This window comes from Homo sapiens, chromosome 10, assembly GCF_000001405.40.
Source record: "Homo sapiens chromosome 10, GRCh38.p14 Primary Assembly".
NCBI classification, from domain to species: Eukaryota; Metazoa; Chordata; class Mammalia; order Primates; family Hominidae; genus Homo; species Homo sapiens.
Genome location: NC_000010.11, coordinates 49224653 through 49276335, shown reverse-complemented (window position 1 = coordinate 49276335; position 51683 = coordinate 49224653). Strand labels below are relative to the sequence as shown.

Sequence of the window (51683 nt, the reverse complement as noted above, 5' to 3'; positions counted from 1 at the left end):
ACTGCTTTGCACGGGCCCCTCTGCTGAGGAGAGGGTCTCGCCCTGGAGATTCTAGTGGTATCTTTGAGCCCATTTGGAAGTTTCTGCAGGACAGGAGGGCTGCCACTCACAGTGTTCCCATCCAGATGTCTCCATGCAGTGGCTCTTTCAACTGCTAAGGAGCAGGGAGGGCTTGTGGGATCAGCTGACCATTGGCTGTGGTGGCTACTCTGATCAGCATCACCTGAGGGCAGAAGAGGAGAGAGTACGCAGGGAGATGAACATGAGTCGAGAATCTACCAAGCCCTTGTCCTTTACCGTACACTGAAACTTTGTCCCTGTATGTTTTTGCATGGACCATCGGGCCAGCTCTCTGTTCACAAAGGCCTATTCTTCAAAAAACAGTGGGAGTGTCAGCTCAGAGCCTTGGGATGGGCAGTTCCACACATATGTGTGTATTTGCAGTCATCCCGTGGGCTGTCAAACAGTCTGAAGAAGGAGGGTAGCATTTGAGGCAGTGTTGGAAGAGAATGAGAATGAGCTGGCTAGTGCAACCTGGTATGCAGGTAAGGGAGGAAAAGGGTGAGAGCCAGGCACTGCACGCTTGTGAGTTAGGAACCATAGTCTTTGCCTTACAGAAGAAGAAATGGAGGCTCCAGCTCACCCCAGCACTCAGTGGCAGGGTGAGCCATGCACCCAGAGCTCCCAGGACGGTGCCTCCTGCCATGTGCCCCTCTTGGCTCCCACACAGCCTTCCATTGCGTTAATTGAGTGCTTCAACAGCCTTTGAAGGCCGGGTTTTGTGCTTGAATATATTGCCAAATTAATAACTTCAGAACATTTCAGGCCATGTCGAAATAGTAAATTAGGACAGGACGGGCTATATATTCAGCGCAGAGAGCTGAAGTACCATTTTATTACATGTGCCATGGAATTAAAGGCTTAATTTTCTTTTAAAAGACGGTGATGCATCATTTCCCACAGCCAGGTAAAAACAGTTAGCAGAAATGATTTATCCTTCATTCCATTTAAACATCAGAAACCAGAATCCCTGGATCTTGCTCTCCATTATTTATCTCTGCCTGGAGGGCACTTGAGACTTTTACCTGCTGTCTAACTTGATGGACACAGCCAAGCCGTGGGCATGGTCGGGAAAGAGGGAGGCCGATAGCGGCAGCCAGTGCCTGGCTCGGGCAGCAGCCCTTGTCTTTGGGATGAGGGATGTGGCTTCCCTCACATGGGCTCTAGGAGCTGACAGGCTGCATTTGACCCTCAGGCTGGGCCACAGGCTATCTCTGTGTTCGGACAAGTTCCTCACAGAACCTGGCCTTCTCACCTACAGAATGGAATAATGGCAGCATAGAATAATGGAATAATGGCCTCCTTTTGGGGCTGTTATAAGGCTGTCATGAGATTGCAGGTGGAAAGAAAGTGGGCTTGCAGTGACTCTTGCACAATTATGTGTTATTTGCGGGAAGAAATCATTTTAGAACAGCTCCTTTTTACTTTTTCAAAATAAAAGTAACATATATTCATTGAGAAGCATTTGGGAAAAAAATAACAGCAAAGAAAGTAAAGAACATGGTATCATATTGCCCAGCAGTGGTCAGTGTTATTTTTTTCTTTTTTCAGAATACTTTTTTTTTTTTGAAACAGAGTCTCACTCTGCTGCCGAGGCTGGAGTGCAATGGCATGATCTCAGCTCACTGTAACCTCCACCTTCCAGGTTCAAGCAATTCTCCTGCCTCAGCCTCCCAAGCAGCTGGGTTACAGGTTGCTGCCACCACGCCCAGCTAATTTTTTGTATTTTTAGTAGAGATGGGGTTTCGCCATGTTGGGCAGGCTGGTCTCGAACTCCTGACCTCAGGTGATACACCCACCTCAGCCTGCCAAAGTGTCAGCATATTTTTAAAAAACAAAATTAGGTTCAGAGACATTTGCAATTTTACATTTTGACAGAACTTCATTCTATCATGATTCTGGAGGCCAGAAGTCCGAAGTCGAGGTGGAAGCAGGCGCCCTCTGAAGGCACTAGGGGCACATCCTTCCTGGCCTCTTCCAGCTTCTGGTGGCCCCATTTGTTCCTCAGTTTGTGGCTCACGTTTCCCCACATGATACCAGAACGTGAACATTTGCCTGGTCACTACTGTCTACAAACTTCTTTCTTGTATGGCTGCATGCTATTTCTTCATGTCAATGTGCAGATAATCTATACCTATCTCTGATGATTGGATCTTTAGATTTTTTCTTTTATGAACACTTAAAAAATCCTCCCACAAAAGTAAGAGGTACGTATTACTAGCCCATTTTGCAGGTTGTTGTATTAGTTTCCTGTGGCTTCTTTAACAAATTAACACAAATTAGGTGGCTCAGAACAACAGAAGTTTATTCCTCATGGTTCTGGAGGCCAGAAGTCTGAACTCAAGGTTTTGGCAGGACCGTGCTCCCTCTGAAGGCTCCAGGGGAGGATCCTTTCCTGCCTCTTCCAGCTTCTGGTGGCTTCCGCGGCTGTTGCCGCATTGCCCCAATCTCCGTCCCCATCTTCACCTGGCTTCGGCTGTCCAGGCATCTCTCTCCTTTTTGCGTGTCTCTTCTTATAAGGGCACGTTGCCACTAAATTTAGGGCCCTCCTGGATAATTATGATATCCTCATTTTAAGATTCTTAGTGTAATTACATCTGCATTACATTAGAGCTTTGGTCACATTTATTGTCTCATTTAACCTCCCTAGCAGCTCAACGAAGTAGGCCTGTTATCCCCATTTCACAGGTGAGAAACAAGACTGAGTGAGGTTGAGTGACTTGCTCAATGTCACACAGCTAAGGAGGGCATGGAGCTGGGATTCGAGGCTTACTAAAGCTGTCCCTTCTAGGCCTGAGCAGGCAAAAGGCTGCAACCATGCTTCTTCCTGCTAAAGCTCCTCAGTCAGAGATGGACTTCTTCAGGTAGAGGTGCTTGAAGGCCATAAGACTCAGAGGCGTGCACATGGTATGGTCACTGATGTGAAGGAATCCAGGGTTCCTCACCAGTAGCTGGGCCAGAGGCTGCTCCTGCCCTGGAGAAAGGCTTCTGCCAGCTCCCAGGCCCCTGGTGCAGAGGGCAGGCACCTCCCAGCACAGAGCTGTGGGAGGGGCTGAGTAAACCAGACAGTGTGCTGGGATTTCCTCTTGCCCAGCTGTGCCCAGCACTGGATGGGCTGAGGGTGGACCCTGGTCCAACTCAGCCACTCATCAGTAGGGTCTCTGTCCCCCTGCATCCCTGGCACTGTGCACAGCTTCCTGCCTGCCCTCTGTGTGATGGCCCGAGGCTGAGACGCCGCCCACTAAGTCCCTCCAACCTGGCCTTGCCAAGAGAGCAGGAAACTCAGACGTGCACAGAGGCCCACTCACCGTGACAGCATCCCCCCGAGATGGCAGGCTCAACTGCCCACGGATGGGCTGCGGTTGTGTGCAGGGTGCCCACCCTGGGCACTCACACTTCCTTTCTCGGAGCCGCAATGAGGCAGCAGGAAAGAATCTGCTCCCACCCACTGGGGCCTGCCCTTCGCCTGAGACACCAGATATGACTTGGAAGCCAGCTGGGCATTCCTATGTTAGGCCTTTCAGAAAGAGACCACAGCCTCGCTGCTCAGAGAGGCCACAAGTGCCCTGGCGTGGCCCCCGCCTTCCTCTCAGGGCTTTGCTCTTCTCTGTAATGCTCCTGTCCCCCTGGGACTGGGCCTCTGACCTTGGTGAAGCCCTCGGCCGACCCCACACCCGCCCTCTGGCTCTGTTCATTTATAAATAGGCCCATTTCTCATCTTGCTCCAGCCCAGAGCTCCACACCCAAGCAGCAGATGCAACCTCGGGATTCCCTTTCCAGCCAAGGGCAGAACAGGACCCGACCAGCTCTTGGGCCTGAGGGATGAGATCACAAATTCTCCTGCAAATAGCAACTCACACTCCAGTCAGAAACCCAAGTCAGCTTGTGTGTGAGTTACTTCCTTGTGGCTGCTGTCACCAGTTACCCACACGCTGCACAGCTGAAAACAACAGAACTTCATTCTATCATGGTTCTGGAGGCCAGAAGTCCAAAGTCGAGGTGGAAGCAGGCACCCTCTGAAGGCACTAGAGGCCCATCCTTCCTGGCCTCTTCCAGCTTCTGGTGGCCCCATTTGTTCCTCAGTTTGTGGCTGTATCACTCCAATCTTTGCCTCTGTAGTCGCATTGACTCCGCCTCTTCTATCTGTCTCAAATACCCTCTTTCTCTTAGACAAGGACACCCATCATTGCATGTAGAGCTCACTGGGATGACCTCCTCATCTCAAGATCCTTAATCACACCTGCAAGGACTCTTTTTCCCAGTAAAGTCACCTTCACAGATTTTTTGGGATCTGGACCTGAACATATCTTTTTGGGGGCCACCATTCAGGTCACTGAAGCTTGTTGTCAGGAATAAAGTTTACTGAGATGGCCATGGATAGATGGGTTAAACCAGGATGCTCGAGGAAAGAGATATGCCACAGAGGAAAGCAGACATTCGGGGTGCCTGCTGCTGCACCGTCCAGGGCACCCTGGGCAAGGTAAATCATGCTGAAGTCGACTCTTTAATGATGAACTAACACCCACTAATCTGAGGGCTTGGGAGCAGGCTTGGTGTCACCTTGGGCCCAGCAGCATGAGTTTGTGGGTCAGCTGCCCAGCTATCGGCTGGATTAGTGAATCGTCAATAGATCCGGTTGAGCTGAGACAGCTGGAGCAAGCAGACCACACATAGATTCGTGGCAACGTGGCATGATTTGTAGCTTGGCTCTTGGCCACCACGCCACTCACAAAGCCTGGTCAGCTGTCACCGTGTCAGGCTCTTTGCTGAGTGACGATGACCTGAGTGTAGCCTCCTGGGGCATGGTGCCCTGGAGTCACACGGACCTCCCCACCCCATCCTCCACATCGTGCACTGCCCATGGGAGCTTCCAGAAGCTCAGGCAGTTTTCTCCTCCGTAAAATGAGAAGGAAAAAACCCACTTGTAGCACTGTTGCCATTGCAAAGCTAGATGTTATGTCGGGGCCTGCCCCAGGGCCTGGCACACTGTAGGCCCTCAGGAAATGGTTGCTTTGATTTTGGGGGTTGAGGGGCACCATCACACACTCATTCACACAAGCTGGGACATTTCCACTGCCTCCCTTCCTCTCCCCTCTCCCCAGGTGCCACCTACCTCTGGCCTGCTCCCACAGCCTCACCCAGGTCCCTGCAACTGCAACCTGACCACTGTCCCTGCCCCAGTCTCCCTGCTGTTAGCCTGTGTCACGCAGCAGCCCTGCCATTGATGCTCTGGTTTTGTCACATTCCCTGCCCAAGTGTGTTAATGATTTCTCACCCCTGCTGGATAGGAGCCCCTCAGAATCAGCCCTGCTCACGTGGCATCTCATATCACTGTCACTGATCCTCTTTCAGGTCTTACATCCCAGCCCCAGGGGCCCTGCTCAAGGCTGCTGCCTTCCTTCCCACCTCCTCTTTCTCTCCCCCTCTCCTCTCTCCCTTCCCTCTTCTCCCTTCTGGTACCCAGCAGACAGCCATGCCCCTTCCCTGTGCTGCTGTGCACCTTGTGCTTACTGCTCTGCTGAGCCTTTCCAGGGGCCAGGCACTGCACAAGGTTCTGGGATTTTGCAGTGAACACAGCATTCCAGCCAGCTTTCCGACCAGACATTGAAGGTCACAGGCCAGGGCACAGGCTCTGGAGCCAGAGTGTCTGGACTGAACTACCTGTGTGACTTTGGGCCAATCATTCCACCCCTCTGGGCTTCATTTTCCTCAGCTGTGAAGTTCTTGCTTCTTTGAATTGCTAAGAATTATCTATGCAGAGCACTGAGGATGGTGCTATGGGTGTTCATCTGTGTGAGTGTGAGCTTTCTCCATCATGCAGCTCACAGCCCAGGGGGAAGTCATACAAACAATTCTGACACTCTTTAATGAGGGAAGTGTAGGGCACAATGAGAGGAAAAGGAGGGGTACCTCGTTAGCCAAGGGCAATGGATGTGGCATCCACCTCCCTGGAGAGGCCATGAGCTGCTCAGGGGCAAGGACCGTGTCATAGTCATTGATATCTTCCAGGGCCTGGCATCATGTGGGCTCCCAGAATGCAGCAAAGGTCTGCTGAATGAAGGAATGGATGGAAAGGTGGATGGATATGTGAATGGATGGATGGATGAATAGATGAATGAAATAAAGAATAGGTAGATGGACAGATGAGTGGATGGATGAACAGATGGATGAATGAGTGCATGAGGGGATGGAGGGACAGATGAATGAATGAATGGATAGACAGGCAGTGCATTTGGGAAGCGTTCCAGGGATGCCAAGTCTAGGACTGAGGGAGTGGGCAGAGAAAAACTCAGAGGCATTTCCAGGATTCATGACAGGCGTTGCTCGCAACTAAGGGAGAGGACTGGTACTCCACTGGCTGGAATCTTCTGAAGAGCCTTTTGAAATGTCTTTCAGAACTGTCTTCCTGGGGCTTAGGTGGGAGTCTTTCATCTTTTGGTTCCTCTCCTCCCACAGGCCAAGGGTGGCCCTGGGTATTAACATCTCTGCACTTTGGGACTGCACCTGTGTGAATGCTCAGTGGATCCCCACAGAAGTGCCCACATGCCCTGGAATCAGGAAGGGTCTGAGGCAGAAAGTGAGAGAGGCCTGAAGTGTGGGGTCCAGGAGATGAAGGTGCTGTTCCCAAAGCAGGTTGAAGCCTGCTAGTTTGTCACAGGCTGAGGCAGCAGTGACTAAACCAAGAGATCTGGACATACAGATAGGCAGTGGGGTACAGAAAGTGTCGAACAGCATGAAATGAGGGGTGTCCCTGAAAATAAATGCCATGAATGTCATGCTCACGCATTCCTTATAAACAGGGTTCTCCATTGGTCATCCATTGTCACTTTCCTTTGGAACTGGTCAGTTTCCAATTTAGCCAACCACTTCCCAAGCCTTGGACTTGGGCTGTCATAGGCACAGGATCTTGTGTGAAGGTAAATTTCCATTCCTTCGGGCTAAATGGCCAAGAGTGCAATGACAGATCATATGATAATTGCATATTTACTTGGTTAAGAAACTGCCAAACTGTTTTCCAGAATGGCTGTACTATTTTATATTTCTGTCAGCAATATATGAGTGATCCATTCCTCCGCATCACTTTTTAAAGACTGTAAAAGGCCAATCTGACAGGTATGTAGTGATAGCTCTTGGTAGTTTTAATTTGCACTTCCTAGTGATTGCTGATGTTGAACATCTTTTTTTTTGTGTTTATTTTTTTATCTGTGCATCCTCTTTGGTAAAATATCTGATCATGTCTTTTGTCCATTTTTAAATTTGATTATTTGCTTTTTTCCCCTTGAGTTTCGAAGCTCTTTGTATTTAGATGTAAGTCCTTTGTGAGATATGTGATTTGCAGATATCTTCTCCACATCTTTTCATCCTCCCAACAGGGTCTTTTGTAGAGTAAGTTTTAAATTTTGACATGGCTCGTTGTATCATTTTTCTTTTTATAGCTGGTGCTTTTGGCGTCAAATCTAAGAATTCTTTGTCCAGCTCTAGATCCCAATGATTTACTCCTATCTTTCTCTAAGAGGTGTATGGTTTTGTGTTTAACATTGAAGTCTGCAATCCATTGTTTTGTGTTAATCTTTGTACAAGATGTGAGACTTAGGTAGACGTTTATTTGGATGTCTCATTGCTCCAGCACTGTTTGTCGTAAAGGCTCTGTTTCTTCCATTGAGTGGCTTTTGTACCTTTGTTAAAAATCAGCTGGACTTGTTATGGGCTAAATTTTGTCCCCTCTGAAATTCATGTATTGAAATCCTAACCTCTAGTATCTCAGAATGTGACCGTATTTGGTGGCAGGGTCTTTAAAGTGGCAATTAAGGTTAAATGAGGTCATTAGAGTGGGCCCTAATCCCATAAGACTGGTGTCCTCATACGAAGAGTTGAGGACACAGACACAAGGAGAAGACAGCCACCTATAGGCCAAGAAGAGTTCACCAAAGAAACCAACTCTGTGGACACCTTGATCTTGGATATCCAGATTCCAGAACTGTGAGAAAACAAATTTCTGTTGTTTAAGCCATCTTGTTGTGGTGTTTTGTTATGGCACTTCTAGAAAATGGATACAAGCATTTTGTGTGGGTCCACTTCTGTGTTCTCTATTCTGTTCCATTGTTTTATGTATTTATCCCCCACCAAGACCACAATGGCTGAATTTTGTAGCTCTAGAGTAAGACTTAATATTGAGTAGAGTGATTATCCCTCCTTCATTCTGTTTTTTTCTTGATTGTCTAAGTTATTTGAGGTTTGTATACATAAATTTTAGAATACTTTGTCTATGTCTACAAAACACTTGCTGGAATTTTGATAGTAATTGCATTAACTCTATAGATTAATTTGGGAAGAATTGGCACCTTTACTATGGCGAGTCTTCCAGTCCATAAACATGATGTGACTCCCTTATTTAGATCTTTTTTTTTATTTCTTTCCTCAACATTTTATGATGATCAGCATACAGATCTTATACACATTGTCAGTTTTATGCCCAAGTGTTTCATTTTCTGTGGAGCAATTGTTAATGACATGTTTTTAATCTTAGTTTCAGAATATTTATTTATGTATGTAGCAATGCAATTTATTTTTGTGCGTTGGTCTTGTATTTTGCCACCTTCATGAACTCACTAGTTTTAGATTTTTTTTTTGTAGTTTCCTTGGGATTTTCTATGTAGTCAATTATGCATCTGCAAATAGGGACAGTTTTATTTCTTCATTTCCAATCTGTATGCCTTTTATTTATTTTTCTTACCTTATTGCAGTGGCTAGAACTTCTGATACTATGTTGAATAGGTGTGATGAGATCGGACACATTTACCTTGTTCTTGATTTAGTCGGGGAGGATTCAATTTTTTTCACTATTCAGTATAGTGTTAGCTGTACATTTTCTTTTTTTGTAAATGCTCTTTATCATCTTGAGGTGATTACCTTCTATTCCTGAATTGCTGGGAGTTTTTTTTTTTTTTTGAGATGGAGTCTCGCTCTGGCACCTAGGCTGGGGTGCAGTGGCATGGTCTCAGCTCACTGCAACCCACGCCTCCCGGGTTCACACCATTCTCCTGCCTCAGCCTCCCGACTAGCTGGGACTACAGGTGCCTGCCACCATGCCTGGCTAATTTTTTTTTTGTATTTTTAGTAGAGACGGGGTTTCACTGTGTTAGCCAGGATAGTCTCGATCTCCTGACCTCGAGATCCACCAGCCTCAGCCTCCCAAAGTGCTGGGATTACAGGTGTGAGCCACCGTGTGGGAAAAGGGTGTTGTATTTTGTCAAATATTTTTCCTGTGTCAATTGATATGATCATGTGATTTTTCTTCTTTAGCCTTTTGATATGGTGGATTACATTGATTCATTTTCAAATTCTGAATAAGTCTTACACAGCTAAAATAAACCCCATTTGGTCATGGTATATAATTATTCTTATACATCATTGAATTAAAATTGCTATTATTTTGTTGAAGGTTTTTGCATCTAATTTCATAAGGCTATTGGTCTATAGTTTTCTTGTGATATCTTTTTCTGGTTTTGGTATCAAGGTAATACTGGTTTCATAAAATGAATTAAGGAGTATTCCCTCTTCCATTGTCTTGTCAAAATTGTATAAAATTGATATAATTCCGTTTGGTATAATTATCAAGTGAAGACATTGGGCTTGGAGATTTATTTCTTGGGAACTTTAAAATTACAAACTCAATTTCTTTAATGGTTACAGGACTATTCAGGTTATTTATTTCATCTGGTTGAATTTTATAGTTGTGGTTTTTGAGAACTTGGTCAAATTTCTTCTAAGTTGTTGAATCCATGAGTGTTAAGTTGCTTGTAGCATTTAAAACATTTCTTTTCAATGGCTGCAGGATCTGTAGTGAAATCTCTCCTTTTCTACCTGATATTGGTAATTTGTGTCTTCTCTCTTCTTATCTTTATCAGTCCTGCTAGAGGTTTATCAATTTTAGTAATTTTTTTAGGCAGTAGGTTTTTGTTTTTATTGATTTTCTCTATTGTTTTCCTGTTCAATTTTATTGATTTCTGCTCTTGTTTGTATTATTTCATTCCTTTCACCTTTTTAGGCTTATTTTGTTTTTCTTTATTGGCTTCTGCAGGTAGGAACTCAGATTATTGATTTGAAACTTTTTCTTTTTTTCTACGTTAAGCATTTAGTGCTACAAATTCTCCTGAATGATAGTTTCACTGGATATAGAATTTGAGGTTGACAGTCCTTTTCAGTTAGCACATGGAAAATGTTCCATTTCCTCCTAGACTCCATAGTTTCAGATAAGACATCTACCATAATTAATTAAAGTTTCATTTTCACTTCTCTCTGGATACTTTTAAGGTTTTGTTCTTTGTCTTTAATTTTCAGAAGTTTAATTGTCATGTGTCTTGATGTGACTTTCTTTTGATTTGTCCTATTTGAAGTTTGCTTAGCTTCTTCAATCTGTAAGTTTATATTTCTCACCATATTTGGGAAGATTTCAGCCATTCTTTCTTCAAATACTTTTAAGCCACCTATTCTTTCTCCATTTTTGGGGGGACTGTAATGATGTGAAGTTTAGATCTTTTGTTAATGTCCAATGTGGCCTGAGGCTCTGTTAGCTTTTTGCTTTAGTCTGATTACTTTCTGTCCTTTATGTTGAATAAATTTTATTTATCTATCCTCAGGTTAATTTATCTTATGTTCTCTCATTTCTACCCTATTATTGAGCCTTTTCATTAAGTTTTAAATTTTTTGTGTTTTTCAGTTTTATGTTTTTTTTTGTAACTTGAATTTCCTTGCTGAACTTTTATATTTTTTCATTTGCTTCAAGAGAATTCATAATTATTAGTTGAATCAATTTTATGATGACTGCCTTATAATGTTTGTCAGATAGTTCCAGTATCTGACTCATCTCTCTATTGATATTGGTTTATTGTCTTCTTAAGTTATGATTTTCCTGGTTCTGGTATGATAAGTAGTTTTCAATTATACTCTGGATATTATGTTAGGACACTCTTGATTTTATTTGAATCTTCATTTTTAGCAGGCTGTTTTTCTGTTTAGGTTTAGCATGTAGGTTCTGGCAGTCCTCTCTGCTCTGCTGACATAGCTGATGTGGGGAGATATGCCTGCCACTGTAGGTGGTGTGGTAGGAAGAATAATGGCTCTTTAAAGATGTCTACATCCTAATTTTTGCAGTCTGTGAATATGTGATGTTGTATGGCAAAAGGGAATTAAAGTTGCAGACAGAATTGAGATTGCTACTCAGCTGACCTTAAAATAGGGAAATTACCCTGGTGGGCCCAATGTAATCACAGAGCCTTTAATAGAGGAGCAGAATTGGAAGAGATGGCAGTTTAGGAAAGATCTGACTGGCCATTGCTGGCTTTGAAGATGGAAGGGGCCATGATCCAAGGAATGCAAGTGTCCTCTGGAAGCTGAATAAGGCAAGAAACAGGCTGTTTCCAGAGCCTCCAAAAAGGAGCACAGCTCTGCCAACACCCTTATTTTAGCTCATTGAGACTCACAACCAGCTTCTGACCTACAGAACAGTTAAGATAATAAATTTGTGATATTTCAAGCCACTAATTTTATGGTAATCTGCTGCCACAGATACTGAATACACAGGTGTGATATGGGAAATGGGTTGACCCCAGCCCCATTGGCAACGCTGCTCCAGGCAGATTGGACCACTGCTGTTGGCTGCTGTGAAGCAGGGGATGGGTGTTCCCACTAGGCTCTGCTGGCTCTGCATCTGCAGGCACATCAGGCCCAATGCTGCTGGCCTGTGTGAGGCAGGAGATGGATGGGCCGGCCTGGCCCTGGTCCTGCTTGCCACACATGGGTGCACCGGGTTCACTGCTGCTCCTGAGTGTGAAGCAGGGGGCAGGCTACTTCTCTTCCCAGCTCTGCTGGTGCTGCAGCTGTGGGAAGATTTGCTGACACCTTGTATTTTGGCCAGAGACAGGTTTTTTGTTTATTTGTTTCTTTTTTGTTTTTCTTTTTGCCTCTTGGCACTTCTGGGCTCCAAGCTCACTGGTGCCTAGTCTGAAATATATGGTGACAAAAAGAAAACCCAAAAATCTCACCATGGTCATGTTCCTTTTTTTACATCCTGGAGCCCCCATCCTCCTTTCTGACCTGAACTTTGGCTCTCAGCGCTGTCTGCAGTTGTCACTGGGCACTGCCTTCCTTTCTTTCTTGGGCTTGCTCAAGCGCTTGCTGTGCATTGTGTCTTCCTTAGCCATGGTTGCCTCCCTTGTTTTGCTGGAGTCCATTCTCAACTAACCATAAGGAAGGCTTTGAGGCAAGTACACTTTCCAAATCTTGGCGTCTGTAAACATGTGTTTATTCCTTTCTCTCATTTCAGTTTGTATGGTGTGAAATTTCAGGTTGAAAATCAATTTTTCTCCCAGGATTTTAAAGGCATTGCTTCATAATCTTTTAGTGGTTAGTTTGGTTGATGCACAGCCAGAAGTGTGAATGGTTTTACCTCCTTTCTAGGAGACCCACTTTTTTTTTTTTCAAGACAGGGTATTACTCTGTTGCCCAGGGTGGAGTGTAGTGGCACCACTTTGGCTCACTGCAGCCTCAACCTCCTGGGATCAAGTGATCCTCCCACCGCAGCCCCCAGACAAGTAGCTGGGACTACAGGCACGCATCACCATGCCTGGCTAATTTTTTTTTTTGTATTTTTTGTAGACAGGGTTTCACCATGTTTCCCAGGCTGAGGCCCATTTTTATCTTCCCTTTCTGAAAACTTTAAGGTATCCTTGTTTATTCTTATGCCAAAACCTCAACTATTAATTACCATAGGTTTCTAGTAAGTCTTGAGATCTGGTCCTGCAAGTCCTTAAACTTTGTTCTTTTTTTTTCAAGGTTGACTTGCCTATTCTAGGTCTTCACATTCCCATGTACATTAAGAATCATTTTTCTTTCCACAAACATAAAATGTCCTGGGATTTCACTTGGAATTGAAATAAATGTATAGATCAATTTGGAGAGATTGATATATTAAAGAGATTGAGACTTTCCATCCAGTGATAAGGTATGTCCCTTCATTTCTCAGGTTGTCTTTTTTTTTTCACTAACATTTAGTAATTAAAAAATATATAGATTGTGCACATTTCCTGTTAAGTTTATTTATAAATAATTCACAATTGTGTTTGCACGTTGGTCCTTTCATCCTCTTCCATTTTCTGACTGGTTATTGAGATCTTGCTAGGAGCTCTGGTGCCCTCTGAAGTCCTGGGCAGTGACATAAACAGGTCCTATGAGGACCACTGGGGACACTGACCTCTTGGTCAGTGTGGCATGTAGCACTTTATGGGTTTTGAGAGGTTGTAAGCAGGGATGGGACAATTTCAAGGAAGAATCTTCTGGCTATGGTGTGTGTTTCCAGGGGCACAGGGATTGGTAAAGCCAGGCCTGGGGCAGGGACTCTTGTTTGGGGATGTTGTCCCAGGAGTGGTCCTAGCCTGGATAACTTTGTACTGGGGCCTGTCACTCAGGAGGCAATGTCAACGGTCCTGACTGAAGCTGCTCCCCTGAGCCGTGGGCAGTAAAAGCCTTCCCTTTCTAAGCGCTGGAAGAATGCAAGGAATTCCTTCCTTACTAGCATATGGACTCTGGAGTGGTTTGCTCTCCATCCTCAGTGTGAATGTCCAAGACTGGCCCCTTTCCTCACCCCATCTGTGTGGCCAGTTTGCCTTTCTTGGTCCTGAGTCCCTCTCCAGGTTGCCTGCTGGGGTCTGGTCATGTGGACTGTACCTCTGAGCTTGGCCGCTCACTGCAAGCTCAGCCCGGCTGCCCTTTGTGGCTTGGCTGCTGTGTGCTGCCAGTCGTGTTGAGTGTGAGTTCATTGCACATCCTTGGACCTTGAGCCCAGGCTGCTGGCCTTTCTTTGGAGAGGCCTGTGGGGGACGCAACTCAGTTTCCAGCAGTCACCATCTGATAGCTCACCCACATTCCAGTCTCTTCCTGGAAAGACACTGCATCTAAAATCTAGTGACTTCTCTCATAAATCCAGATCACATGCCCTTGAGGCCAGGTCAGAGAATTTCTGGAAGCAGGCAGGGCGTAGTTCCTGTTTGCTGTTTCTTCTCTCTTCCATTGAAGAGGCAAGGAAAATAAGGAGCCAGTGGAATCCCCCAGCAAATGCTTACTTGCTCTGCCATGCAGCCAAACCTGCCCTCAACAAAAACTGATCTGAACTGGTGGAAGTGTTTAATCATTTTTCATTGTCACTAATGAAAATAGCACTGCCTGTGGCTGGATAGTTCAAAGTGCCCAACAAAAGAATTCTGAGTCCCAGGCGAGAACTAGATCTGGAAGATCTTGGATCAACTAATGACACACCTTGTGCAAATTTTAAACCTCCCAATAATGTCCATGCATGTGGCCTAATGGTACTACAGAGATTTTAGGATTGGTACATATATTAGTCACTGTAATTAAAATCCTGGAGTTATATTATATGTTATTTGTATGGCAGTTTGTGATGTGTTTAATGTTCCCAGTTTCAAAATTATTAAAGCTACTGTCCCTGGGCTGGCCAAAGTGATAAGCAAAATAAGAATGTGATCTTATTCCCTCTTGATGGGGCAAGTGGGGAGGGGGATGCATGTGGGATTTTCTTATAAAGAGACCAAATGCCAAATAAAGAAATCCAACTGTGAAACAGGAAAGTTGAAATGGTTTGTTAGGATCATTAATATTGCAATGAAAACTAATTAAACCTGGAGCTAGAAGGAGTTCATTAGTGGTTTGGAGCCAAGGATTCTGCTTCTGCACTGTTGGCTATAGCATAGAGGAACTTGGAAAGTTGTCACCTGGGCTTGGGGGTCACGCGGCTCTCTCGTTTTTGCAACCTCTGGAATTGGGCTTGCGCTAATGACAGGTGTTTGGCAGACACGAGCCATGAGATTTTCTTAGGGTACCTGAAGTCCTCTTAGCTCCTCTCCCTGAGAGGCCCTAGGCATTGCCACCCCTGCCTGAGTCAGACACGCCTTGCAGGCTTTGAAGATGGAGAAGGAAAATTGGCAGGGTTTTTTTTTTTTTCCCAAGCAATTCAACTCACTCCAAACCACTAGAAATAAAGGTAACCCACAGCTTCAACAGTAGTTTTGTGTTGCTGAAGTGCTTTCACACACATCATCTCATTCGCTCCTCTACACAGTCCTCACAAAATTGCTTTATCATTTATCTCCTCAACTTGGTGGCCAAAGAGAGAGCAGGCTGCTTTATCTCAGGCTGGATTTCCCGGGAAGCAGACTCTGAGAAAGAGTTTGGTGGGCAAAAGGTATATTAAGGAGGGCCCTTGGGACCAATCCCCATGGCAGAGAGGGGCTTGAATCATGTGTGGACAGAGGGAAAATCAAGCTGTGATTCCTGGAGGCCCAACGGGGACTCAGCCCATACCATGGAGAGATCTGGGGCTAGCACGGCCCTTCAGAGGCATCTTAAGTTGGGTTAATATGGCCAGTTTGTCATCCTGCTTCTTTGATCTGTCATTGGATGGGGGCTGCCTTGAGAAGGGTGGGCCTTTGGGTAGGTGACTCTGTGCCAATGGGACCCTAAAGGGGCCAACAGCTGGAGGCTGCCCACTCACACCCCCCACCAGCCTCTGAGCAGCAAGTCCTCCCTTCAGGGGTTCTGGGCAGCACATTGAACATCACACCGGGGCAGGCTTGCTTATCATAATCTCCTTCCACCCCAGCAATAGCACCTGGCAAGTAGTAGGTTTTTTAACAGATATTCATTAATGTCAGTAGCACATTCCCATTTCACACAGAGAAAAGCAACAGTTAGGAATGTGAAGGAACTAGAATTAGAAGGAAGGCTCCTAACTCAAGAATCCCAGCCTTTGCCACTGTCCCTCATCTGTGCTCACAAACAATGAAGAGGGACATCTGGATGACAGTCATCTGGCCCTGATGCAAAACAAAATCCAATTCATGTTTTTCATGTCCAAAGAAGATGGTTGGAGCCAGGTAGTCCAGCACTAGAAAGGCAACCCCATGATGTCATTGTGGAGAAGGCTCCCCTCTTTCTTCTCGGCACCCTCATGTAGCTCTCATTCTCAAGGTTACCTCATGGTCCAAGATGGTTGACAAAGCTCCAGCCATTATGTCAGCATTCCAGGCTGGCAGCAGGAAGGAGGCAGATGGTAGGGACTGAAGGCTGCTCTTCCTAGGTGAAGGGATTTTCAGCACTTCTCTCTCTTTCATTTTTTCCCTGAATACCCAGCCCATCATTTGGTGGAATATTGACACTGGTCACAAGAGGAGGGACAGGGGCTTGTCCATGAGGCAGAACAAACTTGGGCTTGAGTTTGAGGACACCATAGGGAAGGATGGGCCTGCTGTTCACACTAGGGCTTGGCAGCTTTGGCCAGCCAAGGGATTTCCCACAGCTGGGGCCTGGGCAAGGAGGACAAGAGCCTGTGGACAGACAGGCCTAGGGTTTGGGGAAGTTGCTCCGAGACACCTTTGCATAGTTTGTTGCAAGGTCCCATCCCTTGTGCTTGTATTTTAGGCAAAACCAAACCAAAAAAGTAAATCCGATCACCAGACAAATAAGGCAAAAAAAGGTTTACTTTTCTTGATTTCCTGGTACTTGAGTCCAGCCCCTTCCAGTATTCCATGAGTGGGTTATAGACGTGCCACGTATGGTTCTCCTCGGCCCTGGGTACAGCCAGGCAGGTGTGGGGAGGGCAGCCGGTCCCCTCCAACCACAGGCAGCCTTGGCTGCTTATCCCCTTGTTATACACGTGCTGTTACCCCGGCAAGATTGGGGCATGCCACTCGATTCCCTTTGCTATAGGGAGCTTGTTTGAATGTTGGAAGCAAAAAGTGCTGTGTATCTCCAAGAGGGAGACAGAATCACTTTCTCATTATGGTAAAGATTTTTCTCAGATTTCCAAGTCAAATCTCAGGTGGCAAAGGAAATGGCCTCATTTCTGCCAGTGCCCAGAACTGCCACAGTTTACCTGCCTGATCCATAGATCCAAAGGTTCCTGAGAGCATCTCGCTCACGTTCTTCATTTTATAGATGAGGACGCCAGGCCCAGGGAGGTAAATACCTTGGCAATGGGCATAGAAATGATGTAGGTTTAATTTGACAACATTATTAACCCCGCTTATTATCTTGAAATGATCCCATAAGAGCTTATGAGAAATGACAATTATTTAATTGCATACTTTACATAGTATATTTTATATATTGTACAATTATCACCATAATGATTAATGGGGGTTAATTCTTCTGTAGCTGAAGGCAGTCAGTGTAAGGTGGTATTTCAATATCTTTTCTTTTTTACTTCAAGATTAAGCCTAGAAAGTCTTTTGCCTTTCTGTTCACACACAGGCAGCAGACAGAGGGTGTGAACAACAGGTTTGTGGACACCACTTACCAGCCAGCCATCATTTCCCCTTGCTTGGGAGAAGAACACATCTCCAGAACATTTCAGGGTGCTCTGCAGTGCCTGAAGATTCTATCTGACTTTACTATAGTCTCCCAAATGCCAGAGTTGCAGAGGAGTAAGAAAATTCCACAATCAACTCTGAACCTTCCTAGTCTACCCTTTCAAGATTACGGAGATCATTTATTGAACGTTTTGGGTTAGGCTTAATTGCAGTAGAACAGAGAAATCCCAAATCTCAGTGGTTTAAAAATGTTTGGAGCCTTGCAGCTCAGCAGAAAGGCAACCTTATGGTATCATTGTGGAGCAGGCCCTCCTCTTTCTTCCTGGCCCCCTCATGTAGCTCTCATCCTCAAGGTCACCTCATGGTCCAAGATAGCTGACAAAGCTCCAGCCATCATGTCAGCATTCCAGGCTGGCAGCAGGAATGAGGCAGATGATGGGGACTGAAGGTTGCTCTTCTCAGTTGAAGGGATTTCCAATATTCTCACAAAACAATTAATTTCCATTCCATCAGACAGAATAGGACACATGATTACCTTTAACTGCAGGGAGAGAGGTGAATAAAGATTTTGACCTGTGCCATTTCGTCTAGCTGAAAATACCGGGGCTGTACAACTAAGGAGGGAAGAAGAATAATGGTTGGTGTAGACAACCACTATCTCTGCCACAGGATTCCAGGAGATAACACAGCAAGCCTTTAGCAGAACGCCTGGCATTAGATTAGGTTCTTGTGTGTTTAATGATTGCTTATGGAGTGCCTACAGTGGTTAGGGCCAAGGCTAACCAGGAGGTTTGTCCCTGTTCTCAGGCCACTCTTGATCCAGTGCTCAGCCAGCACAGAGCTGGGGACATTCTGCTGGGTGGACAAAGCATCTCTAGGCAGATCTGCTTCTGACCCATAGTGCCCTCGTGGTTTTAAAGCATGGAGCTACAGAGCTACCCAGCCAGGGTTCTGGATATACCTATGGATTGCCGGTGTCCTGTTGTCACAAGAAAGCCTTGGGGGCTGTTGACAGAGGCTTCTCATGATGAGCAGTGAAGGGAACGGTGCAGGCTGGGAGCTCGAGAATCCTGGGTTTAATCCCGGCAGTGATGCTGATGTCAGCCTTTCATATGGTGAGCCTCAGTTTCCTGGTCTGCCATGTGCAGATGACGACATTTACTTTGCAGGACAATTGTGAGAACTAGTGCCCAGCGTGGCTCTTGTCTGGATGCTGATGTTATGACTGGCAGGGCCGGCAGGGCCAGCAGGACTGGGCCACCCCAAGAGCATGGCAGGCCCCTTGGTCAGATTTACTGTAGACAAGGAAAAAGACAAAGGGTCAGGACAGCACTATCTACACTCTTTTGCTTTCACACAGAAATCAATTTGTTCAATGCCTTATTAAGAACAGCAAAATAATAGTGCTGTTCAATAATAAATTCCTTACCACTTAATACTAATGTTGAAAAAAGTTTACAGGAATCCATTGCTTTGGACTAGGCCCCAGCAGACCAGACCAAACCAAAATGAAGTCACTCATGCTAAGTGACACAAAATCACACCAAAATTTTAAGGAAGCAGGTAGAGCCTCAAACAGACCAGTTTTGCCTAAAAACAGTAGATTCATAGCAACCAATTAGAAACAGCCCGGTCTGTCTGAGTCAGTGTCATAATGAAGTTCCTCTTTACAAGAAAAGTGATCTGCTGTTCACCAAAAAGTGTAGTGACCTGCTGTTCATTGATCTGCTTTTTTGATGGCTCCATTTCCTTTTTCCCACCTTCCACAAACTAACCATTCTGCTCTGTCATCCCCAGCAGAACACTCATTCTAATTTATGGAATGAAGTGTTGTCCAATTCTGGAATTCCAAGTAAAAGCCAATTAGATTTTCAAACTAAATTTGTTGTAATTTTGTCTTTTGGCACTAATACCAAAAGACCACCGAATCCTAGGTAAAGCTAATGGACAAAAGGAATCTTTAAGGTCCCATTGGTTTCCCAGCACTTGATTTCTGTAATTTGGCCAAAGCTGACTTATTTCCAGGAGTGTGACTTTCTGGGTGTATGGGTGAAACTCCCACTAAGGGAAGTGGGCACCCTTTAGACAAGAAAACAACAAAGCAGTGGGCAACTGCTTCCTCCACGGGAATGGGGGCAGGTTGGTTTGAATGGCCTCTGAGAAGGAACACCCAGGAGATTCATGCTCCCAGGAAACTGCCTACACTGGGGTATTCAAAACACTTGGAGCTTTACTTTTTCAATGGATGATTTCGTGATTTTTCTGAAGCCATCTAAAACTTCTTACCTGCAATGGAGTGTGCCTAATTTGGAGCAGGTGCTGAGGGTCTCCTCCCCAGCTCAGGAGCAGCATTCCTTGGGGTGTGGTCATGGGACCATCTCCCACAGACACCTGGGGCAAAAGCAGGAGCCCCACTCCAGATGGGGTGGCGGGGAGGGCAGAATCTCTGGGACCAAGCCTGGAATTCTGCATTTTAATGACTTCCCTTCTTCTGTACACTAATGTTTTAGTTGGTTTCCAACCTTGTTCATTCTGCATTAGCTGAGGTCTTATAGAAAGACCTGATGTGAAATATTCCACTAGGGATCCACTGTGTGGCTACTCTCTCTCTGTGTGACACTCACAATAGGCCTCTATATACGTCTAGAATCTCCTTGTCATTGACAGTTTTGTGCAATTGCTCCAAGGACAGGACTAGTGTAAGGGTACCTGGGCTGCAAAATTGAGAAAGTGCTCACTCTTAAGGAGGCACCACTCTCTGGGATGTGCAAGGACGGGGTTCACACCTCAGAATGAGCACCTCCTTAAGCATACCCCAGGCAACCCCTTTGACTCATCCTGTCTCTGTCTTCAGAAAGCCCCCCTCCTTTGCAATGGCTCTTGTTTCTGGATGACTTTTTCTGATGTTGGAGGAACATGACACCCCTTAGTCTACACTACACTCGATATTTTTAGCTAATTCATTCCAGGGCTTGGTAAAGTACTCAACTTTGCTTAGCATTATCCACTATTTCTTTTCAAGGAATCTTGGATCTGTGCAACATAGGCAGTCATGTGTTAGACATATTTAAATGGTCGTAGAATCTTAGAACTGATGGGGTATTGGAGACAGCATAATGGCTCTTTCTTTCACGTTTATCTGCCTTCCTTTCTCAGATCTGCTTTAATTGGGTTTATATGGTATAGTTAATTTTGCATCATGCTTTTCCATCTCAGTGGACATAACCAGGCATTAGGCCCGGGTTTCGATTCTGGCCCCTCCACAGGCTTGGTATAGGATCTGGAGCAGAGGTTCTCAAAGCCCAGTGCCTCAGCTATTCAGGGGTGGGGCTGAGAATCTGCATTTCCAACGACCTTCCAGGCAATACAGATGCTGCTAACCTGGGACCCCGGGTTTAGGAAAAATCCTTAACTTCACAATGAGTCCCAAATGGGAAGACAATTCCTTAATCATGGGGTTTTTGCCTAGATCAAATGAGACAACGTGTGAGAGCCTCATCTAACAGGTGATCCACACCTGGTCCCCTTATTCCAAGCTCTCGTCCAAGACAAGGTCCCCAACATGTGGGCTTCCATTCTCACCTTCAGAACTTGGGTCAGGTTCTCCCGGAGCAGCCCTTGAGATGAGGGTTTGTTAAGGAAGCGCTCCCAGGAGAAACCAGTGGGGGTAGAGAAAAGAGAGCAGGGAAGGATTTCAGGCAAAGTCCTGCAGAGCTCGGTCAGCGACTCCCCAGGCGGCTCTGGAGGCTGTTTCCTCTCAGAGCACAGAGGAGGCACAGTAGGGAGCAAAGCACCTCCAGAGTAGGCAGAGTGGAGCTTTCCTGCAGGCTGAAAGGACCCTGGGTCTGGAAGAGGCCCCTCACTACACAGTCGCCTGCTGGAGTAGGGGGCGGTGCAGGTGGAGGGCAGTGGGTGCCTCTGTAAGCGGCAGGGCGGAGGCTCCAGCCAGTGAAGGGGACTCCAAAGACTGCATGCCCAAGGGCAGGGAGTAAGGGGAGATATGCAGAGAGACAGGGAGAGAGAGAAAGAGAGACACACATTTGGACACACACATACAAACACACAGAGAAAGAGAGAGAGAACCACACAGCTGACGTGAGGAGACGGCGTCAAAAGACCACAGGAAACCTGGCCCCCCTCTTCCTTCCTCCCACCCAGCCCTGGAGGGTGCAGGGGTGGCAGATTGGCGAAGGGAGGGGCAGCAGCTGGGGAGGAAAGGCCACACACACACAGACACACAGAGACGCTCACAGAGACATCCACACAGAGACACACAGAGGCACAGACACAGAGACACACAGAGAGAGACACAGAGACACACACAGAGAGAGACACATGCAGACACACAGAGAGACACACACACAGACACAGGGAGACACACAGACACAGGGAGACACACAGAGACACATACACAGAGACACACACACAGAGACACACAGAGAGAGACACATGCAGACACACAGAGAGACACACACACAGACACAGGGAGACACACAGACACAGAGAGACACATAGAGGCACATACACAGAGACACACAGAGACACAGACACAGAGACACACAGAGACACAGACACAGAGACACACAGAGAGAGACACACAGAGACACACACACACAGACACACACAGAGACACACAGACACACAGACACAGAGAGACACACAGACACACACACACAGAGATACACAGAGACACAGACACAGAAACACTCTGAGAGAGACACACACAGAGAGACACACACATGCAGACACAGAGAGACACACAGACACACACACACAGAGGCACAGCACAGAAACACAGAGAGAGACACACAGAGACATACACAGAGACACACAGAGAGACTGACACACGCAGACACACAGAGACACACAGAGATACACACAGAGACACACACACAGAGACACACAGAGAAGGATCCACACAGAGACAGAGAGACACATACATACACATATATACTGACATACATACATACACAGAGAGACACACACACACTCATACACAGAAACACACAGAGACACAAAGAAAGACACACATACATGAACATATATACTCACACACACACATCCATAAGGACATACACTCATACATAGAGACACAGAGAGAAACACATACATGCACATATATACTTACACTCTCACAAACAGATACATACACACACACACAGAGAGATACATAAACAGAGAGATACACATACATACACACACACATACACACATACATATACTCACAGACACACACACATACTCACACTCATACACAGAAACACACACATACACACACACAGAGAAAGAGAGAGAGAACCACACAGCTGACATGAGGGGATGGCGTAGAGACCACAGGAAACCTGGTACAACAGTAGAAGGCCTCTGCGCCCCCCTCCTCCTTCCTCCCACCCAGCCCTGGAGGGTGCAGGGGTGGCAGACAGGTGAGGGGAGGCACAGGAGCTGGGGAGGAAAGGCCACATCACATCCCACTTCCCCCTGGGTGGAGGGAAGAAGATTTTAACTGGATGAAAGAGGCAGATTTTGATTTAGAGCACACAAGACTTTTTAATACTTTGAAAATGCATGATCAAATCCCTGAAAGGAACCGAAAAAACTGGTTTGTGTCCAAATGTTGTTCAGGAGCAAGGAAGAGAGGTCAGATGTTCCATTCCTGAAGCTAGTGGCTGAAGGGAAAAACAGAAAGTCATTTTTTGTTTGTACCTTGGAGTCTAGCTCATTTAGTATGCCAATTAGACATAACTTTTAATGACACCAAAATATTCAGTTTGCCCTGATTTATTTAATTATTTCCCTATGGTTGGATGACATTTGAATTCTAAATTGTGTTCTTTTTTATTTATTTTTTGCTCTTAAAGATAATACTGTAAAGCCTGTACACAAATGTTCATGGCAGCCAAAGACTGGAAACAACTCAAGTATCCTTTAGCAGGTGAACATTGAAAAGTGGTGGTACCTCCATCCCCCGGAACCCTCCTCAGCAGCAAAAAGGAACAAACTGTCCATGCACAGCTGGGGTGATCTCGAGGGGATTTTGCTGAGTAAAATAAGCCAGTCCCAAGGGTTATGTCCTGTCCGATTCCATTTATATGACATTCCTGAAATGACATAATGAGAGGGATGGAGAACAGATTAGTGGCCGCCAGGGCTCAGGGTGGAGGGGGAGGAAGGCTGTGAACCACAAGGGATCCCTATGATATCTTTGTTGTGGTGGTGGTCTCTCTAATCTACACATGATGAAATGGCATTGAATTACACACATGCACACACGTAAGTACATGTAAAGCAGGGGAAATGTGAATAACATGAAGGTGTCAGTGCCCGTTTCCTGGTTGTGATTCTGTGTTACAGTTACACAAGACGTTCCTACCGGGGGAAGCTGGGTGAAGGGTACAAGGATCCCTGTACTGTATTTTATAACCGCACATGAATCTCAACCTTCTCAAAATAAAAAGTTAAAACAATAAATTTGTCTAACTAGAAAATGTGAATCAATGCAAAACATGTATTAGATAATGAGGTAAACGTACTTGGGACAAAGCTAATACTGTGTTGATTGCTCCCGTATTTTCACCTGGGTGCTGCTCTAAATTCTTTTTTAGGATACATTTGTAGAAATGGAATTATTGAATCAAAAGGTATAAATTTTAAGCCTCCTAATGCATCAAATTGTTTTCGGAAAATTTGCGCAATTTATTTGCATCCCTCAGAATTTATTTTATCCTGCCACCAGCAATATTGAATCATCACATTCAATATTGAATCATCACATTCAATATTGAATCATCACATTCAATATTGAATCATCACATTCAATATTGAATCATCACATTCAATATTAAAAACAAGAACAAAAATAACTCCCTTTCTCCTTGCCAGTTCCATATGTGCTGGACAATATCTCATTGTTTTAATTCCCACCTCACTGATTACCGGTGTGGCTGAACATTTAAAAAATATATTTATGGCTTATCGGACATTTTGCTTTTGTATATAACCCACATTTCTATTGATGTCTTGATTCACAGTAAGTTTTTTTCTTAGTTTGTAATTAATTTTCTTTTAATTTTTAATAGTCTTAATAAGACTATTGCCCTCTTATCATATTTGTTGAAAATATTCCTTTCCAGTTTGTCCTTTCTATTTTTGAATGTGGCATTTTTGATATAATCTATATGTGATATATGGACACAGATTATATGGCTTATCAGTATTTTCCTTTGTGGTATTTTTTTAATTAATTAATTAATTTATTTATTTATTTTTATTATTATACTTTAAGTTTTAGGGTACATGTGCACAATGTGCAAGTTAGTTACATATGTATACATGTGACATGCTGGTGTGCTGCACCCACTAACTCATCATCTAGCATTAGGTATATCTCCCAATGTTATCCCTCCCCACTCCCCCCACCCCACAACAGTCCCCAGAGTGTGATATTCCCCTTCCTGGGTCCATGTGTTCTCATTGTTCAATTCCCACCTATGAGTGAGAATATGCGGTGTTTGGTTTTTTGTTCTTGCGATAGTTTACTGAGAATGATGATTTCCAATTTCATCCATGTCCCTATAAAGGACATGAACTCATCATTTTTTATGGCTGCATAGTATTCCATGGTGTGTATGTGCCACATTTTCTTAATCAAGTCTATCATTGTTGGACATTTGGGTTGGTTCCAAGTCTTTGCTATTGTGAATAATGCCGCAATAAACATACGTGTGCATGTGTCTTTATAGCAGCATGATTTATAGTCCTTTGGGTATATACCCAGTAATGGGATGGCTGGGTCAAATGGTATTTCTAGTTCTAGATCCCTGAGGAATCGCCACACTGACTTCCACAATGGTTCAACTAGTTTACAGTCCCACCAACAGCGTAAAAGTGTTCCTATTTCTTCACATCCTCTCCAGCACCTGTTGTTTCCTGATTTTTTAATGATTGCCATTCTAACTGGTGTGAGATGGTATCTCATTGTGGTTTTGATTTGCATGTCTCTGATGGCCAGTGATGGTGAGCATTTTTTCATGTGTTTTTTGGCTGCATAAATGTCTTCTTTTGAGAAGTGTCTGTTCATGTCCTTTGCCCACTTTTTGATGGGGTTGTTTGTTTTTTTCTTGTAAATTTGTTTGAGTTCTTTGTAGATTCTGGATATTAGCCCTTTGTCAGATGAGTAGGTTGTGAAAATTTTCTCCCATTTTGTAGGTTGCCTGTTCACTCTGATGGTAGTTTCTTTTGCTGTGCAGAAGCTCTTTAGTTTAATTAGATCCCATTTGTCAATTTTGGCTTTTGTTGCCATTGCTTTTGGTGTTTTAGACATGAAGTCCTTGCCCATGCCTATGTCCTGAATGGTAAAGCCTAGATTTTCTTCTAGGGTTTTTATGGTTTTAGGTCTAACGTTTATGTCTTTAATCCATCTTGAATTGATTTTTGTATAAGGTGTAAGGAAGGGATCCAGTTTCAGCTTTCTACATATGGCTAGCCAGTTTTCCCAGCACCATTTATTAAATAGGGAATCATTTCCCCATTGCTTGTTTTTCTCAGGTTTGTCAAAGATCAGATAGTTGTAGATATGCAGCATTATTTCTGAGGGCTCTGTTCTGTTCCATTGATCTATATCTCTGTTTTGGTACCAGTACCATGCTGTTTTGGTTACTGTAGCCTTGTAGTATAGTTTGAAGTCAGGCAGTGTGATGCCTCCAGCTTTGTTCTTTTGGCTTAGGATTGACTTGGTGATGCGGGCTCTTTTTTGGTTCCATATGAACTTTAAAGTAGTTTTTTCCAATTCTGTGAAGAAAATCATTGGTAGCTTGATGGGGATGGCATTGAATCTGTAAATTACCTTGGGCAGTATGGCCATTTTCATGTATTGATTCTTCCTACCCATGAGCATGGAATGTTCTTCCATTTGTTTGTATCCTCTTTTATTTCCTTGAGCAGTGGTTTGTAGTTCTCCTTGAAGAGGTCCTTCACATCCCTTGTAAGTTGGATTCCTAGGTATTTTATTCTCTTTGAAGTAATTGTGAATGGGAGTTCATTCATGATTTGGCTCTCTGTTTGTCTGTTATTGGTGTATAAGAATGCTTGTGATTTTTGTACATTGATTTTGTATCCTGAGACTTTGCTGAAGTTGCTTATCAGCTTAAGGAGATTTTGGGCTGAGACGATGGGGTTTTCTAGATATACAATCATGTCATCTGCAAACAGGGACAATTTGACTTCCTCTTTTCCTAATTGAATACCCTTTATTTCCTTCTCCTGCCTAATTGCCCTGGCCAGAACTTCCAACACTATGTTGAATAGGAGTGGTAAGAGAGGGCATCCCTGTCTTGTGCCAGTTTTCAATGGGAATGCTTCCAGTTTTTGCCCATTCAGTATGATATTGGCTGTGGGTTTGTCATAGATAGCTCTTATTATTTTGAAATACGTCCCATCAATACCTAATTTATTGAGAGTTTTTAGCATGAAGAGTTGTTGAATTTTGTCAAAGGCCTTTTCTGCATCTATTGAGATAATCATGTGGTTTTTGTGTTTGGTTCTCTTTATATGCTGGATTACCTTTATTGATTTGCATATGTTGAACCAGCCTTGCATCCCAGGGATGAAGCCCACTTGATCATGGTGGATAAGCTTTTTGATGTGCTGCTGGATTCGGTTTGCCAGTATTTTATTGAGGATTTTTACATCAATGTTCCTCAAGGATATTGGTCTAAAATTCTCTTTTTTGGTTGTGTCTCTGCCCGGCTTTGGTATCAGCATGATGCTGGCCTCATAAAATGAGTTAGGGAGGATTCCCTCTTTTTCTATTGATAAGAATAGTTTCAGAAAGAATGGTACCATTTCCTCCTTGTACCTCTGGTAGAATTCAGCTGTGAATCCATCTGGTCCTGGACTCTTTTTGATTGGCAAGCTATTGATTATTGCCACAATTTCAGCTCCTGTTATTGGTCTATTCAGAGATTCAACTTCTTCCTGGTTTAGTCTTGGGAGAGTGTATGTGTCAAGGAATTTATCCATTTCTTCTAGATTTTCTAGTTTATTTGAGTAGAGGTGTTTGTAGTATTCTCTGATGGTAGTTTGTATTTCTGTGGGATTGGTGGTGATATCCCCTTTATCATTTTTTATTACACCTATTTGATTCTTCTCTCTTTTTTTCTTTATTTTTCTTGCTAGCGATCTATCAATTTTGTTGATCCTTTCAAAAATCAGCTCCTGGATTCATTAATTTTTTGAAAGGTTTTTTGTGTCTCTATTTCCTTCAGTTCTGCTCTGATTTTAGTTATTTCTTGCCTTCTGCTAGCTTTTGAATGTGTTTGCTCTTGCTTTTCTAGTTCTTTTAATTGTGATGTTAGGGTGTCAATTTTGGATCTTTCCTGCTTTCTCTTGTGGGCATTTAGTGCTATTAATTTCCCTCTACACACTGCTTTGAATGTGTCCCAAAGATTCTGGTATGTTGTGTGTTTGTTCTCATTGGTTTCAAAGAACATCTTTATTTCTGCCTTCATTTTATTATGTACCCAGTAGTCATTCAGGAGCAGGTTGTTCAGTTTCCATGTAGTTGAGCAGTTTTGAGTGAGATTCTTAATCCTGAGTTCTAGTTTGATTGCACTGTGGTCTGAGAGACAGTTTGTTATAGTTTATGTTCTTTTACATTTGCTGAGGAGAGCTTTACTTCCAAGTATGTGGTCAATTTTGGAATAGGTGTGGTGTGGTGCTGAAACTAATGTATATTCTGTTGATTTGGGGTGGAGAGTTCTGTAGATGTCTATTAGGTCCACTTGGTGCAGAGCTGAGTTCAATTCCTGGGTATCCTTGTTGACTTTCTGTATCTTTGATCTGTCTAATGTTGACAGTGGGGTGTTAAAGTCTCCCATTATTAATGTGTGGGAGTCTAAGTCTCTTTGTAGGTCACTCAGGACTTGCTTTATGTATCTGGGTGCTCCTGTATTGGGTGCATATATATTTAGGATAGTTAGCTCTTCTTGTTGAATTGATCCCTTTACCATTATGTAATGGCCTTCTTTGTCTCTTTTGATCTTTGTTGGTTTAAAGTCTGTTTCATCAGAGACTAGGATTGCAACCCCTGCCTTTTTTTGTTTTCCATTTGCTTGGTAGATCTTCCTCCATCCTTTTATTTTGAGCCTATATGTGTCTCTGCACGTGAGATGGGTTTCCTGAATACAGCACACTGATGGGTCTTGACTCTTTATCCAATTTGCCAGTCTGTGTCTTTTAATTGGAGCATTTAGTCCATTTACATTTAAAGTTAATATTGTTATGTGTGAATTTGATCCTGTCATTATGATGTTAGCTGGTTATTTTGCTCATTAGTTGATGCAGTTTCTTCCTAGTCTCGATGGTCTTTACATTTTGGCATGATTTTGCAGCGGCTGGTACTGGTTGTTCCTTTCCATGTTTAGTGCTTCCTTCAGGAGCTCTTTTAGAACAGGCCTGGTGGTGACAAAATCTCTCAGCATTTGCTTGTCTGTAAAGTATTTTATTTCTCCTTCACTTATGAAGCTTAGTTTGGCTGGATATGAAATTCTGGGTTGAAAATTCTTTTCTTTAAGAATGTTGAATATTGGCCCCCACTCTCTTCTGGCTTGTAGAGTTTCTGCCAACAGATCCGCTGTTAGTCTGATGGGCTTCCCTTTGAGGGTAACCCAACCTTTCTCTCTGGCTGCCCTTAACATTTTTTCCTTCATTTCAACTTTGGTGAATCTGACAATTATGTGTCTTGGAGTTGCTCTTCTCGAGGAGTATCTTTGTGGCGTTCTCTGTATTTCCTGAATCTGAATGTTGGCCTGCCTTGCTAGATTGGGGAAGTTCTCCTGGATAATATCCTGCAGAGTGTTTTCCTACTTGGTTCTATTCTCCCTGTCACTTTCAGGTACACCAATCAGATGTAGATTTGGTCTTTTCACATAGTCCCATATTTCTTGGAGGCTTTGTTCGTTTCTTTTTATTCTTTTTTCTCTAAACTTCCCTTCTCGCTTCATTTCATTCATTCATTTCATCTTCTATCACAGATACCCTTTCTTCCAGTTGATTGCATCAGCTCCTGAGTCTTCTGCATTCTTTATGTAGTTCTCGAGCCTTGGTTTTCAGCTCCATCAGCTCCTTTAAGCACTTCTCTGTATTGGTTATTCTAGTTATACATTCTTCTAAATTTTTTTCAAAGTTTTCAACTTCTTTGCCTTTGGTTTGAATGTCCTCCTGTAGCTCGGAGTAATTTGATCGTCTGAAGCCTTCTTCTCTCAGCTCGTCAAAGTCATTCTTCGTCCAGCTTTGTTCTGTTACTGGTGAGGAACTGCGTTCCTTTGGAGGAGGAGAGGTGCTCTGCTTTTTAGAGTTTCCAGTTTTTCTGCTCTGTTTTTTCTCCATCTTTGTGGTTTTATCTACTTTTGGTCTTTGATGATGGTGATGTACAGATGGGTTTTTGGTGTGGATGTCCTTTCTGTTTGTTAGTTTTCCTTCTAACAGACAGGACCCTCAGCTGCAGGTCTGTTGGAGCCGTGTGAGGTGTCAGTCTGCCCCTGCTGGGGGGTGCTTCCTAGTTAGGCTCCTCGGGGGTCAGGGGTCAGGGACCCACTTGAGGAGGCAGTCTGCCCGTTCTCAGATCTCCAGCTGCATGCTGGGAGAACCACTGCTCTCTTCAAAGCTCAGATGGAAATGCAGAAACCACCCATCTTCTGCGTCGCTCATGCTGGGAGCTGTAGACTGGAGCTGTTCGTATTCAGCCATCTTGGCTCCTCCCCCTCTTTGTGGTATTTTTATTGCTAATCTTAGAGGTGCCTCCTCTGTCCCAGTATCAGTAATTATTGAATTGTATTTACTTCTTTTATCTAAGGTTTCCTTTATAAATAAAAATACCATTTGATGACTAATCTATTCCATTCCCCTTGGGTGTCATGTTCCCTTTGTCATCTTGTTAGTTCTTATATTTTTTTGAGATTTCTTTCTGTGCCTATTTAGTTTGTTGCATTGATCTGTTTGCAAATTATTCCGCCAATAAAACACTTAATTGTTAGAACTTTAGAATACACTTTAAAATTTGGCAGAACAATTCCCCATTTAAAAAAATACTTCCAACTTTTCTCCCTTGTTTATTTTTTAAAGTTTAGAATTATTTCATAAATATTTGTTTCATTAAGAAATTCCACTGGTATATTGATAGTAATTGTAGTAACTATTTAATTGGAAATCAATGAACATTCATTTATTTGTGCCTATTTCAGAGACCCTACGGCAACTTTGCAATATACTTGCAATTTCTTTTCTCCATTTATTAAAATATTACTTTATATATTTCAATAAACTTTTGTCATTTCTTTATGTTGATTACACACATGTATTATAATAGTTATTTCTGGTTATTTTATGCTTTAAAAATCCATTTTGAAGAAGTCATTGTTATTAGGCCTTTTTAGTAATTATTGCTGGTGTTTAGTGATATTCTTGATTTATGTTTATTTCTCTTGCACCTGATAATCTTATTGATTTAAACAGTTTTTTAGGTCAAACCTCTTGAGTCTTCTTAGTTTATAACCATATTGTCTGCAAATAACACAATGCTGTCTCTCCTTTCTTGGAATCATTCCACATCTGTCACCCCACACCGTACTGTACCAGCCTGAACTTCTGATTCAGTGTTCGCTAATGCTGATGATAGCAGTGTGTCTCTTTTTATACGCTTTATTTCAAAGGTAATGAAGCTGTGCATTAATGGATTAAATATTCCTTTGGAAGGTTGTCTTTTGCTCTTCCAGAATCTACCATTCAATTTTTTAAAGTGAAAAGAATGTTATCTTTGTGTGTGGTTTCATCAAATGTCTTTTCAGCATCTGTTAACATCATCATTTTATAATCCATGCCAAATATGTATTACTAGGTTTCCTAATTTTTAATCAAATAAAATCACCTTGATCAAAGTAGAAGTTATTTTATTGTGTTATCATATTTGATTTGCTAGTATTTTTGCCAGAACTGGGTATGTAGTTTGCCAATCCCTGAGCAAAACGACAATGTGGAACCTCTTGTTCAAAGATTAAGAATTTCAAGATGGTGATGGCAGAGTATTAAACCAAGTACAGAGCCCCTCTTGTGTCACTGCACAGACAGCATATTCATGAAGCTGGCCCTGAGTTTTGCATTCACATTCATACATGAAGCTGAAATTGGTCCATCGTAGCTTTTTCGTGGTGTCTTGGTCAAGTTTTGATATCTGATTTATGTTCATTTCCGAAATTGAATAGGATGACTAACCGTATTTTTCATCCTCTGGGAGAGTTTCTTTGGCATGATGACTGACTGTGGCTTGGAAATGTGAAAGGGGACATCCAGGCATGGCCCTGTGGCCATGGGTCATCTTTGTGAAGATACTTTACAATTAAAGTAAAGTAAATTAAAAAAAATCTTTTGATGGGAATATTGTCTATCCCCTGACTCCCAGGTCCCTAATTTTCTAAAGCCAGTTTTAACCATTTGCTCTTTTTCCAGAAAATTAAGCAATTTATCTGTATGTTTGCACTTTTTGCAATAAATTTCAATACAAGCTTTCATAATAATATTTGTAATTCTCTTACATGGGTTACATCCCACATAACATGACTGGTTATTTTTATTTGTATAACTCTCCCCCCCCACCACTTTGTTTTTGGTTAGCTTTACTAGATATTTCTCTATTTTGCAGTGATTCTCCTCCAGCTCCCTCTCTCCATCCCCCGCTCCCACCCCCACACACATGAAAAGCCAGTTTGTGGAGGATTTATTGATGACGTCCTCTTAGCATGGGGCGTTTTCCAACTATTCTATTTGATTTGCTCTTGGAATTGATTTTTGCTTTTATCTTTGTTGTTTCCCTCTACCTGTCCTACTTAGCCTTGCTTTTGTTTTCTTTTTCCTGCTAACTTCTCATGCTCTTGACTCATACTTTTTAATATAATGAAAGCTCTTCAGATTATGAACTTATTTCTGCTTCTACTTCGGGCCACACTCCATATTCTTTGAAATCCAGTGTTTTTGTTTCTACTGTTTATTCCCAAGAGTCTGTAATTGCAACTGTGACCTCTATGATTCAAGAGTTAGTTAAGAACACGCTTCCCTTTTCTCTTTAATTTCCAGGGGAAGTGAAAGATCTCATCTGCTCGTTTAAACTTTGTTATCAACTTTTATTATTGTATTTCTGTTTTAGAATATTGCATGGAAAATTTCTGGTTTTTAGGTTTTTATTTCTTCTTTTATAAATGTCTCAGGATGCTCAATAACCAGGAGTATTGTCTATAGGGCACAGAGTCTAGATTCTACTTGTTGATCCAATCTTATTAATTATAATTCTCATAATTTCTATGTCCCTTTTTTGTTAACTACTTGATTTTTCAGCAGTTAGAAGGCATGTGTTAAAACCTATTGCAGTCACGATTTCCCCTTCCAGTCCTTTCTTCCACACTCCTTGCAGGGCTCTCTATCTTCTGATGCCTGTGACTCTCACTGTGAAGTCTTATGAATGCTACATTGTCATTGCAAATGGCTTCTTTTGTTAGCTGCGATGTCCCTCTCTAAAGTGGTTTTCCCTAACGCTAGGCGCCTTCTGTGTTCTACAGTGTGCTCCCCACCTTTACGATCCACTGGTTTACTCGTTTGTCTCTGCCTTAGCTCTGCACTGTCCATCTCCCCGGTCTCCTGAGGCATCCTGAAGGCAGGGCCTGCCTGCTCGCTCACCGCTTTCTCCCTGAAGCCCGTGAGACACTCAATGCATGTGCAGTTCAGAAACGGTCAGGAATGGTCTTCTTGGTCTTGTTAAATGGTTTTCTCACCTGAAGCTTTGTTTCATCTGAAAACAATCTGATGCCTCGGCATTTTCTTTCCTTCCCCTCCCCTTGCCAGGCAGGAGAGTGGGTGCCCATCCTGTCTTCATGGCCACTCCACCTTCCGTTCTGTCTGCTCCTTCTGCCCACTGGCTCTGCCATTGCTTCTCTGGTCCCTGTGGGCTGCCGGGCAGAGTGCAGGGGCACTGGGCTGGGAGCAGGAGGACAAGTCATGAAGCCAGCCCCGGGATACCAGCCAGCTCGTTGACCCTCAGCTCCTGCTCTGCAATGAGGACACGTGAGATAATGCGTGTGAGATGCTGAGCCCAGGGACACAGCGCTGGCTGCCTTCCAGCCCCAGCCTTTAGGGGAAAACAACAATAAAAATGTCACCTGCTAGACGCTTGTTAACTGACCGTGGGTGGGTTTGAGGTCTTGAGATTGTTGGCCGTTAGATCCGCCAAATGCCACCCCTGGGCCCCCAAAGAGGGACATAAGTGCCATCCTAGCACCAGGGACTGACCCGACACTGGGATACATAACTCATGCGCCCATTAGCATGTCAGGGCATCTGCCCTCCACACAGGTGGCAAAGCGATAGTGATGGTTATCTTTGTTTTCTCGTTGGGGACGAGGTTAAGACGTATGTCCTATGTCACGCAGTGAGTTGGTAGGGAAGCCGGTTATTAACATCTTCAATTAACTCAGGGCTCTGCTTTGCAAAAGCCCCACGTCCTCTCCTCTCTCCTGATTTCTGGCTTGTATCTGCAGCACCACATGCAGTGGAGAACCCAGGTCATGTCTGACACACAGAGGCTGCAGGCATCTCATTGCTTCTTGGGAAGACAGTGGACAGGCCTTCTGATTCCCACTTTCAGGAGGCCTGAAACCCAGGTGGGTTCTGGACTTCTCTCGGGTACCAGAGAGGGGAGACAGTGTCAGAACTGAGACGAAGGGACCAGGAGTCTCAGGCCCCTGCAGTATGAAGTGCTCTAACACCTAGCCTTTCCTGGCCAAACTACCCTCATCCTCAGGCCCCTGGACCTGACCCTGTGTGGCAGCCTCTCTGAATAGGGTTTCTTTCCTGACTCTTGACAAGGGAGGCCTCTCCTGCTGTCCTGAGTTCTGCTGCCCTGACTAAAGTCAGGTGTGAACCCTGACTGAGAAAGGGCCTCTCTCTAGGCCTGGTGTACTTGGGACTGTCCTGGAAGAGGAGGACATCCCTGGACCTTACGTGGACATGGCCAAATTCAGTGTCCTCTCCTTCCTCCCGCCCCACTGCATCTCTTCTCCATGGCTGCTGGTCCCTCTCCTGGAAGTGTCTAACCTACTCCAAGGCCAAGTACCTTGACAACAAGAAGTCACTGTGCATTTTCCACTCCCAGGCTCTATTTGTTTATTTCTCTGTGCTTCTCACTGACGCAAACCACAGCCTTCAGTTCCAGAGTCTTACAGACAAACGCCTGACCAGAGCCCACAAGAGCACAGCCTTGCTCTCAGTCCTGAGCCTGGCCCTCCTAGGTTGGAGCAGCTGGGCCCAGCCTGTCCCAACCCAGGGAGCCACAGGGATCTAAACTTGGCTTTGCAAGGATTCCTGGCTGAGCAGCCCCAGCCAATGTTGGATCTCAACTCATCTAAAGTAAGAGGAATACTTTCTTGCTTCCCTTGGGTGTCCTGTGAATGAATAATTTACTATTTGTAAAGCACTTTGTAAGGTTCAGGATCATTACACAGGGACCACAGGCTCAGAAGTAGCCCTGGATGCCTGATAGGGTGCTTGTGACTATGAACCATTTATATAGCACTTTACATTGGCCAAGTGCATCCCAATCATTTATAAGTTAATTCTCTCACCACTCCAGAGCTGTCAGCTGCCTTTGGATGCTATGTTCTCTCTCCTGCAAATGAGGTTGGGGAAGTCAGGAGAGGCCGGAAGCCTTGCCCAGGGTTACCTAACATGGTGGCTTGGGGCTCAGGCCACACTTGGTGTAGGCTGGAGCTGCTGGAGGTTTCATTTCTTAGAACCTTGTCATCAACCCACCCAATCCCCCCAGTAAGGCATCCTGCAAGGGATTGCTATAATTTATGACCCCGTGACACTCCCAGGAACACCTTCGATTTATGACCTACCGGGTCACCCAGAACTGAATGTTGGCTTTGAAGTCAAAATCTGCTTGTGCAACTTACAAGAATTTTGACCCTAAGCAAATTTCTTAATGCTGCTGAAGCTCCAGTCCTCAGTGATCAATTAAGGATAGAAAAACCAGCCAGGCTTTTGTAAGGATCCGAAATATTAAATGAAGAGAACCTGGAATAAAATAAAGCTTAATACTTTTTAGCTCTAAGCTTTTGATTACTGCCCTGGCACAGACAAGACTTTCCCTCCAAAGGTGACAAAATAAGCCCATGGGAAATGATACTAAACAAAGTTTTGGATCAAAGCAATCCACTAGGACTCTACACATTTCCTGCCTTTAGCGTAGGAGCCTAGAAGTAGAAAGGTAAGGAAAACGCAAAACTGAAACTCTCACTATTTCCCTTATATGCTCATGAATCAAATTGGTTGGGATCTGCACTATTCAATATTTTTTTCATTTCTTAATCCATATTTACTAAGCACTTACTGTGAACCAGGCAGCTTAAGAAGTAAAGGAATTGGCAGTGAACAAGAGAGACAAAGTCTTTGCCCTCATTGAGCAGACACCTAAAGAATATAGGAACACAAATGGGGAGGGAGTTGGGGGAAGTATGTGCTAAAGGGAGGGATGGTGTGTGCAGATGCCTTGGGGAAGGGAAGCCTTCAGAATGCAGGGGGACCTGAGAGAAGACCACTGTGACTGGAGTAAGGGAGAACATGGCAAGAAGGGTGAGTTGGGCGAGGACACCCTGAGCAGCTCATGAAGCCCGGAACACTAGGATGAGGGGTGGAGATTTAATCCCCACACAACACCACCGAGGGCCTGTAAGGAAGGCTCATCCCCATGTGATGGCTTGGGTTGCTGCATGGATCCTCAAACCCTCGGCAGCTGAGAATCTGAGCCCTGGCTCTGTCAGATGGTTGATCTCTTGGCTCCAAGAAACCTGCAGTCCAAATCCTTTGAATATACCCGAGCGTGTAGAGCCCAGCGAGGGTGCTCAGGAGAGCCCTGCAGATGGGCTGCTTCTCGCCAAGCCCTTGGCCACAAGCAAGAGCCATCACTCAGGGCTGAGCTCTTCAGAGCCCTCACATCCCCTGATTCCTGTTAATTTTCAAGAAAACCCAACAGGCTCAGGAACATAAAGTGACTCATGTGGGTTCTCAGCTGCCAAGCTGGTGCTGGGAGCTGACTGCAGAACCTGAGACTGAGGATTCGGCAAAGCCATGGCCTCCTCCCAACTGCACCCAGTTGTCCTTTTCCTGTCACCCTTCGTGGGATTAACACATAGACTAGCTGTGGAGGGCTCACCTGCCTTCCTTTTCTTCCTTGTGGCTGGGAAACCATGCTGGGAAACCAGAGCAATTACTCATCTCAGTGCTCAGACCAATCCCCTTGGCTCCCAGATCCCTTTTCTGGGGCTTTTATGTGGACTATGGGTGAAAGAAAATATGCTGAGGAGTACTGGAGCTGTCTAAGAAGGGTTTCCTGGCCAGCTAGTAGCTTGCAATATGTTGGAGAAAGAAGACTTCAATGTCTTAGAAATTACATTTATAAAGTGGTAAAATGCTATGGCTGGAAAAAACCTTAAGATTTTCTGGTCCATCCTCTCCCTGCTTGCTCAAGATAATGGCTACAATTACCAGGTCATAGTTAGTTAATTGCTAGGTGCATCATCTTGACAACATATGTCCAGGAATCTGTGCCTAGCCCTGATGGTGATTTCTTGGAAATCCCAGTAGTAAGGGAACCCATTGTTGAGAAGCTTATGAGAAAAATAGGGTTGAAGACCAAGGTCATAAATGAACACATGAAGCACTTATACACATATTTTTTCAAAATCTTTGATGCAATAAAACAAAGGCAGCATACTAAATAAAGACAAAAGCATTGGCCTGTTACACATCATACATTTGTAATAGCAGGAAGTTTGCAATTAATTTCCATTTACCATTCCTTCTTCTCTAGAAACTTTTGATATCACTTCCTCACAATTTCAGCAAGATGCTTGTAAATTCCCTTGGCTTGCTTATAGAACAAGTTTAGGCTGGGCGTGGTGGCTCACGCCTGTAATCCCAGCACTTTGGGAGGCCAAGGCGAGCGGATCATGAGGTCAGGAGATCAAGACCACAGTGAAACCCCGTCTCTACTAAAAATAAAAAAAAATTAGCCGGGCGTGGTGGCGGGCACCTGTAGTCCCAGCTACTCGGGAGGCTGAGGCAGGAGAACGGCGTGAACCTGGGAGGCAGAGCTTGCAGTGAGCCGAGATCGTGTAACTGCACTCCAGCCTGGGGGACAGAGCAAGACTCTGTCTCAAAAAAAAAAAAAAAAAAAAAAGAGCATGTTTAAAGATAATCATATTTTTGATGTATTTTATTCTCTAGGAACTCTTCATGCCATGGGCTCCCCACCTATGTTGGACAGAGTTTTTACTAGCAGGCAACAAAATCCATACTAGTTAGAATAATCGGAAAGAGAATTTAAAAATCATATTAGTTTGCTTACAGGATCTCCAGGGAAACCAGGGAATGAACTTGGCATTCACACAGCCAAGAAAATTGCCCAAGCATACACAGAACTGTTCTAGCAAAATATCACTGCTGCCACCACCCACTGCTTGGCACCATGGCACCAGGGCACTCAGAATTCCATCTCAGCTGCTGAGAAGAGTCAGATACGTCTGCAGTCAAGCTTTCTGGAAGGTATCATGTCCCATGGTGTGGCCAGGGCCTCTTGCTCTTCACTTCATTTTCCAGTGTGTCAACTTGATGGCCACTAGGTTACATGTGGAACTCTGTCTGCAATGGAGCCTGGGAAATGTAGTTTCTAGCCTCCTAGAAAGTCCAGTGAGAAGGAAGTTGGCTTGGGGACCAACTGCACACATGGTAGGAGAAAGGTAGTTATTAGCTAGAACCCTATGCCACTACTCAGCTGTGACTTTTTGGATTAATGCATTCTTGTGTCCCTAGCAGGACAATAGTCTTGAGAGCCAAGATTTGTAGAGAGAGAAAGCATCTTGTAAGTTCTTGAAGCTCCTATCAATGTGGTAACAGGCAGGCCCAGCCAACATGAACATCAATGTTACAAAAAGACACAGGGCAGGGAAATTCATGATGTAATACAATCGTAGTCTCTACGACACAAGAAAAGGAAGCAAAAGCCCATCCCTTCCATCCTGGTGTCTGTAAAAAGAGAAGAAAGAAAGAGATGACAAATCTGTCAAATCAAGGTCTTCATCTTCCTCCAGAATGACTTGGTGGGGAAGGGGTGCTTAAAATATTTCTCAACTCCCAGAATATAAGAGATTCCTGGCTCAGTTTCTTGCATGTTATCTCAGGGCACTATAGACCTTGGCAGAGACAGGTGTCAATTATCACCATAGTTAACCTGCGGTGAGGCAATAATGTACAACATGCAGGGGTGCACCTGGGTTCCATTCAATCATTCGGGGATCCAGGCCCTTCCAGCCAATGGCCCTACTGTCCCCTTAGCTCTGAGTTCTCTGCTGTATCCTCTCTATGTGACCAGCCAAAAAAGCAAATAACCAGAGATAGCAAGCCCATGGAGGGTCACATGAGAGCTTTCAGGGACCTAGCAGATGCTGGTGTGCACCACTTCTACCATCATCTTTGGCCAGAACTTAATGACATGGCTTCACCTAATTGCAGGGGGGCTGGACAATGTAGTTGTGCTGTGTATCCAGGAGGCAAATGAATGCAGAGTTAGGATCCAGACGTTTTGTGTACCTTGGTGGGAGGACACTAGATTCTAAAGGGCCAGAAGGCAGCACAAGAAAATGTTCATAGTAGAATGTTCAGCTGGCTCTGACCAGAACCAACATTGCTGTTCAAATGGTGGAAGTTTGCTTCTGCCTCTGGAAAACCTTGTTGTTGGTAGAGGAATTGGAGAAGGTCAAGGGATTCCTTGACTTTAGCAGGCTCCCTGCTCCACCCATTGAGGAACCCCACTAAAGACACCATTCAGCTGACAGCTCTGCTCCCCAGCCAGCACTCACTTGGTTATGCATCACCCAGTAAGTGTCCAAGAGATAAGAAATGGCGAGGAAGGGGCAGGGCCTGGGCAGGTGAGCCCTGGAGCAGGAGACCTAGATGCCAGGGAGGGAGGGCCATTCACTGGATGGTGGTCTGGCCAAACCATGAACCACCTACTGGACTTCACCACCTAACATTGACTGCTTATTGGGAGGAAGTGAGGGGTCCAACCCCACCCTGGCACTCTTTTCTGTCAGTCTCAGGTAGAGCTATTTAGAAATCCACCCTGGAGAAGCAGACCTACGTTTTTCCTGTAGAAACAGAAGCCGTCTCTTCATTTTTCCTATGGGCTGGCTTTATTTGGCTGCCATAATGACCTGTTTTTACTAATCATGAGATGGTCTGATTTGATGGTTAAGAAAGCAGCACAAAGACCACACCAGCCATTTTAAAAGCTAATTATTTTGATCATGAAGAAATATCCTGGGTCTTTGGTCTGTTTCACAGTCTTTGGTAAATTATCTCAAGAGTAAGTCCTTTCATAATACTTTATGTTCTACATAAACTATTTTGTTTTCTAAACAAATGGTCACTTCACCAAGATATTTATAGGGGGAATGTGAGAGGCTGCGTGCATAATGGCTATCTACTTTCTAAAACATAGCGACATGTTCTTCTCCCATTTAAAGTGAGTTTCTTGGAAAAATATTTGAGGCAAACATGATATGAAAGGTAATATCTTTATTACTCAAAGAGCTCATGTAGATTTTGAAGAACATTAACCCCCCGACAGAGGCATGGAGACAGAACAACTCACAAAAGAGGAATCAGAAAGATGCATCTAACACAACCCCAGCACCAGTGAAAAAATTAATGCTAATTCCCAATGGTTAGTCTCATATGGTGTAAATTGGTATTACTTTTTGGAAAGCAATTTGGCAAAATGCTTTAAGGTTCATAAACATGATCCTGTCTGCGATCCAGAAATCCCACTCCTGGAACTCTTTCCTAAGAAAAGATCACAAATAGGGAAAGGCAATATATATTTGAGTGCACTGTATAAGCAAGCTACAACCTCAACAATAAAGGAATGATTTCTTATATTATCTGGTTTATGAGCTAATATGCAGCCATTTAAGAGCCAATTATGAAGACTGTGGTAGCAAGAAAAGCAAAATGGGCAGGATTTAAATGGTGTGTACATAAAATATATGCATCACTCTAAAGACCAGAAGAGAATACACAAAAATGATGACATTAAGTAGATGAAATTTAGAATTACTTAAAAAATAGCTGTTTATTATAAAAAATTTCAAACATACACAGAGGCAGAGAATGTAATAAATTCTCCCCCATCATCTTGATTGCACAATTACTTTTTGCAATACAGATAATCCCTAACTTATGATGGTTTCACTCATAATTTTTTGACTTCATGGTGCAAAAGCAGTAAACAATCAGTAGAAACTGCACTTCAAGTACTCATACAACTATTCTATTTTTCACTTTCAGTATAGTATTCAATAAATTACATGAGATATCCAACACTTTATTATAAAACAGACTTTGTGTTAGATGATTTTGCCCAACCATAGGCTAATGTAAATGTTTTGAGCACAGTTAAGGTAGGCGAGGCTAAGCTATGATGTTTAGTAGGTTAGGTGGATTAAATGCAATTTGACGTATGATATTTTCAAGATCATGATGAGTTTATCAGGATGTAACGCCATTGTAAGTCAAGGAGTATCTGTGTATGTTTCATATATATATTTAAAATAACTAATTTAAATAGACAATTATTTTTTAAAGGCATAACCAACATGCCATCATCACAACCAGCAAGATAATGTCTTCTATGTGTGTGTGTGTTTTTAAACATTTTGACATAATTTTAGACTTAACAGAAAAGTTGGAAGACTAGTACAGAGAATTCCCATATACCCTAAATCTAGAGTGTCCAAATACTAATGTTATACCTCACTTGCTCTATTCATCCTTCCCTCCCATGTACACACACAAGTTATTTTGTCTAAACCATTTGAGAATAAGGTGTAGACATGATGCCCCTTTACCTCTAAATATGACAGTGTGTATTTTTTAAAAACAAAGACATTCCCCTGTATAACTTGAGTCCAATGGTTACAACCAGGAAATTAACATTATGGTATTATAGTGTATTAATGTATAGTGTACATTAACATTAACATACAATCATGATCACGTCGCCTGTGCACATGGGCCTGTACTCAGAAGGGTCCTGTGTTTGGTTTAATGTTTTCTCAGTTGCCATTTTGATATTCTTAATTTTTGAACCAGGGACCCACATTTTCATTTTGCACTGGGCCCCACAAATTATATAGCTATTCCTGGCTATAATACTATTTTTAAAATATACAGGCTTTATTAAGCTTTCACTGGTTAGCATTCTTTGTAGCAAAAAAGTCCTGAATCATGCACTGCACTCAGTTGTTAAGTCTCTTTAGCTACTTTTCATCCAGAATAATTCCTCAGTCTTCCATGACATTGACATTTTTGAATATTATAGAATGTCCCTCAGTTTGGGAGACCTGATGTTTCCTTATAGTTCGAGTTAGGTTATGGATTTTCGGCGGGAATATTGCAGAAATGATGCTGTGTTCTTCTCAGCATATCATATAAGGAGGCATCTGATTTTAGGTTGTGCCATTCTTGGTGATGTTAACTTTGATCAGTTAGGAAAGTGTGAAGTTACTATTTCTCCTCTTTGAAATGATGAATATCTTGTGGGGAAACACTATGAGTTGATGTAAACATCCCGTTATACCTCACATTTTATCCACTCGTTTTAGCGTCAAATGATGATTCCTGTCTGAATGAATTTATTGTTACGATGATTGCCAAGTGATGACATTTCTAATTTCAAAATTTCTTATACTTTTATTAATTGTTTTCTACTGTGAGGGAGAGCCTTTTCTTCCAACGGATTGATTCATTGATTGACATCAGCATGGACTCCTGTATCCTTGTATTATTCAACCCATTATCACCCATTACTATTATTATTTATTTTGATGTTCTATTTTTCCCAGATTTGGCCATTGAGAGCCCTTCATGCTGAATCTGGTGTCCTTTAGACCTATCATTAAATTTTTTGAGCACTTTCTAACTTTCCAGCACACAGTATGTTCTAGTCTCATCTTGTACATTCTATACTCCAGCCCTGGAAACAGCTATTGTACCAAGGACTGCTGAGTTCTTTTGGTAGAGATGGTTTTTAGAAACGAAGATCTGGATGCCAAATGTACTCAGTGCTATGGAGGCATCACTGTTTCCAGTGGTCCCCGCTAGGAACTGTTTTTACAGACCTCTGTACAAATACCTATATTTACACGTCCACCACACATATGCATGGCTCCATATCTAGTTAGCTATTTTGTGTGTGTGTGTGTGTGTGTGTATCTGTATCCATATCTCCATCTTTACATTGGAACTCTAATTTCTAAATTTTAATAGTCTGTATTTTCTCAACTAGCAGATACTAAAAATGTAACTGCTTTCAAGTGTTTGTGCCTTACATATATTTATTTTTTAATTTCAATAGCTTTAAAAAGTGACTTTTGGTTACATGGATAAATTATATAGTTGTGAAGTCTGGGCTTTGAGTGTACTTCTCACCAGAATAGTGTACATTGTACCCAATGGGTATTTTTCACCCATCATCTCCCTCCCACCCTCCCCCATTCTGAGTCTCCCATGTCAATTATGCCACTCTGAATGCCTCTGTGCACCCATCACCTAGCTCCCATTTATAAATGAGAACATGTGGTATTTGACTGAGTTACTTCATTAAAGATAATGGCCTTCAGTTCCATCCAAGTTGCTGCAAAAGGCATTATTTTGCTCTTTTTTATGGCTGAGTAGTATTCTATGGTATATATATACCACATTTTCTTTATCCACTCATTGGTTGATGGGCACTTAGGTTGATTCCATATCTTTGCAATTGTGAATTGCACTGCAATAAACATACATGTGCAGATGTCTTTTTGACATAATGACTTTTCCTTTGGGTAAATACCCAGTAGTGGAATTTCTGGAACCAATGGTGGATCTACTTTTAGTTCTTTGAAAAATAATCATACTGTTTTCAATAGAGGTTGTACTAATTTACATTCCCACCAGCAGCATTCCCTTTTTACTACCTCTGTGCCAACATTTATTGTTTTTCAACTTTTTAATAATGGCTATTCTGGCTGGGGTAAGGTGGTATCTCATCGTGGTTTTAATTTGCATTTCTCTGATGATTAGTGATGTTGAGCATTTTTTCATTTTTTTTTGCCATTTGTGTATCGTCTTTTGAGAAATGTCTGTTCATTATATTTGCCCACATTTTAATGGGATTGTTTTCTTCTTGTTGATTTGTTGAGTTCCTTGTAAATTCTGGATATTAGTCTTTGTCAGATATATAGTTTGCAAATATTTTCTCCCATTCTGTAGGTTGCCTGTTTGCTCTGTTGATTATTTCTTTTGCCTTGCAGAAGCATTTTAGCTTAATTAATTAGACACCATTTACTTATTATTGTTTTAGTTACATTTGCTTTTGGGATCTTATTCATAAATTATTTGCCTAGGCCAATGTCTAGAAGAGTTTGTCCAGGTTTTCTTCTAGTATTTTTATTGCTTCAGGTCTTAGATGTAAGTCTTTAATTCACCTTGTGGAACTCTAATTTCAGTCTAACACCTCATTTATCTTTCTCATTTTCTCTATATTTAACTCCTTTACTCTGACCGTAATAAATGCATCTCCCGTTACCCACAACTTGGTTCTTTGTTCAATCAACTAATTTGAAGTTTGGATATTTTATGCAGTGGGTATCCGTTTTGTACACTTTTATTTGTTGTTTGTATTTGTTTCTGTCTGTGTCTGTCTGTCTTTTAGAGGTTGTTTTGGGAGATTTGGATTTAGTCATCACCATCATGTTGACCACTAGCAATAATTTCTTAACACTATATTAATAACCTGTGCTTAATTTTCCTTGATTTTCTATAAAGAGGCTTTTTATAGTTGACTTGCTCTCACAGGATCCAAACAAATTCTACATGTTTTGTTTGGTAACAAGTCTGTAAACACTATTCAGACAAGCTCCAATAGTGCCCTTTTCTCATGCTGTGTATTTGTGGGAGAACTAGATCATTCGCTCTGTGGATTCTGGATTCATCTGACTTTGTTGAGCAGGCATCACTGAGCTTGTTTCTCTGGCTCCCAGGTTTTCTTTACTTGGAAGCTGGACCTAGATGCTTGCTCGTGCTCAGGTTCAGTTTCATTTTGGAAAGAGCCCTTGGCAGATGGTGTCATGTCCTTCCTATTGCATCATATCATAAGGAGCATGGTGTCCGGTGGTCCCACTCTGAATGATGTCTGATCAACTAATGGATGTGTAACACTGATGACTGCTGTCAAGACTCATTGCCTTCAGATGGCAAAAATGTGATTTTCCAATTCTACAGGAATGACATTCCATCTCTTTCTACATTTTATGTAACATTGTAATATACTTGTAATTAAAAATATAAATACATAAGAGTGAAAGTCATACCAATATTAGTAGTAAGCTAAGGCCAAATAGCATTATCCATGTGAAAGATTTTTAATCTAGTTTCCCAGAAAGCCTCCTGACTAATTCCTCCTGAGAGTGCACTGACGTCTCCAAACTCTGAGAGGTTTATTTTAGGAATGTGTGTGGCCAGTTAAATCCCCTCAGAGAAGAGAAAGGAATTAAAATGCACACACCCCATCATGCAACAATTCCTCTTTAGGTATTAGGCACGGTGAAACAATGATCTTTCTCAGGATAATGGCTTTCCTAGCCTTGAAGACAGAGTGATTTGGTGTGTCAGTTTAAAGGTAAGAACCAGGAGAGATGTACAGGATATTCATGGTAGCAATGTTTGCAATAATTAACAGCAACAACGTAAAGGTAGTGCGGATGGGGGAAAGACACATTAAATGTAATCCTTGCAAACATAAGAACATTGTACAGCAGGCAAAAAGCATAGACTTGAGGCTACCTGAATTAACATGGATAAATCTCAAAACCCAATGTTAAGTGAACAAAACCAAGGTATAGAAAAATGCATTTTTTGCCAGTTATAAAAATAGAAACATGCCTAACGATATGATTTATTATCAATGGTTATATATGTACTCATCAATATATATAACTAAAAATAAGTTGGAGGCAATAAGAAAATTATAATAGAGATAGCCACTGGTGGAGGTGATGGTAATGGGACTTAATTTTAACTAAAATGTCCTAACATTGTTTAATAGAGGGAATTAATATAGTACCTGTGCAATTTAAAAAAATATGTAAGCACAGAAACAAATGAAAAAATATACCAAAATAGTTACAGTGGTAGGTTCTAGGGTTTGAAACATGAGTCATTTTTCTTCTTTGTATTTTTTAAATTTCTAAAAATTAAAAAGAAGGGCAGAAACTTGCTTGGCAGCAGCAAACAGCTTGTTCAAAAAAACATGTGCAGCAGATCCCTTGAGAGAGGACGGCTCTCACTGCAGCATGAAGGCTGGACGTCTGCCACTCTCAGGTGTAAAGATGCTTGGGAATCACTCATGGCAGGTGGAACGGAATCTCAGCAGCTTCGCCCAACACCTGTGCACCTTTCCTGTCCCTCTCCATCTTTCCTCCCGGGCCCCTGTTCTCCTAACAAGGACCTCTTGTTAGAGTCAAATAGTTCATGCAGTGTTTACCTAACCAGCGGCACACCTTCCCATTGATGAGTCTTTGTTCTCAGAGATACCTCACCTGGAAGGCCCTCCCCATTCTCCTGGCTCAAATCGGCTCCTCTGTGAACCTCCCCTCTGAATCCCTATGGCAGGTGTCATCCATGCCTCTACGCATTTCTTCTATACCTATTATAAAATAATAATAAAGTAATAGCTACTGCTTATTGAGTACCTTGATGTCAGATGCAGGTGGAGTTAATAACCAGGCCATTAGTCTGATGGAGGGCCAGAGAGAGGAGAAGCCAGGTAAGGGTTGGCAGGGTCCCAGCCCACAGGCCTTGGCTAGGGAGGGCTTCCTCTGCTTGAGGAATTCCACAGGCCCAAGAAAGCCAAACAGAAGACGGTCTATTTGACATAATCTGTGGAGTCACTTTGGGGAATATGGGAGGAATTCATTTTCAGATGTCTAGAAGGGGCTGGTTTATGACTTGCCCATTGGCTGGAAAAATTGTCCTCTTGAGGATCACTTCCATGCTGACCCACAGAGGACCCAGGACTCCAGCAATAGGGAGAAAGGACCAGACCCTAGCATCATCCCGAACTCCTCCCGCCCAGCCCAGTTCCACTCCCCGGCCTGTGTGACTCCACTGGTTCACCCCAGAGTAACCTGTAGCCCGCTGGCCTCCCCTTCAAGGAGTGGGCCTGGAAAGCCTGGCTGCCCGGTCACCACGTCCCTCCTGTCCCCAGCCCAGGTGGGCCACCATGCAGCTTTCTGTCCAGCAGACATGCTGCTTCTCAGCCTGCTGTCCAAGTCTGGGTAGGTGAGGTTCCCCAGGGTCTATGCTCCAACATCCTCCTTTTATACCATCTACATCCCATCTTCTACTTCCTGTGCCTAGAGATGACATCAGGTCTCTTTCTCCTTTAAGTCTTGGTTCATCTTTCAAAGCATTCACCATGTTTCTTGTTTCAAGGCCCCAGATTCTCAGCAGCTTGGTGGGGCAGGGCTGAGGGACAGGCGGGCAGGGTTGGATTCAGACCCTAAGGTCTGAATAAGCTCCTGTCTAGGGTTCTGCCTATTTGTCCAGGTGCCTCGGGTGTCCTTTGAGCTCACACACACAAAAAAAGAGCAACAGCAAGCACGCTTACACACACACAAAACCCAAAAATGTGTGCGCGCGCGCGCGCCCGCCCGCGCACACACACACACACACAGCGCAAGGGCAAAACTCTCCGACAAGGCTGGAGATTGCTTTCCCTGTGTAGACCAGTGGGTGACGGGCAGGGATGCCCTAGGAGGCTGCAAGAACATGCCTGGAGGGCAGAGTTTACCTGAAGCTCAGACTCCCTGGCTCAGCAGGAGTGTGGCTTACTCCAGCTGCCCAGCCTCCTGCCGGCAGCTGGTGGCATCAGCCACTTATCGGGAAGCTTTGGGAAAGGCAGTGCATTTGAGGGAGCGTTGGGAATGCCGTCATCTTCCGGAATGGATGACGGTGGAGTTTGCACGTGGCTGGTTTTATTTTTACCCTATGTTTCTGGAGAAAGCCTAATGGCTTCGAGTGCTCCTCTCTGTTCGTGAAATTTAAAAGGGGGGAAGGAGCGCACATAATTATAATCCCACAGCAGGGCCATTGGCTTGCCTCCGACTATTAGGTCCCATTAAAGATGTAATATCTGTGGTGTCTCAGGAGAAATTCCTACTTATTTATGCTTAGTATTAGGGCAAATATTAGTTAGCATCAAAACAGGATGCAGTTAAGTCTAATCTGATGTCACCAGCAGAGCTTGCTTTATAAACAAAATAAGTGGCAATTACTTTCAAGCTGAAGTAATAATTTTTTCAAGCGATTCCACTTTGTGTTGATCAGAAGCATCCGCCAAAGGTAGGTGTGTTTCAGGAAATGTGCAGGGTGTGCTTTTTAATCACACTTTATTTAAATGCACAAATGAAGGCTGTGAGGCTGGCTTCTCTGCCTTCCTTCTCCCTAGGTTTCCCTCTGGGATGGTAATTAGGAAATACAACCCAATATAGGAAATGAGCATTGTTGCTTTTATGAGGATTTTAAACCAAATGGCTTTGCTACGGTAGCGGAAGGAGCTTCTCGCCCTCAGAAACCCAGCAGGTTGTTCCAGGTTACTTGGTACTTCTTGCCTTTTGGAAAATGGCTCCTTGGCCTCCTGCAAGGCATTCCTGAGAGGAAGGTGGGAAGGCCCCATTGAGGTCCTAGATCCCCATGGCTGAGGAGTGGGGCCCAGCACTCAGCCGGACAGCAGATGCCCAGGCTGGCTGTGCAGGTGGCAGTCCTGTCCCCTTCAACCTTGTCATCTTCCCTGGCAGCTATCGGCTGCACGGCCTATTTCTTTACCCTAGACCCTAGCAGCTGGGATTCCAGAATATTCTCCTGAAGTACAGAGTCCTTAACCTAGGCTTGTTTGCCAAGAACTTTCTCAGGTTGTCAAAGCTTTCACCCCAGGGCTCTCTCTTTGCCTTGTTGAATGTGCCCGTGTAGCCTGACCACGTCCATGCAGCTTAGAGACCCAGCAGTGCCCCCAAGAGGGTTTGGATTCTGAGGCCTGCCCTGGGCCCCAGATCTCCACCCCAAACCAGCACCTGTGCTCTGTACCCTGCACACTTGGCCCAGGATGGCTGCTCTGAGGATTTATGCCACAGACCCACAATGTTGGCTACTTTCCTGCTGTCTTGTGGGACATACAGGGCAGATTTCCAATCCACCACGACAGTTCTCACAGAGGAAACCAAGAGCCTTTCTTGCCAAACTCTATATTCCTCTAAGTGGCGAAGTTAAACCAACAGCATCGAAATGACCAGGGAGCTGTAGGAAAATATGCCTGTATGCTCAGAGACCTCGGGAGCTGTAACCCCGCTGGGGGACACTCAGACACCAGGACAGTCCATCAGATCTGAGCCCTGAGGCAGCCCCATCTGAGTGTGCGCTCCTCACATGCACTGGTTCCAACACCATCCTGTTCTGGCTCCTCCCATTTTTTCTGAGGAGGTCTGGGCCATCCTGAGCCCTGTTCCACTAGCAGGTTCAGGAACTCCAGGACCAATGTGTTTTTCAACAAAAGTGTGACAGGAACCCCTGCTCCCCCATTGACCCCTCTAGCCTCTAGCAAATTCCCTTCTCTCCTGTTTCACAGGCAGCTTCTTGTGAGGGTTGTGGACTTCCCCGTCATCCCCACTCTCCTTCCACCTGCTCTCTAGCTCACTGAAGTCTTCCATCTCCCCATCCCACTGAACCTGTTCTCACCAAGGAAAAAAATCCCCAGGTGGAACTGCTTCAATGGTCAGGGGACACATTTCAACCTTGTGCTACTTGACTTCTCTGCTGCATTCAACACTCACTGGGCAGCCCTCGCTTCTTGCTTTCCAAGGCACCTTCTCCCAATTCTCCTCCAACCTCCTGGACCATCCCATCTCAGTCACCTCTGTTGGCCTCTTGCCAGCCTTATTTCTGAATGTTGGTCTTCAGGCCATCTCCTTGCCCCATCTTTGCTTTTTGCGCTTTTAGGCAACCCATCCAACATCTTCCCTTTGATGCTCTGATACCCCTGGAATTGTTGCTGCGAAACTAGAGCTTTCTCCTAAGTTCTGCCTGGGGATCCCACATCACAGAGGGCGAAGGCTCAGGACAAAGAGAATGGCCACACCTCCTTCTTTTCCTGTGTTTCCATTCAAAATAAATGGCCTCACCATCTTCCACTCACTCAAGCCAGTGCCCACTCCCCCTCCTTCATGCCCTGCATTCAACCCCTTCCTCACCTTTCTTGTTATCGCACCAAAGGTCAGGCCTTACCCTCTCGACTGCACCTGCAGTACCTCATCACCTGCAAAGTAGCCTCACTCTATTGCACAGGGACTCTCTCTTTCTCTCTACATATATTTTCTATATATTTTTGAAAATAAATATTTCAATGCTAGGCATTTCACCCTAAATACTCTGCAAGGTCTCTTCTAAGAATAAGAGTGGGGCAGTCTCTTGCAGTGGAAAAGGACTGGGATTGATAGAAAGGCCTGGACCCACAGCCGACCTGGGCCAGTTGCTGAGCCCCTGTTGACTTCCTTTGCAGAGTGGGGCTCTGTGCATTTCTCTGACCCACAGAGTGCTGCGGGGCTCTGTTGTTAATGTGCCTGATCCATTGGAGCTGGTCACACTGGAGCTGTAGGCTTCTAGTTCAAGCCCCACCAACTTTCTTTTGCAGCTTGCAGGGGGAAGGCAGAAAACCAGCCGGGGGCAATGGCCAGCACTGAAAAGGAGAAAAAGGGAGGCCTTGTTAGTTTAAGTAATGTGTCCAGAAGATAAATCTTGTGAGAAGGTCTGTGTATGGTTATGCATGTTTGGAAATGTTTTGGGTGTCATGTTGGCTTGGTAGGAATAGAATGTCATGATACAGCAGAAACCGGTGGATTTCCACAAACACATCACAATCAGCAGGAAGAGAGTGTCTTGGTCAGCAGGACAGCAGGAGATGCAGGGCTGATAAAGAGGAAGAGCTCCCAGGCTTTCCCCACTTCAGAGAGGGAGGCCTGGGTGGAGCTGGGAGCAGTGGTGCTGGAGACAGAGTGGGCTCTCTTGGGGAGGGCTCGGGCATGGACTGAAGTGACACTGAGCCTGTCAGCTAAAGATGGCCCTGAGCTGTCCCTTGGCCACTGTCTGTGAGTCATTGAGTAACGTGAGTACATGTGGCCCGGCCCGCAGTCTCGTCTGCATGGAAGGAGACCTGGTTGGAAGCTGCGGTGCTCATTTCCTGGAGGCTCCTCTGAGCTAACTCCTGCTGGCTCCAGGGCAGCCTGTGTCCGACCACCCCTTGCCCACCCTCTTAGCACCGAGCTCCTAGGTCCAGCACATTTTGCTTGTTACCCTTCGATTTACATATCTGACAGTCACAACATCTACTTGAGAACTATTTTAGGAGCCCTCTGGTGTTATCAGGAAGCAGCAGTAACATAGCGGAGCTGCCGGGAATTTTTCCCTGGTGTTTGTATAGGAGCCCACCTAGGGAGCATTTCAACAATCAGTGGGGCTCTCTTCTTGCTGATGATATCATGGTCCCATGAGACCATAACCCCCAGAATGGGAAGCTGCCAAATCAGTAGGCCACCACTTTTCGATTTGGTGCTCAAAGATTTTTGGCCAGAGGAACCTTATCAAGTAGAGATGGTCCCTAATTTAAGATGATTTGATGTAAGATTTTTTGACTTTATGATGGTGCAAAAGCCATATGTATTCAGTAGAAACAGTACCTTGAATTTTGAGTTTTGATCTTTTCCTAGGCTAGTGATATGCAGTATGATACTTTTACATGAGATATTCAACACTTTATCGTAAAATAGGTTTTTTGTGTTAGATGATTTTGCCCAACCATGGGCTAATGTAAGTGTTCTGAGCACGTTCAACTAGGCTAGGCTGGACTGTGATGTACAGTAGGTTAGGTGAATTAAATACATTTTTTTTGAGACAGAGTCTCACTGTGTTGCCAAGCCTGGAGTGCAGTGGTGTGATCATGGCCCACTGCAGCCTTGTCCTCCCAGGTTCAAGAGATTCTTGTGCCTCACCCTCCAA

At 43.9% G+C, this 51683-nt stretch overlaps 2 annotated features.

The window, feature by feature from the left end:
• Positions 21341 to 21869: an enhancer, noted in NCBI's record as "H3K4me1 hESC enhancer chr10:50462512-50463040 (GRCh37/hg19 assembly coordinates)". NCBI's record gives its function as "activates a minimal SCP1, AML or CMV promoter by ChIP-STARR-seq in primed H9 embryonic stem cells {active_cell/tissue: H9 hESC(primed)}" and the evidence as "EXISTENCE:reporter gene assay evidence [ECO:0000049][PMID:30033119]".
• Positions 32664 to 33335: an enhancer, noted in NCBI's record as "OCT4-NANOG-H3K4me1 hESC enhancer chr10:50451046-50451717 (GRCh37/hg19 assembly coordinates)". NCBI's record gives its function as "activates a minimal SCP1, AML or CMV promoter by ChIP-STARR-seq in naive H9 embryonic stem cells {active_cell/tissue: H9 hESC(naive)}" and the evidence as "EXISTENCE:reporter gene assay evidence [ECO:0000049][PMID:30033119]".